Here is a 60,948-nt window from a genome sequence, read left to right on the forward strand (position 1 = left end):
AGGGGAGGTCGTACCTTTTGTCCAGATTGTGTACATGGTTTCTGAACCCAGCTTTCTCAACTGCATATACTGTCACCTGGTCCATGCAGATGAACTCTGCCACTGCCTTGTTGAGCCTTTAAGCATCTTTGGATTATTTAGATAACTTTAAAGATCAAGGTCAAAACCAGTTATTTAAGTTTTTACTTTTACATTGATCTGATGCTCCCTGTAGTCTACTTTAGTTCGTGATTGCGGTAGTTATTTACACTTTACCAAAATATTAGGCTACTTACTTAGTTCTTATACAACAGCGTTTATCAATAAATCTCCTTGGTGTGTGTTCTATGGAGCGCATTCTAGTAATGGATATAATTATTGACAAAAATCAACATGCCATGATGATCGCCATTACCAATACTGACTCACATTTAAATTGATGGTTACTGGTGTTAATCTGCATACTTGTGAATGGCTGATTTAAGCAGCTTCGTGGTTGTAGTAACACTGCATGAAAAGAAGCGTTTGTGTCAATCTGTGTCGCAGAGAAGTGTTGGCACATCCTTCGGTTAACGACTTTCACACGTATCTGCAGGCAGCAAAGGAAACGCTCAGGGTTCCTGCAGTTGTCAAGCCTGTGAGCTGTTGAGATTTGACCCCCCCTGCTCCAACTCCTAGAGGACGCTTTCACATGCAAATGACAATGCTCTGAGCTTCACAAATGCAAATCAGTTTCCCTGAGAGCAGATAACACCAATATGTAAGAGGCACCAACAAACTATCTGGCTGAGTAAACCAGGCTTAAAATAAATATTAAACCTGAAATTTTAAATTGTTCTTTAGTAAGTAAGTGTGCTATAATGAATTATATTGTATACCACGAACAAAGGTCAATGCAGTCAAAAGAAATGAAACAATGCACTTTATTTCAAATTTTTATTGTCATCCAATCCTAAATCTCAACAACTGTACAGAGTGGCATGATTACAGTCACTTTTTCAATTGTGCTGGTTAAATGCACAGAGGAAGTGTAAACCACACCTCTTCCAGCAAATAAATGATGCTGGGTATGATCATCTGTGTCCTGTAAGCTCCAAACTTCTACTGGCTTTCCATAAAAATATCTGTCCTCCCAAAATACTGGCATCAAATTCACATGTCAATGGCAAACTAAGCTGTTCCATGAATTATAAATGGTACCTTTTCACCACTACTTTCAAAATTGCTATGAAACATTCATTGATTTAATGATTTAATAATAAAAATAGTAATATTTAATCCCCCATGGACTGCACAGTGACAAAACACAGCAGCCGGCTGTTTGGATACAACATACATCTCCACTCAGTTTGATTATTATTTTAAATATAAAGGAGACACAATATAGAGCTTAAATTCCTTCATAATTTGAACTTCAATTGTCTAATTGTTGTTATTAAACTTTCTCAGTATTCCATTAAAACAGTCAACACTTTTATCCAAAGCGACTTACGATAAGTGCATTCAACTATAAGGTTACGAACACAGAACAGCGTGAATCATGTGTGTAAATGTACTAAACACCGCTGCTCACGTCACCCGCTCGCGTCATCAGCTGATGGACTCGTCCAATCAGAGCCTCGTAAACGCCGTGCAGCAGCGTCGAGTGTCCCGCAGACAGGAAGCGGGTCGTGTTTAGCTTGTCCCGTACGAGTGACTCTGTCTTCGGGGTAAATAACTTGCTGAAGTCGACACGACACTGTTCCCTGGAGGAGAAGATGAGTGCGTGTGGAGGCAGAGCCGCGGGCCCGGTGTGGACGAGTCGAGGCGGAGAAGACGGAAGCACAGTCCCTGAGTTACGGTGAGCTAGAGACGCCATGCTAACCACTAAGCTAACCCTACATCTGAAAGCATGTCCGCCACTCTTTGGGATAGCGAGAAAGTTGCTAAAATACGAATACAGCATCGAGTGCTGGAGCAGATCTAGTGCATGTGTAAATATGTATGAATTACTTAGATGTAACAGTTTGTTCTCGTTAAGTTTTTTCATCAACGTGACTTTTTTCTGTATGTTTTCACAGCCTCAGCCCCCCCCCCCTCCACACACACACACGCACACACACAAACAAAGAGGCGTTAGGCTGAGACGCTGAAAGTCCGGATTTAAAGTGCAGAAAATTAAGCCATTGAATGTAAGTAACTGTTTTTGAAATGTTTTGGTGTTTTTTTGCTGTGGATCTTCCAACGGTGATGCAGCGCGGCTATTTCCGTTTATTAATAATAAAGTCATGTTACATGTGTTGTTTTCCAGCTGCCTGTCCATGACGTACAAAGACACACTATGAGCCAGTATGATCCGACCAGACCTTACATCAGCATTGAGGAGTTGTCGGAGAAGAAAGAGGGTAAGGTTATATTCATTAAATAATTTTCCAGTTACATGTAAAGGTGTATGTTGTAATTGAACTGTGCTAATTTTACTGAATGTGTTTACAGCTGATTGAAGCGGGACAGATGACATGGATCCATCCTTCCACAGCCAGGAGCGCACCGACCTGTGTCCCACACTTCATATAAGACTGGAAGCTACACTGATCTCACAGCTACACACCACAGACGTCTACACACTGGAGAAGAGTCCCACAAAGAAGTCATGACCCAGAGGCTGCAGAGAAACATTTCAAGCCTCATCTGAGTTTTTGTACAATATTTTTGCTGTATGTAAATAAAGCTTTCACTCCACATATACCTTGTTCACATTTGTTCCCTGTACAATATGTTCACCTATAACATCAAGCATCACATGAATGTTTAGTTTTAATTAACTGCAGTGCTTTTGGTAAAGGCTTACTTATAAATAATAATAAATATTAATATATACATTTTTATTATAAATATTGTGTGGGAGGGGCTTCCCCCACGTGCGGAATGCTGTGACCCCACGTGTGCACTGCAATGACCCATAAGGTGACCAATAGCAACACTTCTACCAACCAATCACGAGTGACATTAGTTTCAAGGGTCTGTGGTTTCCTCCAATGGTGAGTAGAGAGAGGTTCTAGCCAGCGGCTGGACTCCGATTCATATGCTAATTAGATCACACGTCGCGATCGGTCCGCGAGGCTCAGCGAGCCCCCCCGCGGCTCTCTCCTTTGTTCTCCAAATCCCCCTTAAGGTCCGCAAACGCCGATAGACCCACCTTGTCTTCACTGGCGAACGCCGAGGTAACATCATGGAAACAGTTGGTTACAGCAGGGGATTAGGCCTGTCCGTAGAGGTTCACTGTGACAATAATACTGCTTTTCGTCTAGTGTAAGCTAACGTTGCTAACGTTAGTTCAAACAATGTGTTAGCATGTTAGCCACATGAGTGTATAAGCTCCGATGATGAAAATGTTCACTTATTACGAAATAAAAAACACTTGTTCGTATTTGGCATGGGTTTGGATATGATGTACTTATGTTATGTATCACATCACTAGCCTGTCAGTCTTTGAAGTCTTCATACGGCTCTGCATGTCTAAATGCGAGGTGTTTTGCAAGGTTCGACATGTTGCCTCCCTTGGTTTTCACAGCTTTGAAGTATTTATTGCAGACGGGCCTCATAGTGTCTGTAGGCTTGCCCTCACTGTCTGTGATGTATCAGAAATATTTGCATATCTTGCATCTGTTTTGTCTACACGCCTTGGAGCTTCGGAGAGAGCGCTGCTCATACTTGCACTTTCAACCATGCATCTCCTGGGGCGGCACTGCAGGCACACCTGCATGGAGTGGAGGCAAAGTGTTGCACAGCACACAGGAAATATACGGCTCTTATTCAAACCCTGTCATTCATAAAGGTATCTTAACAAATGGCTGGGTATCCCGATACCTTTCTTGGGAGGCCGTGCAACACTAACACAAACAGAGACAAAGATTTCTGGCACCAGTAAATAAATTCAAAGAAACTTTTTTCATTAACAGCCTCCACAAACTGTTTTGCAGCTACTGCTTCTGCTCAAATTATTACAAATGTCGAAAGAACAGGCCAGATCAGTAGGCAGGCAGAGATTAACCAACTTCCTGCTGCTTTTAGAATTCCAACCAGTCCCTTTCTATCACCAGTCCCCTGTCAATGACTTTAACCCTTTACAATGTTATCAACATGACATTTCCTGACTTTTTAATTAGAAGATATTCCACAAAATATGTTTTACATACTAAAGGTCGACTCCAGGTTTTCCTTCTGCGTGTTCTGTATGCTGAAGATTTAAAGCATGTTGGTTAGCTCTGAATCCAAACAAAGGGTTTAAAGAGCCATGAATGGGGCATTTCCTATTCTTGTAATGTCTCATATTTTTGATACTTTCAACAACACAGAGTTTTACCACTGTACCGTGCAGTTCTTTTTTATTTTACAGAGAGAATACAACAACAAAAATAAGACACATTGATCTGAGCGCACCGATGCACCCCCAGAAGTAGGAATATTTTAAGAATTTTGCACAGGGTGTGATCATTCTCATCATCTTGCATTATTCAGGCCCTCCCGGATATCCTTTTTACAAGCAGCACTTTGTTTGCATCAGACTCAGTAAAATATCTGAGCACCATATAACCAAGTTGCCTGATCTGCTATTCAGGTCTGTGTTTGGGCTCTGCTGGTTAAAATCTTCATAATAAAGAACCACCTTTCATGAGAGCAATACCATAACAGAGTCTGACTGTGCTTAAGTCTGTATGCTTTAGCGCTCATAATAAATCCTCCTCACAATACACCAATAAAATAGAATACATTTATATGCAAATTGGACGCTGGTGGTACCATGTTGCCAGCAGGTATTAGGAAATAAGAACATCTTTATGAAATAGCTTCTGCTTGCAGTCCCCAGTATTACATAAAGCGGCTCACTACTGAGCACAATGAGGGTCAATTCTATTTTTAATGTTACTTGCTCACCTTTGACAAATTTGTTTAAAGGTGCAGAGAAAATGTTTCCTACAGCAGCAGCAGGGAGGGCAGCGGAGGAGGCTTCGGCAGGATTTGATGTGATGCCAGCGGGGCACAGAGGAGAGTTTAAACTGCAGAAACAATTGCTCTGAACATCAGACTATTACTGAAAATTTAACAGATGTTGCTGCAATACTGCACAGCACTCCTAAAATCCTGCCTCGAGCACTTTAACGTTATTACACTTTGTATTTGCTTGATGTTTTAAGAATATTTCACCACTCTGTGATATAGCAACACAAACAATAGAAAAATCTCTTCACACGGAACACAACCAGTTGTGTTCATCCGGGCAAAAGTTGTTAAAATAAGATAATCAAGTCTAATGAGTCAAGATATAAAATACAATCACCATATCCATTTATTAAAAACATGTTCCATGACAGTTATTTCGTCTTTTAATTGTGACAGGAATTTTCCATGCAGCATTTATTTGCAGCAAATCATAACATTGAAAACTAAATTTCAGTCATATACAGTGCCTCAATGAAAAATGATCACAAATCAATCACAGCTTTAGGCCAAACAGCGTGTCACATTAGAAAAGTGTTTAGAGGGACACACATAGTTATCTAACTATATGTGGAACCGACTGGACTGTGCTGCAAGAAGCTGTAGAGATACTAACTCACTTTTAAAGGTTTTCAAACCCTGTCTGTAACGCCTCACATTGTTAGTTAGTTCTTAGTTTTATGCTCTCATTTTGCTTTAGTTCCTACCTGTAGGTTTTATGCATTATTAATAGAGGCAGAACTAATTAATGCAGACCTAGTGTTTCCCCCATTGAGCAACGCACTCTGCTGAACTTAGTGCCAGGATGGCAAAACAATGAAAAGCTCTCTGTCAAAGTTGAGAAATAAAAGATAAAGACGTTTTAAACAAGATGAAAGAAGACAATGAAGAGACAATCACATTTTCCCTAAAGACTTCTCTCTGTATTTGGATGATGTCATACTTCCCTAAGTTCTGACCGGTCTCACTGTCCCTGCTGCTGAGAAGACCCTCCATAGCATGAAGCAGCCTTTAAAGTGTTTCATTATGGTGATGGTTTTAGCCAAGTGTTGATCATCAACTGCGACAAGAGAATGTTGTTCGTCATGCTCTCACTTCCACTCTGATACGGACCTTTTGACATCTTACTTTACTCCGACCCCAAATAACTAGTGTGAAAAATGTCTTGGACCAACATTTTGTCTGATAACTAGATGTACAAAAGTCTTAAGTCTGCTGCCTAAATTACAATGTGAAACGAATAATAACCAGATCAAATGCATACTCTGCAAGAAAGACATTGACCTTGGTCTGGACCATGGTTTGGACTTTCAAGTGGGACAATGCCCTTAGATATGATTTTACACCCTTGCCCTGATCAATGCATCACCATAATTTTATCAGAGAGGTCTGCAGGGTTCCTCGGATTTCACGATTTGTTTTTTATCCTGACATTCAGTTTTAATTGTGAGTCCTGTGTCTTTCAAACTGTGTCAAGTCAATCCAGTTTTAAATTGGTCTCCAGTCAAGTTCTACACACATCTAAATGATGAATGAAATTAACAGGATACAATTGACCACAACTTGGACTCGCACAGCAAACTATATGAACACTTTATTTAATTTGCTAGTTCTAATAACATATTTTCACTGTGTCATCATTGAGTGTAGATTGGCTGATCTTTAGAAATATGTATCTGTCGTTCCCCTTGCTCTTTGCAGCTTTTTAGCCTCATTGTTTAGTTATTTTTTATCAATTACCAATGTGTCCAATGGTCATACTGGGCTGCAAATTAGAACCATAATAATGGGTTTGACAGAGGGCAATTCTCTGCTATTATAAGTGATCCATGACTTAAGATTACTCTTTACATGGTGAAAAATGACTTGATAGACAGGAGGGAGCTGTCATCACCTCCTAACGCACCGCTGACAGTTTGGCTCTTGCTCGAGCACAGAGAAATCAGCACACTCCTGAACGTTGAAATATAAGTGATGAACATACGAGGAAAATATCAATCAGCTGCAGACAAGGTGCCAGATCCAACACATTTTTTACTTATCAGGCTAATCAACTTAATCAGGAGCAAGGCTGCAGCTCTGTATCACCAACCATCTGCTGGCGTGCTGTGTGTGCCATAACCGTCTCCTCCACCCACGTCTCAGCAGGCACACCACCCATCAATCACAATCTGTTTCTCTCGCTCACTCTGTCATGATATAGGCCCTCTGCACCATCACAGGCTAATTATTAATGAGGGGGTACATGCAATGGGATATATGACTGGACAAAAAGATGACATCTGCTCATTTGCCTTCTCCTGCTACATTTAGGAAGGGTGGAAAATATGAGTTTACTGCTTGAAAATGACTGTCACAGGGCAGCTGTTAAAATGTGCAAAATAGTTTTCACTGTGTAAATAGAACTACAAAAACTATTTTTCAGAGGGGATACACTAAAATGAAAATGACTCATTATCTCAGTTTATAGACTAATCACTCCTGTTCAGATCTAAATGCAGTCTTAACTGCATTAAGGAAAACAAATACAAGTTTCTCTTCCTGCTGGCTCAAGCAGGCCTGGCAAAAGCTACACGTAGCCATAGATTAGCTAGGAAGACTACCTTTACTTACAAAAATGGCACCCATTGTGAAAAGTGTTAAGTTTATTTCTGTGCTATGTTGCTATCAGGCTCTGCGGCCCTCATCTCTAGATCCTCCTTCCTCGTGCTATTGGTTGGTACATCTGGAGACGTTCAACTAATCTGTCGACAACGGTTTATAAAGAACTGAAGAGCTGCTCTCGGGCCCAATTCAGCTTCTGCGTCTAAAATACGCAATAGCCTACGCATAGACGTGTAAACTAAGCAGAGCCCTGAGCCGTATCCTGAAATGCACTTCTCTAAAAATGTAATTACGCCTTGAAGTAATCATGCATTTCCAGCAGACTCGCTGCCATTTTTGATTTGGGTTAAAGGAATGAACAAGGACAATGTCTTTCTTTTCTTCGTTGCAGTTCTTTGAGACAAGGATTTGCTCTTCAACATCTATCAGCTCCAGCTCCAACACCATCCACTTGGATCCACTTACTTCAGGACACTCGCCATTGTTCTGAAGTAAACAGAGACACCAGAGAACATGTAAATAAGCGATCAAAAACGGAAGACAATCAACAACAGCATAGATACTCTACTGGACTAGCGTTTTGGTGGCGTACTTGCGGCGCGACACACACACCTACGCGCAACTATGAATTCTCGGCCCCCTGTGTAGGCTATGTGGGTACCTACGTCGTAGCCTTGATGCAGAAGCATTAATGTGCTGTCCAGAGACATTTCTGTCAGGGTCAAATAATCCTAATAACATTATAACATTAGCCAGGTCAGTGTCAGAAGTGACATTAGGTTGTTAAGTTTGAGTTAATTATCCTACTTGTCTGGGTAATTATTGTTGATGAAAAAATAGCTGAAAAATCTTATCTGTGGCCAGCATCATTACTGCCATCATGGTAGTGGAAATCGATCATAGTAACATTTCTCAATTCCCTAAAGTCTGTTTGAAAAACTGAATTCAGGCCAGGAAGACGCAGAACTAAACACATTTTGCAACTAATGCTGCAAATTGTACAATGGTATGATGTTTAGTTTTAAATGCATTACACTGTTTTGACCTGTTTGAACCCTGACCAAGACAAATACCCCATATTACAATAAAACACTAAAGCTGATATAAATTAAAATAAAATGCCCATGCTATGTACCATAATATTAACCAACTGTTGAGATTGATACCAGGTGTAAATGGAAGTACTTGTGATTCATAAGTCATTGTCCAGATACAGGTGGAAATGAAACCATGGAGTCCTTTTAAAGGCTATTATATTGAGGAAAATATGGTAATATTATTATGTATACCAATTTCAATAATTTTCTCTATGAGAGTTTTGACAGAGTCTATAATATGCCAAAATAAAGTTTCCTCTTTAGGTGACCAGCCAATGAGAGATTATTCAGGAGGTATATTTTGGGAGAACTGTAAAACTAAAGGATCTGGATGAACAAGAGACTAAGAGGTGAGCAAAAAAAACTGAAAAACAAATCCCACCACATCAACACCAACAACACAAAACAGACTAGACAAATGCAACACATCTTTTACTGGGAGCCTATAAGCAGATGATTCCTGTGAAACATGAAAAAGAATGAGACATCTTCTTTTCAACGAAGCTCCGCTCAGCAGGATCATCAATATTTAGTATCTCATTTCACCGTTCTTTCTGTATTCAAATGTATGCTGTCAATTCAAAATTCCATAATAAAATAATATACAGAAGTTATTTTTTTCTTTTTTCCAAATAAAACCAGTTCTATGTCAACACCCTCTCAAGTCTGAAAGCCAAATAAGAAAGTTTGCAAAAATATGCTAGCGAGTTGCTGACATCATCACTGATAAACAAATAAGCATCACTTTACAATCAGCTTTATATAGTAACTTCTATTGTGAATGTTACAATTGTGTCACCTGAATTACTAGCGGCCAACACCACTTTATTGCAGATACAGATGTTTTCATGATTAACATCTACATTTTAAACATTAATTAAAAAATATTAACTAGCCTTTTTTTTTGCCTCAGTATCATGCAAATAACAGAAAGAGGTTTCAAATAACCTGGTATACATATATGTCATGGGACAGTTTTTTAGCAGAGCGCAAACAAGAGGTTAGAACTAAATTCTCCTGCCTTCTGCATCCAGACTTTTTTTTCAGACCATCAGTGTCGGAGTTTCAGCTCAGAGCTGCAGCACAACTCTGCTTAAACCTCACGAATGTGTTGGCAAATCTCTGAAAAATGGGTGTTATAAACTCAACTCTGAAATCAAAGACTGCAATAGGAGTGCAGGTGTACATCCGCAATTCGAAATAGAAATTCACCTTTTCAAAACTCCAGTTTCAATGTTTCAGAACTTTTTTACTCATACATGCACCAGTTTTCAGATGACGGTTTTCAAGGTTTCAAAACCTGGTAAACAAACTGAAGCACTTGGAAAACAGTAATAAATTTGAATCGCTAAAAATGTGTCTGAGAATAATGTTAGCAGAGATGGGAATTTTTGTTCAGAAATCAAAACATTACGAAAGCCTCGGCTGCATCACTGATCTGCTGCGTCTCACGCATGTCTGTAGTTCACACAGGGACCTTGTCTGCTACATACCTTGGTTTCATGCAAAACCTTTTTTATTAGATTTTGAACTTTCAAAAATAACCTTTCCAATGTTTTTTTGCTTCCGAATATGACATCAAAAATGTATCCCATAAAAAGTGTTTAAATTCTCCCACACTGATGAATACATTTCCACACTTTGTTTACAGCGTCCATGTTTTTTCCACATTCCAACATCAGAGCACATGAACAAAGTTTTCAACAGCTTCACATAATGGTAAATAGGAGAGCGTGTGAATACACCATCAATCTTCCAACACCTTAGTTCAGTAAAACTGCATGAGCTGAGGACTGCACCTTCCAAAGTGTTTGATACTGGAATGCATTAAACTAAAACATGTATCTAGAGAGAGCCATAAAACTGAGGAAAAAGTAGCATGTGGTGGAAATTAAAAACTGGAAGTCAAAAACTGTAATATTTGGGGATTCTTTACCTCCATGACGAGTTTAGTAACTGCGCCATTTTGGCTTATAAGCACCGCAAAGGAGGAATTCCTAAATTTATTGTTGAGATGTAGTCACTGACCTGGAGAAAGGAGCGGGGGAGGTGACAGGTGTTTCCTCAGCCCTGCTCTACACAATGAGGAAGTTACGTGTGTGATTGTACAGAGAAGCAAAGCACCACACACTGCCTCCTGTTGGTTACACTGTCTCGAAGGGTATTACCAAAAAAAGGTTTAAAAAATAATTCTCATTAATCATTGTGGTTACTAAAATGCTGTCTATGGGGAAGGGCAATGGCTAAATGTGTACCTATAGGGTTTTGGTCAGGGCTGGCTCAGTTGAGAGTTGTCATTGAAATTAGGTCAGATCCTAACTGGAGAATGAGAGGAGCTTCAACATACGACCAGAGCTATAACATATTACCTTTAAAATGGAGCATAATCGGGACTCCCTAAAGTCTTATAACATCAATGAAGTATATGTTTATATCCATAAAAGACGCAACATTTCTTTATTGCACAGCAACAACTGAAATTCAAACGAGACAGCTGATTAACAGTATGTTGAGAACGCTGCCCGAGTGCAAAGCCAGGTTTGTAGTACAACTCAGAACTGATGTTTACCCAATCAGGGCGTGGGTGTGAACATACCGACCCATGTGACAGCACCGCAGCATATGTTACCTTCACAAGTCTAATAAAACAAAGCTTCCCGAGCACAGATGGATGGCGTGTGAAGCTGGTAATTAAATCAAAGCTTCCACTCGTGCAAATCCTCGACGCACGCAGCACGCACATGGAAGTCTAAATAACTCAACTGTAATGAGAAGTGTGATCTACACTCTAGACGCCATGTTAGTTTTGTGCTAAATAAGGCGAGGGTTCTGAAGCATGCGAGCACAAACGAATGGTCTTGGAAGCTCCACTTGCTCCACACTGAGCTGGAGGCAAAGACTCAGACGTGCAGCACATGAATCCTTTGTACAGCACCTGTCTCTATGTCAGGTGACTCGCTGGCCGTCACCCTCACGTTTGCCTTTTTATTACTGATAAACAGCATGTGAACTAACACGAGTCACCTTCTCTGCGCTGCACTGCCGCCGTGGCCTTTCATGTATTACAGTCATGCTGAGGCAGGCTGGATTGTCCCCCTGATGTCACTGCATAAACAAAGTGTCAAACACCTCCCTCCTGTGTGTCTGCACTTTGCATGTGGCAAGGGGAAGGGAACCAGCAGACTTTGCTGGCAGACACAAGCAGAGAGTAAAGGTATGAAGCATGAAATATTCATGACTCAATATCCAGGGTGAAGCCTTCAGCAGAGCCCTTCACAGTGTGTAATGCTCTGGTGCGTGAGGCGTTCACAGCTCTCTGGGAAACTCTTCAGGACACACGCACCAGAAGATCCAGGCATCCCTGTAAACAAGCCTGTTGCTCTGATTTGAAATGAGTCGATTGTCCTCCTGAAATTACAGCAGACTCCACACTGAAGAGGTGCATTGCGGTTCATTAGAGTCCAGCAGAGGGCAGCATTAGTTTATATCAGGGGCTGACTGGTCAAAAGTCAAAGGTAAAAATATGGTCCAAAAAACCCCACAGACAATCTAAAGTTTATACCGTTAAGATTATCATCATCCATCATATTATATCATATGAAAAGTGAACTCATGAAGAAATCACAATGACATCAGAAATGTCAACCATGGCTCAGAAAATGTATTTTTCCAAAGGTCCAAACAAATTGATGATCATAATGTCACAGTGACATCTTCATGTCATTGAAATGAAGACTAAAACATTATGTCATGTAGTGTGGTAATACATTCACTTTTACAACCACTAAGATTGGACCCATGGTCTACATCTAATTTGGATTAACGAAATATTCAGAAATGACAGGAAATGGCATTAATACAATATAAACAGATAAGCATTGCCTGAATTAACTTTAAATACAGCCAAGCAAGGATTCAAATTCTGAAACACTGAAGGAATAATAACATTAAACAACATTCACTGGCGTCTAGGGGATGGTGGTTTCATTGTAATGCACTGACCACCAATCAGTGATTGGTATGCACTGACTTTATTTTGCAAGTCAGATATTTCAGATTTCTGGTTGTGACTTGGACGCAGAAGCTGATGAGGAAGCTATTAAGAAGCCAGAAGCTGTCTGGCAGCAGCCATGACAGACATTCTTTAAGACATTTCTGTTAAGACTGATTCTTGAAGGCATAGTTTATCATTTCAAATTTTCCATTTTCTGAGCATTCCAACACTTAAAACTGCAGTCAGGTACACATCTGAGTAGAGTGCTGAACAGGAGTGCACCTCCGGGCACTGTACACAGACAGGAAAGTGTTTAAATATGAAAGATTGTCATGGTGGCCAATGGCCTGTGCCAGTGGCACTAAACTCCACCCATGGTTCTTTTGTCAAGCTGAATCAGACAGTTGATTGTTTTTCATTTTGTCATTGGTAAAAAGTAAAAAGCTCCTTTCCACCTTCTCATAAAAATAATGACTGTTAATATTGACATTTCTATGCTGTTTAACACTTTTAACTCAATACACCTCTTCATTTGGCTTCCTGTGTTGTGAATTGATTTCAATGTGCAGCAGCAGATCCATGTCATAATACATCAGAGTATGTTTAGGCATTTTAAATCATTCATTTAAATAAATCATTGAATAAAGTGAATAAATGCAGATTGACAGGTTGATGGATTCGTCCTGAGCACAGTGGCACCGTGTACTCAGCGTGCAGCCTGGGGGAGGCACTGCCTGAGAGTTCACATCCACAGATGCACTGGGTGACAGATGGTGGGTATCAGACAGATTGTGGTGTGTGTGCCCCCTCCACTGGGGCCAAGGTAAAAGAAAATATCTCCTAGATGAATGATGGAAAAACATCATTCATTTTTGGGGGTCTTTTGCATATGCTCGTCTGTGCTTCCTTATTTTTTACACTTGAGTGCATGACCTTAGTTGAGAACATACAAGACATGTGAGACCGCTTCCTGCAGCACCAGGAGGACGAATGAAGGCAAAAGCCCTTTACAACAAAACAGACATAAATATGAAACAAAAATAATAGGCTTCAGATACTTTCACAAACATATGACATATTGTCATCATTATTATTCATTGTCACCATCTGTGCTTAACAGTACAGTAATGCAATAGCGATAGTCGAGGCAAAACAATTAAGTTACCTGTTATATTCATTTTTTTCGTTGTACTTTCACATGTATCATTTTTTGGTAATGCTTTGTTCTTCCAGTTCGAAAGATAGCCTGCTATGTCTAAACACTTCTCATTTCAAGGACTAAGAAAATACTTGTGTGCACCACATTGTCTAATAGATCGCACCAAAAGGCTAACACGAGCATAGTGTCATGAACTGAAATAAAATGGCATCAAGGTAATTTTAAATACAACCTTTACAGGCACAGGTTCCGTGGAGGTTGGTTTGTAGCAGTTGGGAAGATCCAAGCTGATATGAAAGTGTAAATAACACAGTGCACTTTGCATGACATTCACCATGTCCACACTGAAACCCACACCAACCTCTCCCAGTTGTCACTGCCCTCTCGCAAGGAGTAATTGCACTGGCAAATAAAGACCATTATATTCTTTCAAATGACCACCGAACTCTCCGACAGCCAACAGTTCAGAACCCTGACACATAAAACAAAGTGGAAATCAAATAAGTAGGAGGGCAAGAAAAGATAAATCTTCTCTGACCCCCTCAACATGATTTCAGGTATAAATTCTCGTGAAAAGGGCCTCACTGTTTTTCTTGTAAATTTCCGAGGGCAGGCTGCAAGTTTCAGGGTCAGTATTTCTTACACTGTCCTGTCTTAGCCAAGCTGGCAGTTAAATAAGTACCCATACACCACCGCTGCCTCTTGTAGAGAAACATACTTAATTTTATTTGCTTCTACAGTTCTAGTAAACCCATTATATATCAAAGTCTGAGCAACAAACTGTTGTGTAGTTCTCAGTAGTAGTTTGCTTTATAATGAGGATCTTTGTGAACTTTGAAGTAATCATGTCATTTGATTAAAAGTGATTTCAGGTCCACCAAAAGAGAAAACGAAAAGACTGAACTTGCTCACTGCTGAGTTAATGGTTATTATGTGATTAGCATGCTAATATTATCATTGTGAGCTTGCTGATAAATGAAGCAGCATTGATTTCACTGAGAGAAACAGTGATGGCTGGAGGTCCTGCAGAAAGAATCAGGTCCAGCATCAGAATCTTCTCATGTGAGGATTTAAGCTGAGCTCACAAAGTAAATGGTTTTGTATTTATATAGCGCTTTTCTAGTCTTGATGACCACTCAAAGCTCTTTACAATACAGTTTTACATTCACACATTCATACAGTGCATCTATTGGGGGCAATTCGGAGTTCAGCATCTTGCCCAAGGACACTTCAGCATGCAGATGGGGAAGACCGGGGATCGAACTGCCGACCTTCAGGCTGGAGGACAACCGCTCTACCCCTCAGCCACAGCCGTCCCAAAGTAGTTATTAAAAATCCTAAACAGCAGTTATTTGAATTTCTTTTACTATAAGTACTCCACAGCTTTATGCTATGTATTTGACCCTGTTTAAACATTCAACCCTAAAACTTTTACAGCATTTATAACACTCGAACAAAATCACAATAAACATGTAATCTCAGCCCTATACTGACCCTAACCTTAACCTCAGTGTTCTTAAAGCTGGCTCTGTCCTGCAGAAATGCCTTGACACTGTTATTTTGGTTGCTTTTGCTGCAGTGACGTACAGGTGCACGTCAGGGCACGGTGACATCACTGACCAAGTTTAATTTTAATGTTAATAAATTGATTATTTCAAAGTACAAAAACAGGGCAAAACATAATGATTGACAGCTGAGACTGACTTTTAGTTGGTTGATCATATGTAACGGCAGGATTTTGATACCGTGGCTTCGCACCACGAGCCTGCGAATGATATCACCAGCACGAGGTTTAATAAATTCCCATTGGCTCTTGTATGACCCATGGGTTGACGATGGATTGGACAGCTTGAATACGAGTTTCTTCCGTGGCTTGGTTTTGACTGTCTACCCCTTGTTTGAAAGAGAGAGAGAGAGAGAGAGAGAGAGAGAGAGAGAGAGAGAGAGAGAGAGAGAGAGAGAGAGAGAGAGAGAGAGAGAGAGAGAGAGAGAGAGAGAGAGAGAGAGAGAGAGAGAGAACATAATATCCATGACTAAGCTGATTTAGCCTGGTGGTGATCTGACAGCTACCACCAGAGAAGGGATGTTGACTTGCACTTTGCCACCACATTACATCTCACCCATGACATCAGACAGGGCTAATGAAAGAGAAGAGGGAGAGCTCCACCTCAACCCCACCTCTGACAATTGCCATATGGGACCTTTAAAAAGCTTCATATAATATAGTCCAGAGGGGCTGTCAGTTCGCTTCAGTTTCATTCTCAGTGTCGCAGAGGCAACCCACAGCCACTTAGTTCAGTGGTCATCAGTGGGAAAGGAGAGAAGCTGCGGTCAGTGCTGGTCCTCAGATGGCTGACCTTGGGAGCAGCGGACCCTCCCTGCATGCATCTGGGTCCATTGAGGCAGTGGAGCTTAAAGGCATTTTCCCTGCTGCACCTCCTGTTCTAAATTTGATGGGAGGCACTAGATAACACAGAACATGACATCACGGATTACTTCTGCCCCCTACTGACAGGAAGATGATCTGCAATCCCCCCTCAGCTCGTATCCAGAGACCAACAGCAGGTGATGATCAAATGGAGGCACGGTGGAAAAGATAGGACCCTGGAGAAGGCAGAGCGACACAAAGGCAGGGCTCATGGCAGCGGTGTGACAAGTCATGGCTAAGTGGAGTGTGCAGAAAAAACCCCAGTGAACGAGCACTCTGTGTGATCTGAACTTTCCATTACACAGGGACAAAGTGACTCTTTTCAAAGTCACCGAAGGAATCTCAGGAAGTTGGAAGAATAAACGCTTCTGAAACTGTTTTTGACTTTCAAAACTAGGCCACTCCTGATCAGGAAATTGCACAAAGGACGGGTGCAGCCTCTTTAATTCACATCCGCTGTAATGAGCTTATGAATTATGAGTTTTCGAGGGGAAATAATGGATTTGTATGCTGAAGGAGCAGCCGGAATGACAGCCTATATAAATGACAAAAAAGACTTGTGCAGTTACAGTCAGCCATTATGGAAATGTCAGGTCATTTATTTTGCCTCTTGATGTAAGGGTTCTCAACTGCATAATGTTAAACGTAATCCATTCACCATGTGGACATACTGTAATTATAATCATAACAAAATAATCAGGAAATTGAATTCCACCACAGCCATTATTGTGTCTCACTTTGGCCATTACGCAGTGAGCTCAGGGAGAAAAGTGATGTGTGCCAGGCTTTGGAAGGTTCGTGTCCAAGTCTTCACCATGAAATCACACAATATAATTAGGTGCTGCAGAGGCTGAGCGTTCAAAACAGATTATATATGACAAGAATATACTCACACTCGCAGGAGGAATCGCCTCATAATAAACTCATAGACAACACAAGGGTTCATTTTTTTGCTTTCAGACCATAAGTGTTTGGCTGAAAAACACACACACAAAGACACACACACAAAATGGGTCTTTCTCTAGTTGGGAGGACAGTCACTGACATAATGCATTCCCTGGACTCATATCCTAACCTTCACCACCACATCTAACTGCTAAAACCTAAACCCTAATACCCAATAAAAACTAATAAAACAAGTCTTAACCTTTAAAAAGCCCTTTGAAGTATTGTTGATCCCAACTCTGTCCTCACAACCACAAAAACACATTGCACAAACACACACACATTTCTCGTTCTCTAGTTGTGACGACACTTGTTGAAGTAATGAATTCCCTATAGCCCCAAACCCTAACCTTAATCATCACAACTAAATGCCTAACCATGAACATTTATCTAACCTAAACCTAATTATTAACCCTGGGAAAAGCCCCTTCGAAGCAGTGAGGAGCTACATTTGTGGTACAGCAATGGCATTGAGTCAAACTTCCTCTTCACAGCCATAGAAACATGTGCATATGCACAAACACACACATTAACTGGCAGATGCTACTCTTTGGTTCATCTGCTCTCCATCACCACATAATGGTGTCTGGAAGGCAGTCAACACATCATATAACTCCATGTAATTGAACTCTAGCCAAAGGGTGAGGCGTTCGTAATGTTAGTATCATTACTTTTACCCAAAATGTTCACATTCTCATCAGGACCTCATTAAAAGCAACAATGCTCCATATGTTTTAATCAGCCTGTCCAATTACTATAACAAAGTCAACCCCTTGAGGTCTGTTGAAGAGCGCTGACATAAAAGGATAATACAAGCTGTCATGATATATAACGTGACACGTGTTGAGGCTGAATGGAACAAAGATCACAGGTTTCTCAACAATAACAATCGAACAAACAAAAAGATTCAAGATTCAATACTTTGTTGAGACACACCTCGGTTGTTTGGAAGTTACCTCAGTGTTTCCATGATGAGACAACAATCACAGCATAACACATAACAAGAAAAAAACACCACACATAACAGGAATAACAAAACTGACAAAATGTCATGTATATCAAGTGCAATTAATCGAAATCTTAATTTCTTTGTTTATATAAATATATATTGTAGAGTTCATAATACATTATGATTAATTTGGCTATCATTTGTTTATAATTTAAAGAAATCATAAATCAATTGAATAAATTACAGTGCTAGACCAATAATGACCTCTAAATTATTCATTAGAGTTTGATATTGAAAATTTTCATCTAGATTATTATTTATCAAACTACCAGTAACAGCCATGAATCCTTAAACTTGTTAAATATGTGCACACACACACACACACACACACACACACACACACACACACACACACACATATTTATATACTTGTTTTTCTTTTTCAAAAAATAAAGACCACAGTGGTGTCTGCAATAAAGTTCTGTTCTCTTCATCAAAAGCTGCATGAGGAAGTTTAGAGGCAGTTTAAATGTTCAGAGGCAAACAGCAGGAGACCAGGGAGAAAAGAAGGTCAAAACTTTTGATCAACTCAGGAGGAAAAGGACATAGAGTTGGAGGAATTTTACACTTACAAAGACTGTGTCCTCTCATTCTCAGAAGTAAGTCTTCGTGTCTACTGTAACTACCGTAAAGTTAGATTGTCTACAGTGATATGAATAACATTACATGCAATTCCCAGTTTTGTATTGCAGAATGTCAGACAGTATTACAGTTTTTTTGGATTGCTTACACACCAAAATTAAAAGTAGTACACTATTAGCAAAACCTTACACTCAAATAGCAAAACATCAGCCCATATTTGCACAACTATAAGCACATTGTCAACCTCACACTTGTTGCAAAACTCTACACACAGTGATTTGCAAAACACTAAACACACTTAACATACATTACACACAAAAATCTATCATGAAGTCACGTCCTTGCAATACCAAAGCACTGACTGTCAAATTACCACACCGTCCAACCAATTGGTTCAACACAGTCATCAGGTGTGCAAACACTTGTTTGCTTAATTGTAGACACAACAATCAGGTGTGTAAGCACTATAAAAAGCAGTGTGTGAGTTCATCGTTCTCCAAGCACAATGGAAAGAGTCAGAGAAAGAGTAAGACGAGGAGGAGGAGGAGGTCGAGGAGGACGAGGAGGACGAGGACAACGAGGACAACGAGGACAACGAGGACAACGAGGAGGACGAGGAGGAGGACTAGGAAGAGGGGAACGAGGAGGACGAGGAGAACGAGGAGGACGAGGAGGAGGACGAGGAGGAGGAGGAAGGGGAGGAAGAGGAAGAGGAAGAGGAAGACAAGAAGGTGCTCAAAGAGGACCGAATCTGACAAATGAGATCCGCGCAACACTGGTTGACCACGTTGTCAACCACAGCCTGGCGCTGAGGGATGCTGGACTGCGAGTACAGCCAAATCTAAGCCGATATACAGTGGCAAGTGTGATGAGAACATTTCGACTGGAAAATAGGTGTTGTAAAAATATCATCATATCAAAAACATCTGTATGGTTTCAGTCACTGCTTACAGTACTGTATTCTATGCACTATCAGCACTACTGTTACCTTTTCCTGTGAAATTACTGTACTATTGTATACTGTTTTTTTTTCTACATAGGATTGAGGGTCAGGGACGACAAGGGGGAAGGCCTCCTATGTTCACAGAACAGCAAGAGAGGGAGATAGTAAACATTTTTTTTGAACTTACAATACGTAAAGTGACGTTTGGTTACAGTATTATGAATCTCTATCTCAACATTTTGGGCGTGTTGAGAAATAAATGATTTTCTTCAGTCTGCAACATTGGTCTTGTGTAGTGTTTGGTGAATTTACATTATATTTGTACTTTGTTGATAGCCTACTCTAATCATAGGAAAGTAGAAGTGCTAAAAGTGTTTTAGGTTTATCACAGCAGAGTGTAACTCGTGCAAACAGAGTATAGTAATGTGAAACGTGTGTGTTTCATATAGTAACAAAGTGTGGTTTTTAAAAAGAAGTGTATAGTTTTTACAAGAGTGTTTAATTTTGCAAAGGATCTGTAGTGTTTTGCTAATTGGGTGTGTGGTTGTGCTAATTGTGTGTAGTGTTTTGAAAACGCGGGCCCTGTTTTGAAAATCGTGCTTAAGCAATTGAGAAAAACTGTAATACCTCTTTTGTTTTTAATTTAAACTAAATTATTAGACCAAAACATCTCATCTCTACGTTTCCAATTTCCACATTAGGGTCACAGTATGTGGAATCATAGAGACTGTGACTGTGTCACATGAGGAGCACACTACTATACTGAGCCTGACTGTTTTTGATAATGGCTTAAGACTATCAAGCTCATATCAAGCAGACTCAACAAGACTCACACTTTTATTTTATCACTGACTGCAGTGATGAGAAAGTAAAAGCACAGATGGACAATCTGTATGTATTCTCCGATCAACGCAAAATAAATAGTCATCTCTAAAACTATGGAGTAAATTCATCACACAGAATCATATATTTGCCGTCACAAGTGAGCATAATGTCAGAGGCAGAAAATGTTTCTTCTACCAGATGTGATTTTAGAATGTCTATTATAAATTCAAACTATAACAACAATATATTCTTTTTTATTTGTCTATATTATCAAAGACGGATATACACATAATGTCACAGTTTCAGACAGACATGACTGTCGCTTGTGTTTTTATTTGATATTAACAACTAGTGCTAGTCTGCTGCTAACCAGAATGAATCCTTATATGCATATTCAGGATCAGATTGATTTCAACACATATGCTTGACTCACATACAGTTAAACAAAATGTGACTTTCTTCTAGTTGCAGATAGCTTGGGGAACCTGGTACGGAGAAGTGCTTCACACGATGGGTATAGACTCATTAATGTTTTGTCAGTTGTCAATGAATCATCATCAGATATAGTTTGTCACTCTCCCAGTGTTTTTCACTCAGTCTTTTACCAGAGGAGCACGTACTAATGAGGTGTCCTTTCTTTTGACAGACATGACATATGGACATCTTTATTGGGAAAACACACAACAGTGGGTTGCATGTAGAGCTTCATACAACCAGACAAAATGATCATTTTAACATCTGTATAACCAGAGATCAGATGGGATTAAGGGTAAAAAAGAGTTACGGTTCGGGACCTCAGCCTTTTTAGCATGATACTAGTGTAACTATTTTAAGTTCCCTGTGTTGTATGTCCTCTATTGCTTTAGTGTGCAAGTACCTCATATTTAAAAAACGACACATGCATTGGTTAACTCTGTTTCAATGCTGTGGTCATTTTACTTAGCTCTGTTCTTTACTGTGCAATTTACACAGATCTGCTGAATAAGGTCATCATCATGTATTCCGTGCACCTTCCACACACCGTCTACCACCACAACTCCCAGCACCGTGTCCCCTGTTGTTCCTGTTGCCAGCTGCTGTGTTTTGCATTTTGCTAGAGGTGTTTCTGTTATTCAGCATTCACTCTTCCATATAAACGGGATGGAGAGAATGATAGAATCACCTGTGAGTGTAAAAAGACAACAGTGGCAAAAAATACCTTCTCCAAAAACACAATAACCTCATGAACCTAGGATTTTTTGTCGGGCTGTTGAATTAGACTGTATTAGCTTTAGATGGAAGGCAACTTGATAATCCGACATATGAGAGTAAATAAAAGAGGAAAATTAAACTGTGGATGCTTTTGTTACTGCTTTGTACATTTTAACAAGAGAACTGAGGGAGAGGATAATACATGACAGATACTGTCACCTGTACAAAGATCTGACTCTGTTAAAGAAAAGGTAAAAGAGATGGCTGGACAAGGTAAGAAGATAAAATGACAGCAGAGCAGTTTCAAAGGTGACAGTAAAGGATCGATGCTCTGTTGATGGAATCAAAGAAAGATAAAACACATCATAAAAAGAAAAGCTGCTGATCAGAAGTGTCAAAAGCAATTTGTTAAACTCATACTTCAGTCGAATATGTTCCTCTGGTAGGTCAGAGAGGGAAGTACACAGGGTATATTTCTGGGATCAGGCTGATGATGATCCACTGACAACTGACAAAACATTAGAGAGTCGACACATACTGAACATGTTCAAAATCAAAACTGATGCAGATATCACTGTGAGCTCCGATTATCTGTTCAACTCTGTGCACAAGACCAAATTGCATGAATAGGAAAATGTTCTTCAAGGACCAGGAAGTGCCCCTCTGTTGTAAATGGGCATGACACTATTGGTGCAGAGATGAGAAACCTACATGCACCTTATTAAGCAGGTTGATCAGTGTAAAGGTGGGTAGAGTTTGAAGAGCTGCTGCCACTGATTTACAGACATTAAAACATAGCCAAATCCTGTATAGTCTGCTTTGTCTCATGCACACATGTTCCCAAGGGTTCTTCAGCTGATCCCAAGAGATGCTTCAAACTCATTTATCCAGAGAGGAGCCGAAATGCCACGTGTGCCACTGCTGAGGAGTGCTGACTCAGCTCATGAAACACATGTTTGTTGATAACATTATTGCAAAGCTTTGTATAAACACCACCTGTCCAAAAACAGATGACCCCAACTAAATACTTGCATAGCACCACTGAAGCAGAACTGATGATAGTTTTTTACTCATTCCTTCAACGATTGTCCCCTTCAGACTGGACAAAACTCTCGGTAACATCTGGCTCTGGTCTTGAGTTAGAAATGGTAAATTGTGTTTGTTCCCAGGTCGAATGACTCTGTAGAAGTCTCAGGTATTCATGCCTGTGATGTGGCAGTGATAGACATATGACACACATAGACAATAAAGGTTTCACTATTTCAACAATTCTTTTCCATCTCAGCCACACATTCAATGGATTCAGGCAGCCTTTCAACCTCATTCTGTCAGTGTTCAGTTTGAATAGACTGAAATAAAAGAGATAAATAAAGGAGCGGTTATAGCCAGGAAAAATTTAGAAAAGGAATCATTTACAAAAATTGAGTGTCAAATGTAGGAATGAGCAATATTATAAGTCAAAATGTTTGTTCACTGAGATAATATTGTGAGAATGTGAGACAGAAAACATTTTAACTACATACTTCTTTTGTGTGGCTGTGGATATGGTCGTCACACCTGCTAAACGTTCAACCTAAAAGCAAAAATAATGTTCTGCTTATGGATTATAATTAATAGAGAAATATGGACTTTTCAAAGATTCAGGTGATGTCATCATGGCTATGAAGTCTCTGTTTACCACAAGGTGCCGGTAATGCTCATTCTTCATTCCATGGTTCTCTGGAGCACCACTCAGGGGCTTTGCTTCCACATATTCTGTCCAAAGTCTCAGCAGAGCAATGGAAAGACTGAGCAAGACTGATTGACTTTGACAAGCTTTAAGACAGAGGAACCTTGCTAGTGACCACTACATCATAATTATACTCTAATACACATCAGAGGTTAATTAACTTTTTACTCCACCTCATTCATTTAAAAGCTGTTTACTAGCTGCCATGTGCGCCTCAGGGATTCACTGTAACAGACTTATCGAGCTTCTATCACTAAATAATGACTAGTGCCATTATAAAGCTAGGCTACCTAGAGTCATCGCAACAAAAGACCTTAAGAATTGCTTATTTCCTTATTATGCTAGCACAAGCAACTTTTTGTACTTCTTTGCATATGGTAATTTTCCTGACATGCAGTGTTGGGGAGTAACGGAATACATGTAACGGCGTTACGTATTTAGAATACAAATTATGAGTAACTGTATTCCGTTACAGTTACAGATTAAATAGATGGTATTCAGAATACAGTTACATTGTTGAAATCAGTGGATTACATGACGGTACTTCTCGAGTTTATTCACTCTCTCGTAAATCCACCGGCGGCAAAGCCCCCAGGAAGCAGCTGGAGACCAGGGCTGCCGTAAGAGCGCCCGGGCCCCCGGCGGCGTGAAGGAGCCTCACCGCTACCCGCTCGGGACCGTTACAGGCCCGGGACCGAGGCTCTGAGAGAGTTCCGTCGCTACCAGAAATCTACGGAGCTGCTGATCCGCAAGCTGCCCTTCCAGCACCTGGTGAGAGAAGACCGACCTGCGCTCCCAGAGCTCCGCTGTCATGGCTCTGCAGGAGACCAGCGAGGCACGCCGGGTTCACACCGGACGCTGAAGCGCCGGGCAGCGCTAATAATATCACCCGTTGACCAAGTAGTATAAAAGCATTTAGTCACTTGTTGCTCCAACATTAACTGCAACCGCGTCCCAATTTAATTTCATCCATCTTCAAGAACTTCTCCGCTGTTCTCTCCGTTCAATGTCGGGTGTCGAGGGTAAATTACGTATTCTCCGCCCCCCCCTCTCTTTTTATCTTTATGACTGCTTGTGTGTCTGTAGTGGATGGGCAGAGGGGGGCATTTAATAATGTGATCGGTAAAATTGGTAAAATTAAAACTCCAGGACAACAGAAGGGGAATGCAAACTATGGGATGCATACTTTATCATTTATATCATATAAAATGTCATCAATATCGTTTAAAATCATTTTTCAGTGTGTTTCATGGAGCGATACGCTCGCGTCAAGCGCAAAAAAAAATAAACTCGACGCCGAAACGATCGTAGCACGGCGCGAGGCAGCCTTGGCGCAGGGGGGGGGGGTCCTTCAGCCTCCGGTGGGGCCGGCACAGAGGTGGGAGTGGATGGGAGCCGGACATCCAGCTGGAGAGAGAGTTTAAACTGCTGCTTCTCCACTGACTATAACAACGCCGCAATCATACACTTAAAAAATGCAATACAAACCGGAAGTATTCCAAGTATTCAGAATACGTTACTCAGATTAGTTAATGTAATGGAATACGTTACAGATTACATTTTTGGGCATGTATTCTGTATTCTGTAACGGAATACGTTTTGAAAGTATCCTTCCCAACACTGCTGACATGAAACTACCAGAGGTCTAACCTTTACTGGTACAGGAGAGATATTAAGATAAAACTACACCAGAAGAATAGCAATAATATAATAATAACTCTAGAATGGCACTCAGTTAAGAGCAGACCTCCAAAAAGGGCAAACATTCTTTCATATATCTCTTAAGCTGTCCTTAATAGAAAAGTGAGGGAAGAAAAGTGGAAGTCAGATCATATACACAAAATTGTAAACATTTTAAGTCAACACAATTACCACATTTTAACAAGGAAAATTATTTTCTGAAAAAATGCCACAAACGCCCAGTTCTAGGAAAGTGATTTATTTTGCAATCCCTCCACCAATTTGAGTGCAAATCAGTTCAGTATATTTTGTGTAATCATTGTGACGCGTACAAACAGACCTTGCTTATGAGTAATTATCAGCCTATAACCATATATTTACCACATATTTGCAATGGATAGATAAACATCCAGCATTAGATCCATTAGCGATCAGTGAATATATCAGTTATTGACATATAATCAACCACACAGCATCACATCAGAAGGGTCAACATCAGCCACAACAGAACTATGCTTTGTCAATGTGGTAGTTTTTTATGAGATTTTTAAATTCAGTTTTTATTTACGCTGACTTAAAAAAAGGCATCTTTTAATTACTAGTGATTGTCACTGGTAATGCTCAGGTCATCAAGACAAGCTTACAGTTCCTGAATCAAATTCCCGCAGACTTTGGATTCCTGTGTCCTTCTCCATTACCAGACTGCAGGACAAGATCAACAGTTGCTTTGGATCTTTCGCAGTCTCCTTGGAGAGGACATGGGTGAGTGACACACTAATAGTATTTCACAACTTTAAAGAAAGAGCATCAAATGGTTTCCATCTCTGGATCAAACGCTAACACAGCCCCCCAACAGGTGTAATTTAATGGGGAGAGATACGAGCCTCTGATCAATACATTGCTTTTCTCTGTCGTGATGGAGCAGACAGTTAATTATAGTATCTGAAAGCCCAAACAGAGATCAGAAGCCCAAAGACAAATCTTTGAACTTGGGTCTTCTTTCAAAAATAGTGTCTGAAAAATGGTTTGAATACTGAATTGTTGCTATAAACTCCATTGACAGACACAGCTGACCATTTCCATGCTCCAGCATAGTGGAGCTAAAAGAAGAGTGACTATCAGGTGGTTGGAACCAAAACTGTTAATTAAGACTACTTTGCATAGATCTGATAGATGTCTAATTCGGCTTATTGTTCACTTATACTATGATAACATCATTCTGCTACCCCCAAGTGGCCATGAAGATAAATCAGTCCTCCTTTAAAGAACCATCTGGTAGCCTACTTTATATAATCATTTTTGTTTGGTGAGTAGAAAGTCTGTCACTTCAGACAAGAGGGCACCCAGCAGTACAAATTAATGCAAGGCTGAATTCTGATGACACAAGCATCTTCTTTACCCAGCTTCCCTGTGTCATCCATTACAGCTGTACATGCTGCTTCAGCTCTGACCCTTCACTAACTCCAGCTGTTGGCTGTTTGAGCAAGAATGTTGGTAACAGCCAGATGTTAAAGGCACAGTGTATGAGAACACAGTACATGAGCAGGGGTCTACTGTTACATTGCTGACTGACAGATATTTCAAAACACAGAATAACATGATACAACAACTACATCTCTAAACTCTGAATCCAGCTATTAACAATTTCCGCTGCTGGTCAAGTCATTAATCTTGTTATATACCTTAGTTCAAATATACTAATTTGGCTCTTTAAGTGTCCAAAACACAGCATTGATAAATCCTCAATTGACTATAACTGAAATCCTTGGTGTAACTGAACTACACTCTGCTTTACATTATGAGCCATCAAGTTAGATTTGGGGGTTACTGCCAAACAGAGCATGACAGAATTCTTCCATTTAACTAAAGCTGTGTTGTCTAGTATTTGCACATCCAGCAGAACAGAAAAGCATTTACTTCATGAGCACACACATCAAATTACAGTCAAGTGACAGAGGTCTGTGGGGTTGTCACTACTAATGACGCCTTTCACATTGTACACGGTTGTCAGGTGTATTTTTGTTGTGAAAATATTGATTTGTTCTGCTTAAATTGCTCAAGCATCTTGACTACTGTATAATGTTGATACTACCTGTCCGTGTATGTGTGTGTGTGTGTGTGTGAAGTGGGAGTGTCTAGGAAAACAGAAAGCTGCGTTCCTTGAAAAATCTGCAGAACCAAATTAAAGAGCAGCCTAAGGTCTGGTGACATTGTGCTAGTAAACTATATATTATCTAACTAACTTGTGTTTAAATAGGCTTTTTTTCTCAGGATGTTGTTAATACAGTGTGCCCCAGTGCCCTGTATTAACAAGCTGCCACTGCCCCATCTCCAATCCAATGCACCAATCTAAAATTTCTGCCACATTTGCAACACTTTGAATGTCTTCCAGCAGAAGTGCCAAGTATACTTCCTAAGCTTTCCGAATATTAAAATGATTGTCATGTTACCACTCACTGTGACAGCATGCTTCACTTTTTCTGATCTTGATGGCGGCCTTAAGAAACAACTATGCTAACCTGGTTGTATGTTGTTTTTTCCTGCCTGACTGCAACCACCTACTCTTTGATTCAAATAGAACCTCAGAAGCTGTTCACTCAAGCTTTAGCTGCTCAAAGTGTTAAATGTGACATGAATGTCAATTCCTAAAAAATCCGTTTGGCAAAGAGAAGGAACATTTAATGCAATGAAACCCAACTATCAATTATAGGGTCTGAAAATCAGACAGTTCAGATGTGGTCCTCAGGTGCATTGCTGCAATAAATTGTTCTGCTTTAATTTCAAACCGCAAAATGAAAAGAAAGGATGTTGCTCCACATATCAACACATGCAACTGTCTCCAAGAGTGGGAGGCAGAAACACCAGCACATCGCCTTTGGGTTTCCACAAAACACACACGCAGGGCCAACCATACATGCTGGTGCATTATAGTGCTTATATGACGACACATGATAACCCAGCGTGTTGCTACTAGAAGAGAATTACTGGCCCTCATCCAGACCTGTAGGCTATGAAAAGAGCTGCAATGAGAGGACTTTGTGTCAGTGTGTAAATCTGGATGTACTTCATCAGTGGATGTAGTCTGTGGACCCACAAGGAAGGAAGGCAGGCAGGCTGTTGTGAGTAGATTTGAGGGTCATGGCGAAGTTTGTCGCGTACCTCACCCTCCTCACCTCTGCAGGTCATGCAGGTCTGCTGACACGGAGACCAACGTGTCCGCAGGTGTGCGATGCCTCTCGCTGCCCGGTGCAGCTCCAGACCTGCTACTACGGCCAGGTGCCGGACGGGTGCGGCTGCTGCTCGCTGTGCGCCCCCGGTGAGGGTGAATGGTGCGGGCAGCGGAGCGGAGGCGGCCTGACCTGCGGGGACGGCCTGCGGTGCGACTCTGTGCCGGAGACCGGGACCGGCGAGGGGCCCCGCGGCTGCTGCGTGTGCGGCTCCTCCGGGCCGGTGTGCGGCAGCGACGGCAGGACGTACCCCAGCATCTGCCGCCTGAGAGCGGAGATCAGGAGAGCCGAGTTCGACGGGACCCCTCCGGTCATATTGATCAGGAGGGGTCGATGTGATGCAGGTGAGCTTCTTGACTTCTTTCTTTCTTTCTCTCTTTTTACACATACGCTACTTACAATTCGATATTACACATCTCTGTTTCCCGACATGGGGTCAACCCTATGTTCCCACAGCCCTATGTTCCCACATTTCTAAGGATTTTTTTTTCACTGACAATTTTGAAAATTAGGCCCTATCTTCCCACAGCCCTATGTTCCCACAGACCTATGTTCCCAGATTTATTTTGAAAAATTAGTCCTATGTCTAGATTTTTCTGAAAGTCTAAGGGTTAGGGTTTGGGTTAGGGCCAGGTGAACCCTTAACTACCAGGCAGGGGTAGAAATGTGGGAACTGTAGGAACATAGGGCCTAATTTTGTAATGAATATTAGAAATGTGGGAACATAGGGCTGTGGGAATATAGGGCTGTGGGAACACACGCTCCCCTGGACATGAGCCATGTGTTGTTTGCAAACTTTCGGTCAGCAGGTTGTGTTTTATTTATTTTTTAAATTAAAAAATAAACGCAACCCTTGCAGCAAAGAGGCATTATAAATGATCAGAGAAATATAAATAATGGTTGAAAAATGTACACAAGTCTGTATTCAGGGTTCAGTCTGTGTCTCTTGAAGTGACTCATGGTGGATTTTAGGGTCGGCCTTGAATCACAGTCCTGTTGAAGATTAACAAAACATCAATTTATGAAGGAATGTTTTTATGGTCTTCTACCGGTACTGAATCAGAGCCAAGAAAGTTGAGTCATTACTTCACATTTAAGTCTGAACACATGTATTGGTTAAAAACTGCATATGGTCCTCAGTGACTGGTTTAGTTCAGTGTCCACAACTGAATTAGGGGTTGTGGAATTAGTAATATATTATTTAGCTGAGATCATATCAGAAAACAATGTTTCCTATAACAATACACCATCAGTATACAAGCTGCTGCTCTGGGAGGCAGTGCAGTGGTGCTTTGAGATAATTGTTGTCAGCAGTCTAACATCCTCACAGTGAGATGCTGGTGTTAAAACACCAACTTAGTTTATACACAACACAGTTAAAGCTGGTGGGAGTGTCATTGCTCACCTAAACAAAAACTATACCTGATTAATTGGAAAAAACTAATTTAGACGACTAACGAACATGAGGGATTCATCACCTGGGAACCATTGAATCCTAACACAACAAAATCATCATCAAAGTGGATGTCTGACCAAACAACCAACTGTCATGTGTAGAAACAGGTGAGGACCCAAATGCAAACATTTTTATACCAACTTATTTCATACTAGAAAAACAGCCTGTAGCAACTATGTGCTGTGCACCTGGTAAAGCTTCCTGTTTCAAACAGAATGACATGAAAATATGTTTTTGGTTCATACAGAGGAAACATTCAACGATCAGTTACTTTCATAACAAAATAGCTTTCATTGAAAATAAAAATAAAACAAAAATTGACTGCGTCATTCCGCAATCATTTACATTTGTATTAAATTCTCATGAAGATATAGTAAACTATAAGTTCCCTAAGCTTGTTGTTCACTGAGACTTCTGACAGATGTGACAGAGAAGAAATCCGGAGCTCAGACAAATGTGAGGATTTACATCAGTTCTGGATCATGTCATGAAATGTCAAAATAAAACAAGACATGACATTTGAAAGGGCAAATAAAGACAAATCCTAATAACCAGAAGTCAAAACACAAGTAGATTCTGAGTCAATAACTCAAGTCCAAATGTAACCAGAAGAGCAACCAAAATGGAGCTGCTGTTGTAAAAACATTTCTCTGCAGCGCCACTAGTGGCCAAAAACAAGTTAAATAAATATATATAACATTTGCTTTTTCCATGATTCAGATCATAATTAAAGTGTTACAATATGTGATCATACAACACAGATCCGTAAAGCAAACTTGAATGTAGTGTGTGAGCCCATTTACATTTGTTCGGTGACACATCGTGTCTGAGTGGTTTTCATCTGATGGATGATCCACCTCTTACATGTTGGCATGGCCACACAGTGGGATGGAGAGGACAGTGAAAGCTGCAGGTTACCGGGTCACATACTGTTGATTTTTTTAGTAGAGCTGTCTGACAGGCAAAGAAAAGCCTGGTGTATTGCCAAAGTAGCTCTTGGCAATGACACACTGTTATTTGAATGTGAGGCTGTTTCTGCAGAGTCCATTTGGGAAACTCTGTAAACACAAAATCTGTCAGAGAAGGTGTTGACATATGGAGAGAACCTCTGTCATTGTAGATACTGCACGGCCCCAAATGTGCTGCAGGTTTTTAAAAGAATCTTGGAGGCACTCAAGCCTCTATGTCAGATAGAAAACTAAAGCTAGGCAAAGTGGCGGAAGGGCAGAGGAGACGGATTGTGGCTATGGTGTGTACAGATCAATAATCTGATCTTTTCTTTTGAAGATATTTTGTTCATGCTTACAGTTCAATGATCTCAGTGAAATACCACTACTACTCATATTACTAACATGTTTTTCTATGTTTGCCTGTAGTTTTGTATCTCTTTTCCATCATACATTTAAAAATGTGTATGTCTTCTGTTTATTATACTGTCAGCATTTTTGTGTACAGCTACAAAGGTCATAGGTGTCCATGTCACTTAGAGACTCATATAAACTTATATATGACCCCATTGAAGGCCAGTTAGTGTTCCAAACAGAACTGATCTAATCTAGCTCAGTTGTACCTGCTAAAACCAGAGAAAACTTGTTTTTAAATATACATATACATTATGGCTGCCTCTGTTTGGTTGTGCACATACTCAGAAATTAAACGCTATGCATCTTATAGTTGCAATACGCATGTGAAAGGTAGGGGTGTAAAGTGTCAGATACTCACCACTGTCACAACGTTCTTGATTTAAGGACCCCACATACCAGCTACGACAATGCTGTTACCCCTCTTTCTGCAGTGATCTCAGGAGTAACCGTAGGTAAACCTGCGTAATTTTTTTATTTACAGGATGTTCTTTATGGTCCAAGTTCTGTGGTGTACTTTCTAGCGGAATGCGGCAGTAACGTGTTGTAAACGCGTCGAACATGCATAGAATGTGGACAGTTACGCTTACCACATATGTTTGCCTTTATGTATAGCTAAAAAGCAAGTATATCTCCAACCAAACCCAGCATTACTACAGCTCCTTGTGCTGTTCACTACAGAGCAGCGAGTCATTCAGAAGCTGGATTCACTCACATTCTACCTACATTAAACCTGGCTCTTCCACACAGGAATTAACATGGTTAATTAATTATTTAAAACAGTTTCTTAACAGATAACGTCACTTACAAACACATAACTTTGCAAAGTATTTCTCAGTTCTAGTAGTGCAACAGATCGATTTTGATAATCAGGAGCTACAGTGTACGGTTCTGCAGATGCAGGTTGTTGCATATAAGAAACTGTTCATTTGTCATCCTTTTACTTCTTGCTTTTATCTTGATGAAAAATGTCAAGTACTATTATTGTGAATTAGGTTGTCAATCAATGTTTCTGTCATATATTTTGAAGTTACCACAAGTGAAATATTGTGTGTGTGGTCAAAGCAAGCAGGCAGAAACATGTCATGAGAGACAACCTGGTGGGGTCAGATTTTATTTATATCCCAGTGTGTTTGTGAATGGAACTACACCTGAAAGCAAACACGCAAAGAAACTGAACTAATTGACTAAGTGATGTGTTTTGCTGGCCAATGATCTCCTCTGCTCCATTTCATTACTAATATAGACAGTTCGGCAAGCAAAAAATGGCGCTGTCCATGGTTCTGAAACACCAGCTGAGCAAAAGTCAAGTGTCTTGGCAAATAATTTAGTTGACGATTGACCCTAGAGTAGACTACTACTGCATATATCATACCAACAACAATTATACTTACTCACCACCCTCTCTAAATGTTATTGCTAATTTAAACATTCATTATTTAGTTAAAGTGGGTGGTATGATGGTGCGGCACGGTTTTCTCACAGCGCGAAGGTACCCAGTTTGGCTGGGGTCTTTCTGGGTGGAGTTATTCATGTCTGTGAGGGTTTTCTCCGGGTACTCTGTAACTGTGAGATTGACTGGTTGTTGGTCTCTGTATGTTAGCTCTGCATTATGCTAGTGACCTGTCCAGGGTGTACCTGCCTTTAAATTGCAATGCCCTATGTTAGCTGAGATTGGCTCCAGCTTCCCCCACCACCCTCAAAGGATAAGCAGTATAGCAAGCCGATGGATGGATATTTTAAAGTAAATTGGTTTAGTAAATTTGTTTGTTAAGTGTACATTTGTGGTTCACAATATCCTATTGGTATATACTGTTTTCTCTCCTGCAGAATTTGTTGATATCCATGTTTTATCAATTCAACATTAATTATTAAAAGATATACAAATGTACACCTTTACTATAATAATGCTGCTGATCCTCAGTATAAATGTTTTAGAGGTGCGGAATTAAACTTTTCACTGCAGCATATTGAACCATTGGAAGATCATTAGTATTAGTACGTGGCAGGACTGAAAACATATAAAAGAAAGTCTGGATGATGTAGAAATGTGAATTAGAGTCTGAGCATCTGCCATCGATAGAAAAGACCAACGTGCATCAAAACAGAGGCTAGGATCAAATAGAATACCGATATTCTTCATACTTTGAGAAATCCCACAGTTGTCAAAAGTTACTGTTAGGCTGGGCCAACGACCAGCATTTCAGTTTAACCTGAATAGGAGCAGGATGCGGTTTTTAACTGCAGACAAAGCAGGCCTCTAATTGGATTAATTGAGATTAGTTATCAGCTTTAGGCAATATACAGCCTGGTATCATCAGCGTAAAATTGGGAATTAGACTCTCAGACTTAGAGTCTTGGAGTCTTAGACTATCATTTGACCAAGAGTTGAAATATAGAAAGAAAACCCAGAGGACCAAGAACAGAGCCCTGAGTTACTCCATATCTCACATCTGAAAATTGATGAAGTATTATTTTAGAAACGGAAACACATTGTGTTCTTTGAAATAAATAAGTAATAACTAAATAAGAGTTCTAAATCAGAATCACATTGGAGCCCAGCCAGAGCGTTTTCCAATCGGTCTCCAGTATGCAGTGGTCTTGCATGAAAAACAAGAGGGTAACAAGGTAGCAAGGTTTCAGTGGGGTGATGGACCCTGAAGCAGATTGAAAAATTTGTTAGATACAGCATGTTTACTGAAAGCTGTGAAGAATTTACTGATAAATGAACAATGTATATGCTAAAATCTGAGGCTTTTTTTGTAAAGTTTAGTTGGTAGAGGGTCGAGGAGATAGGTAAAGACGGCTGTTTTTGATTAAGTTTGGCAACAGCGTCAAAAGGAAATGTAGGATTTTGTTTATTGTTACTTGTTAAGCTGGTTTTCTTTGCTGTAGCAGAAAACAGAGCTACAGTATCTTGCAATTCTCCAATTTCTTCTAAAACTTGTATGTGGTCTATAGATACAGTAGTGGGAGTCCCCAACAAAATAACTTATAGCCGATGGATATGGTTTTAATAAAAAGCCTCAAAAGAGTTGAAAGTAATATCCCTTTTGAAGGTTAAATTAAAAATAGAATTGTAGCTTGTTTAATAGCCTGGGCAACATGGGCATTGGTGTACTCAGCTGGGGAAACTTCATTTAATGGCAAGAAAACATAAAAGCCATGTCACAAAAAATAATCACCCCCAGATTATTCTCAAGAATCAAATCATGTCAGTAGGTAGCAATCAATAATCGTTTAGACATTTCAGTGCGGAGAGAAAATAACACACTGATGCTGTCATTCCCTTTTTGTTCTCCTTGCGTGTTTGTTATCTAATGTTTTGTATCCTCAAAGGAGTGCAACATCCAGGAAGTATGCGCTACAAGTTCAACTTCATCGCAGATGTAGTCGATAAGATTGTCCCTGCTGTGGTGCATCTGGAGCTTTTCAAAAGGTAAAACTAAGTGATGAAAGACTTAGATGAATGTGTAACCTTTACGGCTTATGCTCCTGCAGTTACCGTCATCTTTTTCCTTTTCTCATACCAGAGGGCCATTTTCTGGCGAGGAGGTCTCTGTGTCGAGTGCCTCTGGGTTTGTGGTGTCAGAGGATGGATGGATCCTAACCAATGCTCACGTGCTCACCAACAAGCAGCGGATAAAAGTCCAGCTGAAAAGCGGTGTGCAGTACGACGCCACAGTCAAAGACATGGACCAGAAGATGGACATCGCACTTATCAAAATTGAACCAGATGTGAGTGCTTGCTGTTTCCTCTCTCCTCCAAGGGGCCTTAGATTAAAGTTCTGTCCAGTGTATTTCTCTGGCCTGGCAGCCAACCGCTAACATCAAAGAGTATTAATCCTGCACACTAAATCGGGTGCACATTCGCTCTCATCAAGGGTATTTGTCCTCCAAAATCCGACTCTGTTCTTTCACATGGGCAGTTTGTCATCATAATTCCTCTGGGTGGTATTTGGTCATGTCTTGTAAATTCAAATCTTTAAATACATTTTCTGAGTAGAGCAAGTGCTGTTCTAAATAAAACATTTCCCTGCTCTGACATGGGGGTCTCTGCTCCCAAACACTATCATCACACTCTTTTTAGTATGAAGCACGATAAACATTTTCAGTACTGATCTGAATACAAGAATACGTTGAGATGACGAGGAGTAAGAGGAGACTCTTTATATGACTGTTGTAAAGGTGAAGAAATGTGTCTTTTAACAACCAAGAAGCAGTGACAAACTGTGCAATGTCCTGTATCTCTGGAGAAGATTTAAAAGATGCCCAAAAGGCAAATTTCGTCATGTAAGAAAGCTCCATGCCCTGAGGGAATTGGCTATAAATTCAGTTGAACATTGAAATCCACCCCAGAGATAAATGGCCTGTAATGGGAGGAGACAGGCACAGACAAGCTAAGACGTAGTTTAGATTGCTCTATACTAACCACGGCCAATGGAGATCCGGGTTTGAGGAATGTAGTAAAGATTATACTGAGCCCCTGTTACTACCAGTGACGTAAGTTTGGCTTGCCTACTAATAATTTTGAAGACTACATGTACAGGTTCTACCAAGTACAACCATTCACTCACACATTTGAGGTTGAATTGTAGTCAGAGACCATTTTACTGATGGAATTTACACATTACTGAAGTACATCAATATGAGATTTTAAGAATAAAGTGGTGATTTTTAAGTATAAAGATTACATTTACAAGAAAACTGAAGAAATATTACAAGGAGGTTATATTACATACATTAAATTTAGAAAAGTGGAGAAAAAAAAATCTTTAGAGAATTCTGTCAGCTTTTACATGTTAACTGATTTATGACCTAAAGGTAAGATCTTTATGAGTCTATAACCAGATGTGTTTTTAAGCAGCAGCTGCAGCTCTCCAGGGACTTCAGTAAACTGAGCTGAAGAACATATTGATGGCATCGTAAATTGATTAACTCGTAGTGGGCTTTATACAAATGATAAGAAAGGCAGAGAGAATCAAGTGTCACAATGCATCAAGAAAAATTGTCTGCAACCCATAGTCAAATGAGCCATATATACCATCATGCATTGCCTTCACCGGAGAGAGAGGAGGAAAAGCCTGACCTGTTATATGAATGTTAATACGAGCAGAGCAGAGCATCACAGCACAAACGGTGGCACACAAGTTTATTTCTCGATTTCTATTTTTTTTAGCTGAAAATATTATAACTAAGTGTAAAATGCCGATGTTGTTGTTGTTGTACGTCATAATCCTGTGACAATGACGTCATTACCGATGCAGAGAAAATGCGCAGAGTAGCTTTCGAAATCGTTATTTTCTTTCTGAGCTCACTATATAGAGCTCTATATAGAACACCCTATTTAGTAAAGTAAGGGTTAGTGAATAAGTGGGTGATTTGAGACACAGCCAGAGACTCTATACACTAGGAACATTAGGAGCGTAATTTCAAAATAAGATGATTGAGAGCTTAGAGTGAACCACCGATCTAAACACAAATCAAAACACATGGTAAATGTCTATTAACTAAAAAGGCACTGCAAATGTAATCAGGTCCAAAAACAGTCTTTCAATCTTTCATTGGGTTCGAGACCCAGAGTCATGACATTTACATATAAAACTGAGCTCTGATTTATCAAAGCTACATTGGAAAAAAATCTATTGGAACTGTGAGTAAACTGTGAAGAGCAACAGAGCAACACTTTGGTTTGTCTAAATAACACAGCTCTAAATAAAGCATAGGGCCAGCTATGTGAAGTCTCAGTGACCATGGACATAGAGAGAAGCTAGTTAGTCTGCTGACCTCACGGTTCACAGGTCAGGTGATGAAATAATTCATGGCATGTGTTCCATTCATAATATCAACCTTCTCTGTGGGTCGTCATGTCTTTGTGCCCCGGTGCAGATGCCCCTGCCTGTGCTGCATCTCGGCCAGTCCTCAGACCTGCGTCCTGGCGAGTTTGTGGTGGCGGTGGGAAGCCCCTTCTCCCTGCAGAGCACCGTCACCACCGGCATTGTGAGCACTGTCCAGCGCAGCGGCCAGGAGCTGGGCTTCAAGGACTCCGACATGGAGTACATCCAAACTGACGCCATGATTAATGTCAGTGGGATCAGAAAATGACTCATCGTGGTTCTGTTTTTGATGCATGTTTTTGTTCTACATTGACGATGAGTAAGAACATGTTTCTGTTGCTGTGTTGATTCACAGTATGGCAACTCTGGCGGACCACTTGTCAACTTGGTAAGAAGATTTATAGTGCTGCATCATGTGTATAGGAATAATATCCTTATATTTGCATACTAGTTAAGTTTTCTGCTATGTAAGAAATTTTTCTTGTTTTATTTATGACAGTGAGGACTAAGGTCATGATTTCCTTTTATTTAATACACAAAATCTCTGGTCTACCCCCTGAGGTTTATGACTCAGCCTCCCTCCCAGTATTTTAGAACAGGACCTGATTATAGAGGCCTTTGCTTTGTTGCTACAACATGAAATCATGCAGATAATGCATTCATTAATCAAGGCTGCTGCCTCTGGAAGTTATTACTAACAGACAGTCCCAGTCACCATTCGTACGCTGTATTAAATGTTGTCTTTAATAGACAATGAGCTACATTATGTGAATTAGAAGGAAAATAGCCAAAATATTCTGTTTCTCCATGAAGCAAAGCTATCATATCAGTGACACCATCACTGCACTCCAACAGCTGTCCTTCTACTCTGTGTTTGACAGGACGGGGATGTAATCGGCATCAACACTCTGAAAGTGACGGCAGGAATCTCTTTTGCCGTCCCTGTGGACAAAATCTGCCAGTTCCTCTCTGAATCCCACAGCAGACGAGTCAACGGTGGGCAGGATCCTAGGCAGCTGTTACAGATTAGAGAATTACTCCTTGACCTCTTTCAATTTTTTTTTCTGTCAGTCATCTCCTAATTTTCATATTCATTCGTTTTTTAGGATACACGGTGCAAAAAAGGAAATACATCGGCGTCCGGATGCTGCAGCTCTCACCATCGTAAGTTAACATCACAACTAACAATTAATTGAATTCCAACATAGCACATATTCATTATAAAACCAAGCGGCTCTATGAGGCTGCAGTATGGACGTGTCTTAAAAAACTTGACACCAGAGGCCCAGAGAGCTTCTATTTTTACACTTTTTGAAATAAAATTAGTATTGTGATTCTCTCATTTTGGAGAAACTTTAGATTTGATGTATAGTATATAAGATCAGATCATTTATTACTGTCAATATTGCAGTTAGAAGTACATGTTGTGTATAATATGTTACGTGCATTTCCGTGAATGAAAAATTCGTTGCTGTGATTACACAGCAATTCTTAGGAGTCATACAAGTCTGTAGACATATTACATGGCATACTGTTGAATAGTGTTTCTGTGTCTTCTGTGTGTTTTTTCTCCCATTTGAGTTTTCTCTGTTGGAAAAAGCTTTTTATGTTTGTGTCATCCATCTTCATGTTTGCTTTGTGTGTCCAGTTTGATCAAAGATCTCAAGGAGCGTGAAGACCAATTTCCAGATGTGAGCGCGGGAGTTTATGTTTATGAGGTGATACCTGGAACAGCTGCATCCAGGTAAGCGTCTGGTTATAAACTCCAGTAATAAGTGCTGTGCAACATTAAATTGAATTTCATTAAGCAAAAAAGGCTTAAAAGACACTACACTGATTGGCATTTACAACAACAGCACTGAGTGTGTGAGATAAACCCCCAGCAGAGTTGACAGTGACCAGCTCTGTTGTCATGGACTTCTCCAGGACAGCGTAGCTCAGTGCACAGGTTTCTTACTGGCAGAATTTATATTCAGATGGAGGGAGTTACTAATTCATGAAAGCATCATTGGATCCAGAATGAGTAAACACACCTGAGTGTAGGGTGAGTTACCAAACAGTTGAAACCCTTTCACAAGAAGAGAAAATACTACAATCAACACAAGATTTTAATTTTGACGGTTACACATTCAGATGACACAGAGCAACTCTAGCATTCATTTGGAGTTAACTGTCTGTGGTCACCTGATGAAAATTCTCTCTGGGTTCATTACTACAACTGCTTTTACTTCACAAATTAGTTATTTAATCCATCCATAATAAAAAAACATATTGGGTTTTTACATTGGATTTAATTAGTCTATATTTTACATATACTGAGACCTCCCCACCCTATAAAATAAGTATTTATGTATGATAAATTAATGTGATCAAGTTTATGGATTTCTTTCATTTGCAGTTTCATTTCTGAACATATCAGCAAAATGAGTAGTCTTAGAAAAACAGAGGTCACAGTACTAGTAAATATGAGGGAGCTTTTAAAGCTTCAGTGGGAATTACATACAAATCCAGTCTCTCTCCACTGTTGCTATCACCAGAAAATATAATGATCATTTAAAATAACTTTGTCAACATAAAATGAACTTTTTTACCTTATGAAAAGATTTTATATTTTGTTGTGTTCCCACTAGTGTGAGTTTCAAAGAAAGGCAACCACACTGCAGAGTTGTTTTTATTGGAAAGTGTTACTTGAGCTAAGCTGTATGATGCACAGTCTGAGCTTGTGGAGGCCCTGGGTTTTACTAAATGCAACAGCGGTGCAGTGAACCTGCTTGTGGAGACTGCTGGATCTTTTCTGAGGTGTTGAATAAGAGCATCCCTGCAGTTCTCAAGGCTGCAGTCTACAACTATGGTCCTGCCTGCTCATTATAATCGTGCTTCCCACAGGCACAGCTCTGACATCTGGGTGAGGACCAGGAGAAACGATGTGTGTGTTCGGACTCTCAATGTTCTTAATAGTCCGGCACCGTCTCCTGTGACAGTGAAGCCTGAAGCTTTGAACAGCAAACAGCAGCAGTCTAACATACAACCGGTACAGCAGAGTTTTTCATGACTTTCTTGTGCTCCTCAATATTGTCTGGGGAGATCTGATTGACTGACTCTACAGACTTGCACATTTTGTTAATCAGTCTCCATAAGATCATCAGTCAGAATAATGGCCTCATATATATAAATGTCAAGCAGTGCAGTGAATTATGCCGTGAGCCCACCACCTGCTTACTCTGTGGTGGAGGAAGAAAACTGACACAGGAGCAGACTTGTAGAAAGGTCAATGATATTTTCCTGAAGGTATGGGATCCACCCTGCTGGGTTGGGTCTGTTTTAGTCAGGCTTTCCGTGTCACTCAGGTATAGCGTTCTTTTCTCTGCAGCGCCGGCATGAACAACCACGACGTCATCATCGGCATCAACGGGCAGCCTGTTCGCGCCATGGAGGAAGTGAGCGAAGCCGTCCAGAGCAGCGGCGTGCTCTCAGTGGTGGTGAGGCGAAAGGATGGCGATGTAAAACTGACTGTCGTTCCCGGGGAGGCTGACGGGTTTCAGTGACTAAATATCAAACACAAACAATGAATGTACCCCAACATACTGCACTGTACAGTACTGAGTGGTAAAACAGCTGTGGGTGATGTGCAGTGTATTTCTTGGTCTATTTTTTGGTGACAAACCTGGAGCTCATAAGAGAAGTTCAACGGTTCAAGGTGTAAACAAAGTGTGTCCACTTTCTGTTAATATCATTGTAAAAAATCCAAGGGCAGACACAAAGTTGTCCTCAATGAACTGGAGGTGAATTGCTAAAATTATGTACACCTGCTTCTCGGAAAAAAAAAAATATTGTTATATGGGCCATTCTACCGAATTGGTGCAAAGTCAGGTTGGAAATATTTTGAAATTTTGTATGTTTTATTCCCAAAACTTTTTCCGTATATATATTGTACCATATCTAAAGTACACATATCTAGTAAAAGAACCGTCAATTTTTATGTTGTATTTTCAGACTGTGTTGGAATGTTTTTCCTCTCCCAAAAATTGTCACTACCGAAACATAGCAATAAACTAGAAAAAAAAGTATAATTATTAACCTGTTAAGATTGTGTTTCCTTCCTTTCTCTGAAGAGTATTTTTAAAAATATTTCTTGAAGGTTTTCACAATTAAATCAATAAAAATGAATTTTTTACCAAATTTCAAAGCTCAATTTATACAATTCGTCAAAATCTAAATGCAATATTTCTTTTTAAATTGCATAATACTGCTCATATTGATTCCAGAGTTGATGATTGATGAAATTGAACATACATTAAACCAATCAGTATCATAACATTTTAGTGGATAACTCAATATACTTAATTTTTTACAAAACATCCAGTGTTTCGGTAGTGACTGATGGGATTGAACTACTTACCATTCCATTATGTCACTACCGAAACGATCATGTCACTACCGAAACGTTACCATTTGTTTCGGTAGTGACTGTTTCGGTAGTGACAATACTAGCTAATTTTGAGCATAGCTAAAGAATGCTAGTTAGCACATGGCTAGCATACACATCTTTGAAGAGGTGTACACACATAAAAACACAATACTTTGCATAAAACCCCAAAAAGTTTACTTAATTGAAGATAATATGTGTTTCGGTAGTGACAATTCTTAAGGTTACACGCTGATTTTCAGACTTTGGAACACATTTACATCAAAAGTATGGGTTATAGCTACTTACCATTGAGCCATGAGGGACATGGATGCAGTGTCACTGCCTGCTCAAAAATGCAGGGGTGTGGCTAAAAACCAGGCTCAGCCAATGGACTAAAACTCTTGTGTTTCGGTAGTGACATGAAAACTGGGGACATGATTTTTTGACTATAGTTTTTTAATTTAAAAATTAAACCTACAATAAATCTAAATCTTCCAAGTTCTGTTTGAACTAAATCATAAAGATCTTTGAAATAAGATCACTGAAAAAAATCTAAAAAATTGATAAGGTGTTATTTTCAGAAATTGAAATTTAGATGTCAGGGTTGGGGACAGCTACTTCGCAATAGAAAGTACCCTATAAATGATGATTTTGTATATATTTAGCTTATCCCTATCTCATTTAATGTCTTGGGTTTAAATAGACCTTAACACATTCTTAGTAAAAATCTATGTCATGAATACTTAATTGTTTTGTAAATAGCTTTTCTTGTTTGGGGACCATACTTTGAACCATTCGGTAGAATGGCCCATATATCAGATTATAAATTATTTTTTTTTATGTTTGTGACAGGACTCGATGGCACTCGTGTCCTGTCGCTTTGACTAAACTCGAGTTTAGTCAAAGTGATATTTTGAGGCTGAAAATGGCCTTCTAAAGGAAGACACAGGGCATTGTTCTTGCTTATATTGTAATTCTTGGGGCTTGATTGATGGGTATGATTGATGGTTAAACCCGAAATGGTCAATGTATTTGTGTGTTCACAAAAATCTATTTCACTGCAATAGAAAAGGTGAAAATCTAATATTAAGTTACTGCATCTTTTGTTTGGGCACCTTATATCAAAGACATAGAGATAATTTCCATTATTTATTTTTTTTACCCAATAAATGGGGCTTAAGCTCCATAGGCCATTCACTCATTCTGCCTCACTAGCGCCCCCTACATAACCAAGAAGTAGTGTGGAAGTGGAAGTTCTCCCATTGTTAGAGGAGGAAATTAGGAAAATAAATGATGGAAATGAAACCAGAGAAGGGAGGTGTGTTCACGTGTTGCAGAAATGCGCTTTGGTCACAAAATAACTGCAAGGATGCACTGTACTTCACAAACCGGTGGTTAAAGGCTTGTTTGACTCAAATTGATGCTTGTTGATCTCAGGTTTTTAGAGATCCATCTCTGCTTCCACCCTAATGCAACATAGATGAATGAGTTCCATGTGTGCTGCTCACACCGTTGAAAAAAAAAAACATTCCTGCACCAACTCGTACGTCCAGAGACAATTTACCTCAAACTCAGAAGTATTATTATCACTCAACTGTGAAGTATTATATAAGCTGTTGAATGCTTGTCCTGTGGATTATCCATTTAACCTTGACTTTACAGGGCAAAAGAATGGCAACAAAGTTTTTAGTTTCACCAAATCCTCATATATAATAATATAATATAAAATAAATAAAGTTCTTTAGTGATGTGTTTCTCACCATAAAGTCCCTGCTCGATTGAGGAGGAAGGAGAGCACACTAAAGACAACAGAAGGTCATATGACAGAGTCCTGCACAAGGAACCCGAGACTGATGAAAGTGGGAGGCTTTTTTCCCCATCAACTACTAATATGTATTTGCTTTATCAAAATATAATGAAGATCTCAGCATCCTCCTGTTCAATCGAGAGGTACTTATTACTGAAATGTATTGTCATGCAGGACAATATATATTTGCGTATAGGAAAGGATCCCAGAAAGGTTAAGGATCTGAATGAGGATATAAGTGGACTGAACCATGGCTCTGGATATGGCACCCGGGGAGGAGCAGGGTTCGCAGTGTGTCACTGAAATGACACCTGACTGCAGCTGAGAGGAGCGCAGATTCAAACTTTGACAGCAGGGTCACCATTGCCTGATTGACATCATGGCAAAATCTGATTGGATTTACCTTTAACATCCAACAGTCAGCTAATTGGAGGAGGCGGGGAGAGTGAAAGACAGTTAATAATGAATGAGACATAGAGAAAGCCTTCCTGATTGAACTACGAGTGATCCTAATTACATTGGCAAGACATGGTGCGACGATGTTATAAACGGCTTTTGAGTTTTTATGACAACTGAAGGCTACCCAGGTTCTTTTTCATGTTTGGAAGGAGAGGGTGAGGTGAGGGGTATTCAGCTGCAAAATGCAACCTCACCAGTAGATGTCACTAAATTCTTCACACTGAACCTTTAAGTGAGAACTTAATTTCTAATGTGGGGGAAGTGATCCGTCAAAAGTGAACTGTGTGCTCAACATTATGTGCTGTTCTTACTGAGGACTGACTGAAACCCATGAGCTGGATGTGTATTGTCATTACGAGTGATCAGAATGAGTTTGGTGGAAATATTGAGAGCACAGGTCAGTGCACTGAGCCTCATACACCAGCAGGTGTGAGACTTCATGTTTATATTAAGTTCATGCATATTTACTCTCCCATAAAATATTCAACTCAATCTTTTTAGAGAGATTATGATAAAGGTTGTGTTATAGCCCTTGTAATACTTATGTAAATAAATATTATATATGGCCAGTCATTGTTCTTCAGTTTTTCATTGACATTCTACACCTCACTAAGCATGACCCATTAAATCCAGTCAGAGAATGAAGAGGACACACTGTACCTGATACTTTTTATTGAGACATAATGGCAGTTTTAATACAACACTCCCTCCTCTGCATTGTTACAGGGGAGATTCTCTTCCTGGAGCACGTGTGTAGTTTTGATAAAAAAGTTAAGGACAAAGCAAAAAAATCTTTTTAGCTTGTTTTTATTTTGGCAGAAGTTGAAAAAAATTACACAAATTTACCAAAGGAAAAAAAAACTCTGCTCCCAGGAACATGTACGCCTCAACACAAAAAACATAAGGCAATAATAAATAGTAGGGATGAGCGAGTACAGCATTAAATAGTACAGTGGATTAAAGTTAAAGAATATAAAACCAAGCTTCTGCTGGGCAGGTCGATATTATATACAGTATTTTACAAAGCAGAGCTTCCACAACATTAAGGTTTCACCACACACCATGTTTTATAGAAATGCAGTGAGACTCTGCGGATCTGGGTTTGGATTGAACAAAGAAAACATTACATTCAGATTGAAGACAGGACCTCGGAAATGGAAAGACTCTATAACTATAAACTATATTTTTTTTAGCTTGCATTAACACTTTGTGAATTAAATGGAAAATTGCAATATGGAAGCTGTGATTTACTGCTCCCCCTCTCCCAAAGATGTTTAGTCGCCTGAAAATATATTGCCTGCTAAAAGCATATTGCTGCTGCAGGATGACAGCGGTCGACACGTTGACGATCATGTCTTCTTCAACCTTTTATGACGACACCTCAAAAGGTTTTTATGGATCCTTGGGTAATGAAACCTGCTCGATATATGAAAAGAGCACATAAACCTTCCATTTGGGGTAAAACGAGAAATATAACGAAGCAGGATAATAGGTGAGGATTTTAATATTTAACGCAAGACCTGAGCTTAGCTGGATAAAGCTAATGAAAATCTGAATTTGTTTAAGTTTCAGACATTTGGACAGGGCCAAGCTCAACTCCTGAATGCTAAGGAGAGAAGTGCGCCCACACAGCTCAGAGGTAAGGTTTCTGTTTTTTCGATAGAGGAAGATTCTGCTTTCCACGTCTCAAAACTACTAAATCACCACCTCAGTTATGTGATCACCATCCATCTATAGTTCTGCGTTCTCACTTGCTCGAGGCTGAAAAGTTAATCAGTCTAAATACAGTTGAAGGCAAGAGAGCAACAGAGAAGTACAAAAATGTGATCGCCTCCAGCAGCAGAAGACCGTGAAGAGCCAAAGCCTGGCTACTTGGGAAAGGAGGAGGAAAGCACGGATAATGAGTCGTGTAGGATGTTGCCCTCAGGCTGTAGAATGGTTCTAAAATCACTGCTCCAAGTTCAACTGGAGAGGAGGATTTTCGGTTGACATGCATAATCCTGAAAATTATCAGACGCTGTCAGCTAAGTTATGTGAACTTTGCAGAATGAGACGTTTATCAAGACAAAATTGTGTTTTTTTATAATTCATCAAACCCAAAACTCTTCAGGATGTGGAAGTCAGAGCAGGACGTGCTTAACTATCTGCCGTAAAAACGTTCTGAGAGATTGTAGGTCAGGTCAACACTCAATCTAGGAAAAACAATTCTCGTTAAATACAAAATAAACCAAGAGAAGTAAACATGATTGACAGGTTATTGAAAAGAAACATAAAAAAAACATTCAGCTTTCTCTTTAACCAGATTACTTCCATTCCCAGAGCCTCCCCTGAAACTGTGGGGTAGTCCTCCTCCCACTTCAAAAACCTCTGACACTGCGTCTACTATCACAAAGTCCTCTGGTTGGTCGTCTTGCCTCTGTACCGCACCAGTCACCCAGAGTCCAGCTGAGTCCAAACAATCTTTCAAACTACTTATAATGAGTCACACCTAAGCAGGGGCTCTGTGATGCAGACTTTACAGTGTGTGCAGTTATTTTGTGGTTTAATGATTTTATAAATGCAGATATTTTTGCATTGATCAAAACATTAAACACAATTTTAATTTAGCAGTTTTATAGACCTTGAACTGTCCAGAAAGCATTCTCATGAGCAGCGTATACATTAATGTAAGAAGGTGAACTCTGCTTGTGTCCTCATCATGAATCACAGAATGAATCACAGCAGCCACACAGGAAGTACAGACATAAGCTGTGCCGTCATGTTTTTTTTTCAATTCAATTTTCCATGTGGGTCACTGCAGCACTGATGATGCAGGATGACACATGCCAAAACTGTCCAATCAATAAGCTATCTGTCAGACCATGTGACTTCCTGTTGATATGCAGGTTTGTTTGTAATAAATCAATGTGAAGAAACCAAACAGATCAGAACTAAAAGGCGATGATAAATCACTTTTTTCTGCGGCTCAGGCTAAATGAACCAAGACGGCATCAAGGTGACCTTAGTTTACGATTTAGTACTAAAAAGAATGGACTGAAATCACCGTCAGCCTGGAGAGAGTCATTCTGAGGTCTTTTCTTTTCAAGGTCGTAAATTTCAAGTGAATTCAATTTGAATGAAATCATTTTTCCCCAGACTACTCAGCAGGTCCTCAGACTCAATAATAAAGTTATCGAACCGGGAGATGGTCTGAGTCCTTGGTCAAACATTTCTTTTGTTGTCAGTAGTATGTGCACCAGTTGCTGTAATCACTGGGCATCAGGCCGCCGGTGATGAGCAGGATCAAGTCCACAAACCACCAGATCCCCAGGCCTCCCAGGGTGAGCAGCTTCCCCACAGCGGTGCCGGTGTGACCCAGGCAGAAGCGATCCACCCCGAAACAACCCAGGAAGAAGGAGTACAGCAGCGTGGTGATGAAGTAGTGTCCAGTGTATCTGTGGAAAACCAGTGGCCAAACACATAAAAGGGGACAGAGTGAGCAAGAGGGCAAAAACAACAATAGTGTTCAGAGTAAAATAATAAATATCCTAATATACACGTCGAAATTATGGAAATCAATTATGATACCAATGAGTTTAAAGATGCAAATACAGACTCAATCAATATAATATCTGTTGTGTACAGTATACAGATGTTGATGCGGTACAGAAAGCAAACAGGACATTACAGACTCTACAAAGGCAGTATGAAACCCACAGCTGGATTCTCTTTGTACAGATGTTGCTTTGATGGTGTCCAGCTGCTGCATATCTCTGATCTCGGGGCAGTTTCTATAGAGATAAACCTCATGTGCTGGTGAAGGAGAGACGCTGAGTGAACATGGGGTGCTGTGGATAGGACGAGGTGGTGGTTCTACACGTTTGTAAACATTGCCCTCTAGTGGTCAACATGATACTACAGTATTTTTATGTCATTAAACTGAATCAGTTTCAAATATAAGTGCTGAGTTAATTTGCACATCTGGAAACATCTAGTTTAGCTACAGTCCATAATAAATGGATAGAAGCATTATTTACAGTCAATACCAAACATATTTTTGATTTACGTCTGAATGCACGATACTCTGTAAAATATTTTCTTGTCTCATTCTTTTCTGTGTTTACTGTATTAAATCTCTGTTGCTGTCATGATTACCAGATACAAATCCATCAGTTGAATTTTATCAACCTACGAAGCTTTCCTTATGATAATCGAGGGGTTAAAATGAAGAGGGTGTGCCCTATTAGGCAAATTGTGATTTGTGCATTTACAATTTAATTTGATCGTGAAGTACATGCACATAAGCTCATTTAAAAGAAAAGGTTAATTAGTACTCAGCTCTGCCACCTTGTCCTTAGCCTCACATACATGCATCCACGTGTCGATGAATACAAATACATCCATGATTTTAATAGAGGTGGGCGTGGAAGACTCGATTCATGTTTTCCGACTACTGTAATTTTTTTAAGTGATGTCCCACCGCATCATTATTATAACAAGCACTTCTTCAGGATAAGGACAGACGCACATTAAAGCTCCAGTCCTCTTTCACCGTGTCAGGGTCTCTGAGTGTGGTCCCTCAGCACCCCCTCTTAACGCCAACACTAATCAGAAGTTATTAGGACCTGAACAGCAGAGTTTAAACACGAGACGCACACAGTCAGGACAACAGAGTTAAAGCGCCTGGAACAATCCAGATTCATGATCTTTCATTACTGATAAATAAGTAAATGCATGTGGTCAGTTTTGGTGAGTGACAGAAACAAACACAGGCTGCAGACCGGAGAGAAGTACCTACCGCAGATTATCACACAACACAGAGTTTTTTGTAGAAGAAGTGACGCCACATTTATCCAGGAACATACAAATGAATTCAAAAGGTATTATAAAGATCAGATCTAAGTGTGAGTGATTAGAAAACATCAGAGGAGCAGAATCTCTTTTTGACCAGCAGAGTTATGCACCTCGATGCTGCCAAGGGGGACAGGAGGGGAAACCCTGATTCAGTAAAGGCTACAAACGCAGCTCACAAGTCTAAACTGAATTGATGTCAAATCCGTGTGGAGAGCACTGACCACTGTTACAGAGTGATGTAGTCCGATTTTTTAATTGAAAAGCTTTCTTTGTGAATTACAGCACACTTTAATAGTCTAACATATTTTTTTAAAGCACAGATCATGACGCTATGGAAGATGCATCTCTAGTTGTCACACAGTGAAAAAAAAAAATGTACAGAAACAAAATTCTTTGATGAATCGATAATAAGATAAGATTCCCTCCCATAGGATTGAATATACTGTGAAAGCCTTTTGCGTCTGTGCCTCTACTTCACATGTTTCAGTAGGAGTCTAACAAAGTGGCACAATGCAGTTTTATTTCATCCTTATTAATATTAAAATTAACATTACTATCTATATATTCTCCTTTACTCTGATATACTGTGTGCTTACACTTACATGATCTTAATAACCTTGCATATGTAGGCTATATTCCCAACTCTATATGCAAATAAATAAGTAGGTCATTTGTGTTTGCGAAGATCATATTAAGTTGTTGCAGACGTGTCTGATGACAATGCTTGTGTAAGTGTGTGTGTGTGTGTGTGCTGTGTGTGTGTGTGTGCGTGCGTGCGTGCGTTGGTGCGAGCAAGAGAGAGAGAGCAGAGTCGGGAGGGGCTGAATGAATGGATATGCACAGCTAGAGTAGTGTTGTCACGATACCAAAATTATGACTTCGATACTATACCTGCCAAAATATCACAATACTCGATACTTTCGATACGATACCACAAATACGATACAATACCACAAATACGATATGATACTGGTATACTTATCTATGAAAGTAATAAATAAAACATCTGTAGGGTTCCCTTTTTTACCAGTTTGTTCCTGCCCAGCTTTTTGAACACTTAACAAATGGCATTCATATTAGTATTAGCCTACAGAAAGATATTAATGAAAACTACATGGTGACATCATAGCATTGATTATATACGGCTATGCAGGCCTATTGTCTGTATCTGACTATATGACTACATAGTTATTTCCACAAGAGTTACATAATTTCACAGATGTGTGTTTGAGGTGAAAAAAAAGTAAAAACATGCCACCTGAGCGAGTGAGTGGGGGCGGGGCCCCGGGGCCTGTGTGTGCGCTGCCTGGGCGCGGGTGCGCAAACGTAAACGCACACTTGCAAACGCACACACACACACGCTCCTGTTTTTTTCATGCTGGTCTGATATCACCGATGCTGATTTGACAAATGAACGTGACGTTCCCGTTCAACATATGAACACTGCACAGGGAGCCACTGCAGAGTGGCCGAAGAGCCGCGGGCTGAGACCCCTGGCTCCGGAGAAACAACGACTTTACTGCTCCGCCGTGAAAGAGATGCGGACGTCAAAGCATTAAGGCCGGCGCATGCTTCTGCGTTTTCACGGGCCCGGAGACGCAGGAGCCCTTCCGGGCCCCTCACGGCCCTTCTCACGTCCTTACGTGCGTCGGCCAATTTTTCTAACTAGACGGCAAAGCCCCGCAAGCGTCACCTGCCCGCAAGGGCTGTGATTGGTCTGCTAACTACATCATTTCCGGAGTCGCATTTCCGGTTCATGCCCGGAAACCACGGAAGATTTAGAAGAACGAATATGGACCAAATAGAAGAGCACTTGGCAGAAGAGATCCGACACTATGTCCACTAGTATAACCCGTCACTAACCGGCGGATTTTTCCGCCAGAAAAAAGCTCTGAGGAGCCGCCGTGGCAATGTAGATAAATCGCTCTTCTTCATGCAACACAGGAAGAAGAGCCGACTTCGACAAAAAACATTACTGCGCCTAGTGTTCTGGCGGGGAATTGCATGGCAACACGCGCAACGGTTGGAAAACCATGAATGACAACGGGTCCTGCGTTACAGCTGCGTGCCTGCGGGCCCCTGACAACGCAGAAGCATGCTCCGGCCTTTAGTTCTCGCATCCCGCCCCCCCCCCCACCCTCCCGTTCGCGCGCCCCACCTGTTATGTCTCCGCCCGGTCGCGCCACACAGTTTGAGAGAGAATCACTTTCAACAAGCCAAGGACGGTCGGCTCGGCCATGTCTCCCTGAGATCACTCGCTGTGAGTGAAGCTGCCTGTTGCATGTGTGAGAGCTGGGAAGCTCCGCCCCTCGCAGTCAATGCATGCAGGGAGCGGAGCAGAGAGTGCGCTCTGACTGCTGCTATTTTAATAAAGTACCGGTACTAAAAATATGCTAAACCGTATCGTTTTTAACGTAAGGGTACCGCGGTACCTTTCTAGTACCGGTACACCGTGCAACACTAAGCTAGAGTATAGCAGTTGTCCTCCAACCAGAAGGTCGAATCCCAGCCCATCCTGAAGCGTCCTTGGGCAAGATTTCGGAACCCCCCCCAAAAAATAGCACCTCATAAAATGTTGAATGCATTCATTGTAAGTTGCTTAGGGTAAAAGCATCAGCTAAATGGCAATGTAATGCAGTGTAATGGAGAAAGATTTGACTAATTTAAGAAAAGCGTAAGACATTTTGTGTTGATATTGTTGAAATGGCTACAAACAAATCAATGCTGAGAATCCCTGAGAAGAGTAAATTATGTATGAACCGCAGTGGGTCCTTCAAAAGTGGCCCAGGACACATTTGCATTTACACAGTGGTTGTTGTAATCATTTTGTGAACAGATCTCAGGAAGCAGTTGGGTCATTCGGATCTGTACCTAGAGCTGACCATGTGATCGGATCACTCAGGATGAATGTTAATACCAGGTCTGAATGGGCTCTCAGTCTTCCTTTACAGTTCATACAGTTTTTAAATGGGGTTGGGTGTGACAGTTCTGTTATCACTTACTTGATGCAGGGCACTCCTCCTCTGAGGAACTCTCTGGATCCGGCACACTCTATATCATCGAGTGCCGTGCATATCACACGAGTGAGGTTCACTTCTTTCTGAGTCTGGCCGCCCCACTGATGATACAAACAAACAAAGAACCTGTAAGGGAAGTGCTGTGTCATTGACAACATGACACCAGCTTCACAAGCAACACTTACCCCGACACAGCCGTGGCCCAACTCCTGCTGAGCACTGTAGTTTCCTGCGTGATCCACAGGGTCCTGACAGTAGACAAACTCATCAGGTCTTCATCGTAAAATGAAAGAAAGAGATGACAGAGTGAGGGATGTGGAATGTCTCTGTATTGGAAAGTTCTGATAATCTGTAACAGCATATACACTCCAAGCTCCGTACATAAAACCTGACAAATAACAATTCCCTTCATTTTTTTGTCAAATGTAGAAGAACGCTATCAACCAGGTCTTTATGTTCTTGCAGTATGCTCGGGATACAATGTATTACGGTTCTAATACTTATTTAGTTAGCTAGCATGCTAATGTAGTCACATCAGCAGGAGACGGTGCTGGACCACAGTCTGTATAAGGGACACTGGACCACAGACTGTATGGACATTGGACCACATACTTAATATAAGGGACACTGGACCACAGACTGTATATAAGGGACATGGTACTCACAGACTGTATATAAGGGACACTGGACCATTGACAGTATATAAGGGACACTGGACCATTGACTGTATATAAGGGACACTGGAACATAGACTGTATATAGACTGTATATAAGGGACACTGGACCATTGACTGTATATAAGGGACACTGGAACATAGACTGTATATAAGGGACACTGGACAGCAGACTGTATTAAATGGACGCTGGTCGCTGGACCACAGACTGCATATAAGGGACACTGGTCAGCAGACTGTATATAATGGACACTGGGCCACAGAGTGTATATAAGGGACAATGGACCACAGACTGTATAAGGGACACTGGACCATAGACTGTATATAAGGGACACGTGACAGCAGACTGTATTTAATGGACACTGGGCCACAGACTGTATATAAGGGACACTGGACAGCAGACTGTATATAAGGGACACTGGACCACAGACTGTATATAAGGGACACTGGTCAGCAGACTGTTTATAATGGACACTGGACCACAGACTGTATATAAGGGACACTGGGCCGCAGACTGTATATAAGGGACACTGGACCACAGACTGTATATAAGGGACACTGGACCACAGACTGTATATAAGGGACACTGGACCACAGACTGTATATAAGGGACACTGGGCCACAGACTGTATATAAGGGACACTGGACAGCAGACTGTATATAAGGGACACTGGACCACAGACTGTATATAAGGGACACTGGTCAGCAGACTGTATATAATGGACACTGGACCACAGACTGTATATAAGGGACACTGGACCACAGACTGTATATAAGGGACACTGGGCCACAGACTGTATATAAGGGACACTGGACCACAGACTGTATATAAGGGACGCTGGACCATAGACAGGGACACTGGACCACAGACTGTATATTATGCACCCTGGACCACAGACTGTATATAAGGGACACTGGACCATAAGGGACACTGGGCCACAGACTGTCCAAAGGGACATAGGACCACAGACTGTATATAGACTGTATATAAAGGACGCTAGACCACAGACTGTATATAAGGAGCAGGGTACTCACAGATAGCTGCAGAGGACCACAGGAGACGGGGGTCTGTACTCGTACGTCTCGTTGTCATTCTCAGTGTCCACCGGGATCTCGTACTTCAGCAGGTCGGGCGGCTGCTCGCTGTACGGGAACCCGGTGGCTCCCCGGGCCGGAGAGGAAGCAGGGGTCTCGGTGGTGGAGGAGTTGTGGGAGTGAATTCCTCCCAGACATTGTAACAGAATGACGGTCAGCAGCAGGAGGAACTGTCCGCACAGCAGAATGTAACTCACCGAGATCATTGTCGCTCTCAAAACGACACATTCATCCTCGTCAACATCCACGGGAGCAGCGACAGTACTGTTTGTTTGGGGCACGGTCTTCTTCACTTGTATTGGCGGTTGGCAAATAAGGGTTTATCGAACTACCGCCATCAAGTGGTGTGAAGTGTGGATTACAAGTCTTAGTATTTAAATGCTCTTGAAACGACACATTAAATATTGAATATATACACAGTTGTTGTACACATGTTCCAGCATCAAAATATGTAACTTTTAAAAAAATATGTGAAATGAATGTAACCTGACAGTTATAAGAATGATGCAGGCCAGCACAATGATAATACATTGATATCACTTCTAGAAAAGCTCAGAATTTCCGACCCCCGAGTCAGAACCTGCAACTGGAACGACCCCTGAGGTGGATATTTCGAGTCGGAAGGTCAGAGGAAAGATGGCTCCAGGTATCATCGGTAGTAAAAGCTGTAGGTTTTACGTTCCCTTCACTGGTTATAAGTGGCTGCCCCCATTCGCTTCAAAACATTGGACTTGCATACCGTCCGGCGTATGGATCGGGTCCAGTCTACATCCAGGACATGGTCCAACTTTACACCCCAGCCCGTCCACTCTGCTCGGCTTCTGCCAATCGGCTCGCTGTTCCCTCACTGCGAGATAAACGCCCAACAAAATCACGACTGTTTTACAAGTTAGTGTACTAACATGATTCTTCCTTTTCTGGGTTTTGACCACATACCTGATTGCCTAAAAGTCATCATGAATCCGATATGACTTTTTAAATATCTGTGCATGCATTCATGGCATATTTGCTTTATTTTAAAAAATCATCCAAGGAAAAAGGGCACTGTTTCTAGCCTTTAAAGGCCCATAACATTTTATCAATTGTTTCCTACTATAAGTGATGTGATGACAGAAGCCTGTAGGTTATTTCCAGGGATTTCTGTTCACATTCCTCATGGTACTGATGATGCATAGAAGCTGGATTTTTGAGTGCTGACCCATTTAATTCAAGTACCTGATATTTATTTTATTCACATAACTGATCTTTCTTTATTCTTTAATAATATTCAAATTAAGGGCAGCATGTTGCCACTGAGTGTCTGGGTTCTTCTGCATTGGCTTCCTCCAGGTACTCCTCCAGTGCATAATGGATGTTAAGTAGTATAACTAATGGATGGATATTTAAAAATGTATAGAGATAGCTTGTAGACAATATTTCAGGGACAAGTTACAGAAACAAACTATTTGAAACATAAGTTTTCATTATTTATTGTTTCAGTCTTTGAGGAAAAAAAATCGTATTGACCAATAGACCAATACACTGATGTATGCATGCATCCATGCATTCTTTAAATGCCAAGAAAGTAGATACATTTTGAGGTGTTTACTTAACCTTAGTTTGTGTGTGTTTAAATTCTTGGACTTTGCATTTCTTAAGTCAATTAAGACAATTTAAAGGCCAAACTCTGTTCAGAAAATTGTTACATTTTCAGTGTGTAGGATGTAGTGGCTTCTGGGGGTGAAGATGCATATTGCAACCAACTGCCTCCCCTCACCCCTCCCGTTCTGAGGGCATGATCAAACAAGTGAATGTAGCAGTGGCCAAGCTCTGCCCACTGCCCACCTCCAATCTGTGCAAGCGAGGGGGCAAATGGAAGATAAGTTTCCTGTAGCGAAGCAAATCCGCGGTATAGCTTCATGCGGAGTCAAACTTTGACCCTTGACATTGGACTGAATTTTACTGTGTTTGATTGGTCTGTTGGCTGGGCTAACAAAAAAACACAACAATTCTCAGTTTCAGGAATAATGAAACCGTCATTATTAATATTATATTACATTTCTGCTCCTCCTGAGTCAGACACAATGGACCTTTCATCTGGTTTCTGGATTCAAAGGTGTGACATTTTCTGACTCTAGAAAATACATAAATTCAGCTTCCATGTTATCCACAAACCTGCATTTTAATTAAATAACAATTTAGGATGTTATTTACAAGCTCAGCACACTTTGTTGAAATAAAACAGATTTCATCAAAACAGTGATTCAACCTTGGGTCACATTTTCAGGAAGATACAGACTTTACCAAAATGCAAGTTGACCCTCAATTTTCATTTTGACATTCACAGAAGAGCCTTTCAAGTGTGTAGCTGGGGGTGGGTCCACCTCATGCAGGGACATTTCAGAGCAGCAGTAACTCCATTTAAGCTTAAATCAGAATTGTCTCCCTGTTTGTGACTCGTCCTTACTGCAGTCAATGTCAGCATCATCAACCAAGTTCTCCTGCTCTGTTGTGGGCAGCAGTAGCAGATCAGGGATGAGATATTTAAATGCGCCGCCAATCACACGAGGAACAGATGAAGATAACATCGGAGAGGTGAAGTAGTCCCGGCTGTGGACACTCGGGCAGGCTCTGAAATCCACTTTGGACCGTAGAGAGAGGCTGGTGTAGGGATAAAACACAAGGCCTCCAAAGTGGGAAAGACCCAACAGGTCCTGTTAACGAGAAGGAAACACATACAACATATAGGAAATTAAAGAAACAGCTCAGGTCCAATCATGAGTCCTGACAGGCTAAAAGAGCAGTTTGTACCAATATGCTCCAAGAACTACAAATGTGTCCCATAACACTTTTATTTGCATAATGGCATTCCATGAATTCCTTTAATTACCTTGAATTTCACAAAAAGATCAATGCTGATTCCCAGTAAGTATTTACAAAAATATTCCATTTATTCCTCCTTCCCTAAAATAAAAATTGTCAATCTCTCATTCTCATCGTCATATTTTAATAAAAATACACTCCAAAGTTTAGCCAATGTCAATGAGTCTTCAACAAGTTGAGCAAATATAATGTGGTACAAAATGTCCAAACATGGGCTTGAACTAAATGTTGGAATAAAATCTTTTTAAGAATGAGGAAGTTGGATTTTGACCCCATTACTTTCACTGGTTGGTGATCGAGAAATAACGTTTGTGCTACTTTGTGGTTGAAAATCAAGAACTCAAATCACCTCCATTATTAGATTTTCATGTGCAGCTGCAGCAGCAAAGCCCAGTTTACACATACAAGTATGCCTCAGTCATCACAATGATATTATAATATACAAGAAACACATAATAGATATCATAATATAAACCTAAAATTATAATATATTATTAGTTTATATAAAGAAAAAATAATTCTGTCACTTCACTCATTATATTGCTATATGGAAATCCATCAAAATGCTGGCTTGATGAGTAATTTCACTTTGGATACTTTTAAGAGAGCGATATTTTATTCATAACACTTGCGTATATGTACATATTAAGACTCTGAATGCTCAGTTCTGTTAAATTCCACTTCAAGTGTAGTATTGAAACTTGTGTAAGGATCTTGATCTTTTTTTCAACCATGTTAGCTCAGTGAGTCAGAGATTTTTAGATTTATCTATCTCGTAGTGAAATGCATGTGTTCCTGTAAGTATTTCATGTGTTTGATCAGCAGTTCATTGGTTCTGTGTTTACCTGCACCAGTGCGTGCTGTTGGAGGCTGAAGGGAAACCCTGCAGCTGATGGAGTCCTGACAGCTGCTGCCGGGTCCAGTCCACACGATGCCGCTCTGTCCACAGCGGTGCAGCTGTTCCAGGTGTTCACCTGAGCAGAGCGGTATACACTGCTGGGTCTGCTCGGATCCCACAGGTGGCTGTTTGATTCCAGTGGATAAACGCAACTCTGAGCATCGTTGCTGTGTAATTTGCACATTTCTTCCTTCTCTGAGTCTTGTGGCTCAGATCCACTCGCTCCATCAGCTGTTGTACTGAGGACGCGGCTGCTTCTTGAGTCGGTTTCTCTCTGTGTTCGGTCTGGAGTCTGTACCCTGCTGCCTGTGATGGAAACCTTTGGCCCTGGTTTCGCTTCTTTCTTCTCTTGAATAATGTCCACAACATGATCATTTTCATCAACATCACTTTCATCGGCATCTTGAAAAACAAAAACAAGATTAATGATTTTGTGTTCTTGTTAGTTAGCATCACTGAATGTGATGCATTGAAAAAAAGTATTAAACATGTTGAGTCCGTGTTTCTGCACCTGGAGATTCGGGATTGTCGGAATATTGTTGAGGTGTATCTTGAATAGGCTCAGGTTTCAGGTTGGTCATCCGCATCTCTTTAGGTTTTTGTGATGAATGTTGTAGTTTCCTGACAATAATATAAATTATTGCTGATTTTCAGGATAAAACATCAACAACTGAGTGAGACTGATGAGAGAATACTGGTAACAGCAGCGGTTTCCTGGCTAAGACACTGTGTTTTATATATGAGGGCTATGGTTGAAACTGTTTGGATTTACACTGGTATTGTTCTCCCACCACAGTGGTCACAACTCCAGTGTGAGGCTTGGATTATTTTTACCTCTTTTATATCATTTTTAAAAGATCATGTAATTGCTTTGTTGTCTTTTTCCTGTCACTTTGTGGTTTAGGAAACCATGGTTTGCATGTCTCTGGTATATTACAGACACAATTAAATGGTCAATCGGGTAATTCAGCAATCTTGGGGGAAAAAATCTAATTTTTATAATTTAATACAAAATATTTTAGACATTATTATGATTGTTAATACTATTATTTCTGGTGATTAGGCCCAGACTTTTTATTACAAAAAATGTATGATTTGCTCTATTCCCCACCAGCATTTTAACCCTGTCTAAACATTCAGACCTTATCCTAAAACTTCCAGGGTCAGGACTACGGGTTAGAAAATATTTCCTCAATGTGCCCTTGTTGCTCAGAGGGACATTATGAGTTCAGTCCAAAGCTTTTCTGTTGGGTTAAGATCTGGGACTTGACTCCACAGTGGGGATTTTCAGATTTAAAATGATTATGTATAGATTTACTTTGATGTTTAGGGGTCACTGGCCTGTTGCATCATCAACTTCTCCTGATCTTCAGCTGTGGGACAGACACTCTGATGTTATATTGTAAAATACATAAACTTTGAAACCGTGATCATGATAGATTCCAATGATTCCTTTAAGTCTGTAGCTGTCACTCTGAGCTTCATTTTTACCTCCCTGATCATCAGCTAATCTTACTCCAAATGCATAAATCAGAACGATCAATTCTACTGATATTCCCTCAAACTTCAGATGGAAGAGCGTCCAAACTCTTTGAAATGACTCAAAGCATGAAGCATGCTACTTGTGAAGAACTAACTCAAAATGTTACACAATCTAGTTTCAGCGACGAGACTAGCTTTAGTTGATGTCATAAGCTGAGAGGTTCCCACATTGGGCCTGATGTATCCAGTATGATCAAGAACAACCCAGAGATGTTTGTGTTATAAGTTCAAATAAATTGTGATTGCTCAATATTGTAACTTAAACCTGACCATGCACAAAACCCCAAACAAGACTCTTTCTAGCCACTGTGCCTCAAATTCTGTAGTTCATAATACTTAACTTGAGCCAATTTACTTTTTACTTCTTAATAAATGACTTGATGATTTTATTAGAGCTGATACCTTGTTCTAGATTAAACTACAGATCAGTATAAAAAGTGTACCATGACCCAGCTGCGATATTTAAACCCAGTCTCAAATAATAGGTCAGTAATAACCATAATAACAATACTAATACTACTTAAATAATACTACTAATTATAATTATTTGTATAGTAATAATAATAATAATAATAATAACAACACTTGTACAATTAATGAATCAATATCTCAAATAATGAACTTGCCTCTTTTCTCTTCTCCCATTGCCCATTTCTCTGAATCCCTTGGCGAAAGGATTGTTGTCTATTTTCAGCTGCGTGATCTAACAACAGGGAAATGTCTTTACTGACTGAAATAGCTGCCAATGATGAAAATAATGAAAATGATGAAACCGATACGATTTTTTTCAAGTTGAGCTCTTCTTTGTATCGACAGAGTCCAGACAAAGTGAATCCTTCGCAAAGTGAACAAGTCCAACTCTCACCTTGTCGTTCTGATACGCTGTCACTGCGATGAACTCAGTCTCAGAGAAGACATAGGTCCTGAAGGTGCTGTACGGCAGCTTGAGGATGTCATTTACCTTCACTATGTGGAACCTCGGCTGGTATTTGTGCATCGAGTTGAGAATTGTCTGCAGAGAATAAGAATAAGAACAGGTTTTTGAAAGAAGAGAAAAATCTGGAAATCTTGGGAAATAATCCCACTTTCGTCTCGTTGGATGATCATTTTTATGTTTATAATAAAGAAAGACTTCATTACGTGTAGATCACACACACACATATATATATATACATTATACATCACAGAAAATCAGTATGCCTTAGAAACATAGAGTCCGCATAAAGACCTGAAAAGCCCTGTATGGCAGCATCTTGGTTATTATTAAAAAAAGAATCATAAAATCCAAACTTACATATCCGTGTTTGTCCGACATGTTGTTGGTCAGTTTGAGTTTGTGGAAGTTGACCACTTTGGACATCCACTGCTCCCCCGTGGCCGGACTGTCCGGGTGGAGGTACATGCGTTTGGGCATCTCCGGGTCCGCCTTCCCTGCCACCATCCAGCGGGAGTTATGAAACTTGTACCTGCAGTCATCGGCCTCCACGATGTCCATCAGGAGAATGTATTTGGCCTTTCTATCCATCCCGACGCACCTGGTCCTGAGCGGCGGGAACATGCGCCTGCAGGGTGGGGAGATGACGGCATGAAGCATGCACTCATTAAAACGCGGTAGAGTTTCATCCATGCGTAAATATGATGCATTTACTCTACCTCCCGGACTTTGTAATGATCATTTCAGTGCCGCGTTTGTGGAATTGTCTCCAAAGGTCGCCGGCCTCCAAATAAACTTTGGGCTGATCGTCTTGCATCTCCCCTCCCTCCAGAATTTCGTGAGGCCGACACAAAATCGCAGACTGACCCGGCGGAGACGTGTGAATCATCGGATCCAAGCGGGGCTCTGCAGACCCTCGAGGGGATACAGTCATGGCTGAGACCAGCGGGGGTCCGCTCAGGACAGTCCCTCGAAGGGGCGCATCTCCGGCTCTTGTTGGAAAAGCGTGTGGAACCGCGCCTGGGACGCACGGCTCAGAGAAACTGCGCATGGTCGTCAAAGGAAAAACTAACTTTTACGCACGACTATAATTTGACGCCACGTTGATACCCGCTGGAGAAACCTATCCTAACAACCCCGTAACATATTTTAAAATCAAAAAAACGCATTAAAGTTAAAAACTTCAATGCTTTTTCAGCTGGATGTTTTGTCTCCTGTCCACAGTCAGTGCGCTGCCTCGCAGCCGGTGTCCAAGTGGATTTGCTCCTTGACACGTCTGGACTCACTGAGTGTGACACCCAGCAGTGGGTGGAGTTTATCTCGTATTGTACTTTATGTGAAGGAAAATGCTGCCTCAACTTTCCTCACAGGCTGATGAAGCTCTTATCAACTA

At 40.5% G+C, this 60,948-nt stretch overlaps 3 protein-coding genes and 1 long non-coding RNA gene across 4 annotated transcripts; 2 read left to right on the forward strand and 2 right to left on the reverse strand.

Annotated features, from left to right (window-relative positions):
- The first annotated feature begins 1,397 nt into the window (after positions 1-1,397).
- LOC133001914 (uncharacterized) lies at positions 1,398-2,704 on the forward strand. Its single transcript, XR_009678237.1, has 4 exons — positions 1,398-1,819; positions 2,040-2,150; positions 2,270-2,363; positions 2,455-2,704. It is a non-coding gene; the product is annotated as an uncharacterized LOC133001914 (long non-coding RNA).
- A 25,579-nt stretch (positions 2,705-28,283) lies between these two features.
- htra4 (HtrA serine peptidase 4) lies at positions 28,284-40,571 on the forward strand. The gene is made up of 9 exons (XM_061071965.1): positions 28,284-28,716; positions 34,529-34,628; positions 34,723-34,927; positions 37,079-37,273; positions 37,382-37,414; positions 37,908-38,022; positions 38,133-38,190; positions 38,675-38,770; positions 40,397-40,571. Exons 1-9 carry the CDS (start codon positions 28,284-28,286, stop codon positions 40,569-40,571), a joined length of 1,410 nt encoding a protein of 469 aa, XP_060927948.1.
- A 3,920-nt stretch (positions 40,572-44,491) lies between these two features.
- On the reverse strand, positions 44,492-53,590 carry tm2d2 (TM2 domain containing 2). Its single transcript, XM_061071206.1, has 4 exons — positions 53,260-53,590; positions 51,736-51,823; positions 51,536-51,651; positions 44,492-47,134 (listed from the first exon to the last, which is right to left on the reverse strand). Exons 1-4 carry the CDS (start codon positions 53,523-53,525, stop codon positions 46,921-46,923), a joined length of 684 nt encoding a protein of 227 aa, XP_060927189.1. The 5' UTR covers positions 53,526-53,590; the 3' UTR covers positions 44,492-46,920.
- A 2,140-nt stretch (positions 53,591-55,730) lies between these two features.
- Positions 55,731-60,606, reverse strand: tbx3b (T-box transcription factor 3b). Its single transcript, XM_061071966.1, has 7 exons — positions 60,275-60,606; positions 59,916-60,183; positions 59,487-59,633; positions 59,248-59,324; positions 57,591-57,700; positions 57,027-57,481; positions 55,731-56,012 (listed from the first exon to the last, which is right to left on the reverse strand). The coding sequence occupies exons 1-7, from the start codon at positions 60,604-60,606 to the stop codon at positions 55,731-55,733; spliced, it is 1,671 nt and encodes a 556-aa protein (XP_060927949.1).
- Between the last annotated feature and the right edge of the window lie 342 nt (positions 60,607-60,948).

This window comes from Limanda limanda, chromosome 5, assembly GCF_963576545.1.
Source record: "Limanda limanda chromosome 5, fLimLim1.1, whole genome shotgun sequence".
Taxonomy (NCBI): domain Eukaryota; kingdom Metazoa; phylum Chordata; class Actinopteri; order Pleuronectiformes; family Pleuronectidae; genus Limanda; species Limanda limanda.

What these genes read in the sequence shown, in the direction of transcription:
- htra4 (XM_061071965.1), top strand. Translation starts at nt 28,284, where the DNA reads ATGGCGAAGTTTGTCGCGTACCTCACCCTCCTCACCTCTGCAGGTCAT. An exon ending in CCACAGCAGACGAGTCAACG is followed by an intron (nt 38,023 to 38,132) that starts GTGGGCAGGATC and finishes TTCGTTTTTTAG; the next exon opens with GATACACGGTGCAAAAAAGG. An exon ending in ATGCTGCAGCTCTCACCATC is followed by an intron (nt 38,191 to 38,674) that starts GTAAGTTAACAT and finishes TTGTGTGTCCAG; the next exon opens with TTTGATCAAAGATCTCAAGG.
- tm2d2 (XM_061071206.1), bottom strand. Translation starts at nt 53,525, where the DNA reads ATGATCTCGGTGAGTTACATTCTGCTGTGCGGACAGTTCCTCCTGCTG. An exon ending in TGGGCCACGGCTGTGTCGGG is followed by an intron (nt 51,652 to 51,735) that starts GTAAGTGTTGCT and finishes TTGTATCATCAG; the next exon opens with TGGGGCGGCCAGACTCAGAA. An exon ending in GGAGGAGTGCCCTGCATCAA is followed by an intron (nt 47,135 to 51,535) that starts GTAAGTGATAAC and finishes GGTTTTCCACAG; the next exon opens with ATACACTGGACACTACTTCA.
- tbx3b (XM_061071966.1), bottom strand. Translation starts at nt 60,606, where the DNA reads ATGCGCAGTTTCTCTGAGCCGTGCGTCCCAGGCGCGGTTCCACACGCT. An exon ending in CAGCGTATCAGAACGACAAG is followed by an intron (nt 59,325 to 59,486) that starts GTGAGAGTTGGA and finishes CCCTGTTGTTAG; the next exon opens with ATCACGCAGCTGAAAATAGA. An exon ending in AACAGCACGCACTGGTGCAG is followed by an intron (nt 56,013 to 57,026) that starts GTAAACACAGAA and finishes TCTCGTTAACAG; the next exon opens with GACCTGTTGGGTCTTTCCCA.